This window comes from Sciurus vulgaris (assembly GCF_902686455.1).
Source record: "Sciurus vulgaris genome assembly, chromosome: 6".
Classification (NCBI taxonomy): Eukaryota; Metazoa; Chordata; class Mammalia; order Rodentia; family Sciuridae; genus Sciurus; species Sciurus vulgaris.
In genome coordinates this window covers 97,122,836-97,194,924 of record NC_136466.1, presented here as the reverse complement: position 1 = coordinate 97,194,924, position 72,089 = coordinate 97,122,836, and the positions used below count along the sequence as shown (strand labels likewise).

General features: G+C 36.0%; 1 protein-coding gene across 1 annotated transcript; it reads left to right on the top strand.

The window, feature by feature from the left end:
* Positions 1-56,957: 56,957 nt before the first annotated feature.
* LOC306663832 (max-interacting protein 1-like) lies at positions 56,958-59,279 on the top strand (the record flags this gene model as incomplete). Its single annotated transcript, XM_079144405.1, is given in 3 exon segments — positions 56,958-57,008; positions 57,010-57,210; positions 57,288-59,279. Coding segments are annotated over 3 exon segments (702 nt in total). The 3' UTR covers positions 57,738-59,279.
* Positions 59,280-72,089: the final 12,810 nt, after the last annotated feature.

Below are 72,089 nucleotides of genomic sequence, written 5' to 3'. Positions count from 1 at the left end.
TCCAGCAAAACATAACCAACTGGAAACATATATACCTACTGTGTGTGTGTGTGTGTGTGTGTGTGTGTGGACAGACAGAGGGATTTGTTATAAGAAATTGATTATGTAGTTAAGGAGACTGACAAATGGACAAATTCCCAGATCTGGAGTCAGCAACATGGAGACCAAGGAGATTCCATGGTGTAAGTTACACTCTGAAAGTCAGCAGGCAAGGATGACAATTATTTGTAATGAATAAATGCGGGAGGTATACTAAGCGGTAGCAATCAGGATATTAAGTGAATTTAGGAAGAACGTGAGCTGTATACCATGTTAATTCTATTGCACTATTATTTGTTCCTTCACTATATGCCAGGCACTATACTAAGCACTTTGTGTACATTATCAAATTTAATCTTCTTGTTTTTAAATTTTTTTTAATTGGTGCATAATTGTTATGCACTCATAGTGGGATTCATGATAGTCTATGCATATGTACCCATAACATCATTTGATCAATTTCATTCCTAAGTACCTCCTCTTGCTCTCTCCCTGAACCCTTTCCTCTTCTTTTCTGATCTTCCTTATATTTTCAGATCTGCCTTTCTTTCCTTTACCCTCCACATATGAGAGACACATAGGAACCTTGACTTTTTGAGGCTGGCTTATTTTGCTTAACATGATGTTCTCCGACTCTGTCCATTTCCTGCAAATGGCATAATTTTGTTTCTATTTATGGCTGAATAAGACTCCATTGTGTATCTATACCACATGATCTTTACCCATTCATCTGTTGACAGACACCTACGTTAGTTCCATTATGTGGTTACTGTGAATTGTACTGCAGTAAACATGGGTATGCATGTATCTCTGTAATATGCTGACTTTCTTTTGTACAAATACTGAGGAACGGTATAGCTCGATCATATGGTCATTCTATTTGTTCTCCTCTGAGGAAATGTCATACCAATTTCCATGGTGGTACTACTTTAAATTCCCACCAAGAGTGTATAGAAGTTTTTTTTCCTCACTTCCTTGTTTTCCATTTATTATTAATTGTATTCTTGACAATTGGCATTGTAAATAGAGTAAGATGAACTCTCAGTATAGCTTTTAGGAATATTTCTCTGATTGCTAAAGATGTTAAACATTATTTTTATATATGTGTTGGCTATCTGTATTTATTTTTTGAAAAGTGTCTAATCCATTTGCCCATTTATTGATTGGATTATTATTTTTTGGTGTTTTTCTTGAGTTCTTTTTATATTTTGGTTATTAATCTACTGTTGTAAGAGTAACAAGCAAAGATTTTCTCCCATTCTAGAGTCTCCTTTTACACTCTTGATTGTTTCTTTTACTATGCAGAAGTTTTTTTTAATTTTATGCCATTCCATTTGTTAATTTTTAGTATTATTTCCTGAGCCTTAAGGGTCTTTTCGAGTAAATCATTGCTTGTGTCTGTATGTTGGAGTGTTTTCTGGTCTAATTCTTAGATCTTTGATCCAATTTGAGTTGACCTTTGTGCTGAGTGAGAGAGAGATCTAGCTTCATTACTGTACACATGGATATCCCGGCATCATTTGTTAAGTCTTTCTTTTCTCCAACATGTTTTTGGCACCTTTGTCAAAAATGAGATGACTTTATCCGTGTGGGTTGTCTCTGTATTTTCTATTTCACTGGTCTACATATTTATTCCTTTTTTTTTTTTAAATAAGTGTCAAGGATTGAACTCAGGGAACTTGACCACTGAGCCACATCCCCAATCTTATTTTATATTTTATTTAGAGACAGGGTCTTGCTGAGTTGCTTAGAACCTCGCTTTTGCTGAGGTTGGTTTTGAACCTGCAATCCTCTTGCCTCAGCCTCCTGGAGTGGCTGGGATCATAAGCATGTGCCACTGTGCCCAAGTACATATCTATTCTTATGCCATATCCTCCATGCTGTTTTTATTATCATAGCTCTGAGGTATAATTAGAAGTGTGGTATTGTGAGGCTACTGGTATCACTCTTTTGTTCAGAATTGCTTTGGTTATTCTGGGTATTTTAATCTTCATATGAATTTTAGGACTTTTTTCTAGTTCTATGAAGAAAGTCATTGGTATTTTGATGGGGATTGCATTGAACTTATTTATTGCTTTTGGTAATATGGATGTTTTAACAATATTAATTCTGCCTGTCCACAAATGTGGGAAGTCTTTCCATCTTCTGATATCTTCTATTTCTTCAGTGTTTTATAATTTTCCTTGTCAAGGTCTTTCACCTTCTTGGTTAAATTTATTTCTAGGTATTTTATTTTATTTTTATGCTATTCTGAAAGGAATAGTTTTCCTTCTTTCTTTCTCAGTGAATTTATTATTGAAGTATAGATACACTATTGATTTTTGTGTGTTGATTTAGTATTCTGCTACTTTGCTGAATTTGTTTATCAGCTCTAGAAGTCTTCCAGGGGAATTTTTAGGATCTTTTATGTATGGGATCATCTTATCCGTAACAGTGATAATTTGACTTCTTTCTTTCCTTTTAGTATCTTCTGTTTCTTTCTCTTGCCTAACTGCTGTGGCTAAAATTTCAAGTACTATTAAATAGGAGAGGTGATAGTGGACATGCTTGTCTTGTTCCTGATTTTAGAGGAAATATTTTCAGTTTGTCCCCTCTAATTTTAAAACAAATCTTTGAAGGAGTTACTATGATTAACAGCATTTTGTTGACAAGAAAGCAGAGGTTTAGAGGGATTGGATAATTTACCTATAATGCCAAAGCCAGGATATGACTAAATGGGAATGTGAACTCAGGGAGACTGATGTTGGAGTCAAGACCTCACTTTATCATTATGCTAGACTGTTTTTCCATATTCGTAAATAGTTTTAAAATATGACAGAAGATGTTTAATAGGTCAAAATTTCAGTGATGGAAATACAAACAATAAAACAAGGACCATAGTGTGCTTGCAAAGCAAATAGTCAATGTTATTATTAAATGAATGGAATTGAGTAAAAGGACATTTCACAATTCCAAGGAAAATGTACAGGAGATAAAAAATGCAATCATCAGTATGGAAACTGGGACACAACAGATGACAATATAGCTGAGGCTACGGAAAACTTTTCATTGCAGGGAAAAAGCTGTTGCTATCTTAGGTAATTATGTGTTATTGGTACAGTTTCGTTTCATTGGTTCCCAAAGATTCCTAATCACTTTAATCAACACACGGAAGCCTAATACCATACAATGAGATACTGCAGTACTCTCTGGCATTGTGTAGGCACTTAGAAAATATTTGAGGGAGGAAAGAAGGAAGCAAGGAAGGAATGGAGGGAAAAAATAAAGGAGAGAAGAAACAGAAGCTTGTGACCTCTTTGGAAAATGAAGGCAGTAATATCAGCGTTTTTTTTTTTTTTTTTTTTTTTTTTTTTTTAGAATAATTTCCTCAGCTATTGCAGAATGTGTAAGAAGAGTCTGGGTTTAAATTCACACAGGTCTCATTACTGACAGTCTGAACATTAAAGAATCTAAATGTCGGCTGCTTGATATTTGATAATATTCTGGCTGGCTGGCTATGACTGATATTTTGCTCTTTCACAAATGTTTTATTTTACTAATCTGGCTCTAAAGTCGATATTTGACCTAATGTGGACATGTGTGGGAAGGAAAGTTATTATGTTGCCTGGCAGATGAGAACTAAAAAGTACAGAGAATTATGGAATATTTTTAAAGGGCACCTTTCCCCCCACAGTATACCAGGCATGTTGTATTTCTTTAGTCCAGGGTGAGGAGTGATTCTAGCTAATTACTAATTCCTTTTAAAGACTTTCTTGGCAAATTTCTCTCCCCCTTTAGCATCTGTCCCATAAACACTGCACTTAAGACTGCAGAACTAAATATAATGGTTCTGTCTTTCTGAATAATATACTGTAGCCCAGTTAGGTATGTTATAGTGGGATTCTAAATCACAGAGTTTGGGGTGGTGGAATGCTAGCCTGAGTGGTAAGATACCATTTCTTGACTAGTTTCAGTAGCTAAAGCTAATCAAACCTTGCATGTCTACCTTGATAACCAGAGTGGAAAACCAAACAGAGAACTCAGTCCAATACAGTGCTATACCCTGTATCATTCAAAACCATGATGACAAAAATTCAAGCTGCCCATTTGGTATGTGTGGATATATCTGTATCTCTATCTATACGTCTATATACAAGTATGTGTATATGTATGTATGTAAATATACTAAAATCTTTTTGTGTTTCTAAAAGTTTTTTAAAATGGAAAAATGTAGACCTGATTTTCTAGAAACAAATTATGATAAAAGTGGATCTTTGCTCCCTGTGTTAGAGACTGAAAACGCCATGATAGCTCCATTAATAACTCTTCCAATATGCTGATATCTTTTTCTCTATCACTCTGAAAGTGTGCTTTGGGAGGGTCCCTCTGACACATTTAACAAGATTGAAGAACCAAAGTTATTTTCATCATCATAATAATAGGCTGTTTTACTTAATTTTCTGTTGCTAATAACACAATGCCATAGATAAGAAAAGTTATGAAAAAAAAAAAAAAAGAAGAGGTTTATTTTGGATCACGGTTCTGGTCTAAGGAAAAAGCCATATCTACTGATGGCCTTCTTGATGGCAGAGTCTGGAGGTGGTGTGGGATAACACACTGGGAGAGACAAGGAACATGCATGTGTGTTTCCTGGTCTCTCTCTTTTATTAAACCACTGATATTCAATCATAGGGACTTTAGCCTGATGAGCTTTTCTGGTTTAATCACCTCCCAGGGTTCCACTCTTTACACCACAGTAAGATTAAGTTTATACCCACTTATTTCTTGCAATGGAGATTAAATTTCAACATGAGTTTTCAGAGGGGACAAAGCATATTCAACCCATAGCAGATGTCATGGCCTTTTGTCACAGTGTTGACATTTGCACTGATGCTTTTGATGCTGCAAATGTAATGATGGGAAAATCTTCTGAAATCTTAGTAGAAAGTCATTGACATCAAACTGTAATTGTAGATACTGCCCCATACTTATTGGAAAAATAAATCAGTTTCTCCTTAAGAGTGCCCTTCAAAAAGTAGTATAAGTGATTGATTGTATTATTTCTCCATCCTTGAGTACATAACTTTTTAATATGCTATACAATAAAATGGGAAGTACACATAAAACACTTGTGTGCTGAAGTAGCATGTTTGTCTTGAAGAAACAGTTGTACTAGTTATTGAGTTACAAGGTAAATGTACCCCATGCTACTGGGAAACTGATTGGCAAGTACACAATGATTAGTTAGATGAGTATTTGGCAAATATTGGCTCATGAATAATTAAATGATTTTGTCGCATCAAGGAAATAGTATGGATTGCCAATGATAAAATTTTAGATTTTAAGATAAATTTAGAATTTTGGAAAACTTGCAATTACTACCAGGAACTTGACAGCTTCCCAATATGTAAAGACTTTTCTGATGTCATCAACAGTGATATTAATGGATATGAGTTTTTGATAGTGTATAATAAAATGTGTGATTATTTGGAAGATCTGCATAACAGTGAACTAAGATTTCCCAAATAATCAATGTATGATGTTAAAAAATTATGCATCGTTAAATGATCTATCCAAAGTGCTACATAATCCAGTCTATTTTGAAGAAATAGAGTATACCAAGTTCATTTATAAAACCTGAAAATATTGCAAATTAACCTTTAAGCAACTATCACTTGTTGAGTTTGCAAGTAAAACTAAAGTATAGCTCCAACTATCTGAAAAAGTTGTTACCACACTCCTTCCATTTATAGGCACATTGCTGTAGTTAGAGTCATGCTTGTATACATGAAGTTAACTTCTTCATACAATTCAACTAAGAGAATATATCATAGCAGATTAATACAGAATAAAATATGGAACTCCAGCTGTCTTTTATTAAGCTAGAAAAATTTCTTTCCCTGGCAGGAACTAAGCAGTAATACGCCCCTACTTCTCAGTTCCCACTAGGATTTCAATTGACCTTTAACTAATGGATGTGTCGACATTACTATTATAAGATATAAGCCACCAGGTTTATTAGGTAACACTCTTTAGTCCTTAAACCTTTGCTGTTGCTTATAAAGCAGCAATCTGCCCTTTTTTCTAAAAACTATATTTTGGGTATTTGTCAAAATAGCAATAATAATTGCTGCTAGGTCAATTGCATCCTTCTGGTAGCATCTAACATTTAAAGTTTAGGAAACCGAATTTTGTTAAACAACTTCTAAATGACTATAATCACAGAATATTAATGCTGACATGACCCAGTGGGGACATCTAGTCTAACTTTGCTTGCAATGTCCCCAGCAATTGGTTACTTTGATTATTCTTGATTACTTCCAGCAATGGGTGATCTCACCATTCCTGTTTTGGACATCAAAGAAATGATGCAGTGTGCACTTTTTATGCCTGGTATTTCTCTCTCAGAATAATCTTCGCAGATTCATTCCTGTTGTGGTTATCAGTATTCTGCTTTTTAATTGCTGAGTACTATTCCATTATACAAGTGTACCACAGTATGTTTACACATTCTCCTATTGTTAAACATTTAAGTTGTTTCTAATTTTGGCTATGCTATTCTATGAGTGGTTTTGATAATGTATGTTTTGTTTCTCTGAGATAAACACCTAAGAGTAGAACTGATGAGCTAAATTGTAGGTGTTTATAAGAAATAGTTAAAAGTTTTCAAGGTGCTTGCAGAATTTTACCTTTCCACCAGCAATTCTAGTTTTCTGCTTCTGCACCAATGCAAGAAAGTATATTCTTTAATTCTAGCTGTAGTAAGGTTTTGTTTGTAGTTGTAGTTTTAATTTGCATTTCAATGATGATGTACTTTTTGCTGAGTGTATTGGTCATTTGTATGACTTCCTTTATGATGTGTCTGTTCAAATCTTTTGCCTATTTTGTAAATTTTAGTTATTGTCTTTTAATTATCTAGTTGGAAAGAGCTCCTTTAATATTATGAATACAAATCCTTTGCAAGATACACTTTATTTCCAAATATTTTTTCCCAATTTGTGATTGCTTATTCATTTTCTACATAATGTCTTTTGAAGAGCAGAAAAATTTAAATTTGAGGAAGTTTAATTTATGAATTTTGTTGTCTTGTATTATTGTTGCTTTTTTGTGACCTTTCTTTTTCTATACTCAATTATTATGCAAGTATTTTATCTTCTGTTTTAAAGGTTTTATAGTATTAGCTTTTCAAATTAAGTCTATAATCTATTCCCAAATAGTTTTTGATTTGGTATGAGGTAGGAATTGATACTTTTTCTCATATGAGTATCACATTTCAGCATCATTTGTTAAAGATTCTTCCTATTGGATTGCTTGGGTTCTTTGGTTGAAAAATCAATTATTTATGTCACATTGTGTCTGCTTTGGACTCGTCTCTATTTTTTCTGTCCATTACACATTCTCTGGCCAATACTTTAGTTTTATTACTAGAGTTTGGTAGTAGGTATTAGAATAAAGTCATATTAAGTCCTTCAGTGTTATTCTTTTCTCAGCTCTTATGGTGATTTGTAGCAATTCGTAGTTATGAATATAAAAATCAGCTTTTTGACTTTTAATCCATGGTTCTGTTTTGGTTTTCTACATATTTATCTCTTCTTTAACTTTTCTTAGCAATATCTTATAGTTTTTTTTTTTTTAATCAAGAGTAGTCTTGTAGTTTTTAATACTGAGTTCAATGTATCTTTGATATAATTTGTAAGTTTGTAATCCTAATAATAGTACTTTTATTAACAATTTTTTCATCATTTGTTCTTTATATTTTTGGTGCTTATCAGATATTTATTAATTAACTTATTTCCATATCAACTTATACATTTCTTTTTTAAATTTTTATTATTTTTATTTTGCTTTTAATTTTTTACAGACTGCATTTTGATTCATTGTAACAAATGGGGTACATAATTTCATTTCTATGGTTGTACACAATGTAGATTCACACCATTCATGTAATCATACATGTCCATAGGGTAATGATGTCTGTATCATTCCACCATTTTTCATACCCCCTTCCCTCTCATTTTCTTCTACATATTCTAAAGTTCCCCAATTATTCTTTCATTGCCCACCCTCACCCCAATTATATATCATCCTCCACTTATCAGGGAAAACATTGGCCTTTGGTTTTTTGGGACTGGCTTATTTCACTTAGCATGATATTCTCCAATTCCATCCATTTATTTGCAAATGCCATAATATTATTATTCTTTATGGCTGAATAGTATTCCATTGTGTATATATACCAGAGAATCTTTATCCATTCATTTGTTGAAGGGCATCTAGGTTGATTCCACAATCTAGCTATTGTGAACTGAGCTGCTATAAGCATTGATGTGGCTGTGTTACTGTAGTTTGCTGATTTTAGGCCCTTTGGGTATAAACCGAGGAGTAGGATAACTGGGCAAAAGGTGGGCCATTCAAGTTTTCTTAGGATTCTCCATACTGCTTTCCAGAGTTGCTGAACCAATTTGCAACTCCACCAGCAATATAAAAGTGTGTCTTTTTCCCCACATCCACACCAACGTCTATTATTGTTTGTGTTCTTGATATAAGCCATTCTAATTGGAGTAAGATGAAATCTTAGAGTTGTTTTAATTTAAATTTCTCTAATTACTGCAGATGTTGAACACTTTTTCGTATATTTATTAATTGCCTGTATGTCTTCCTCTGTAAAGTGTCTGTCCAGTTCCTCGGCCCATTTATTGATTGGGTTCTTTGTATTTTTGGTGTGAAGTTTTGTAAGTTCTTTATAAATTTTGGAGATAAATGCTCTATCTGAAGTGCATGCAAAAAAGATTTTCTCCCACTCTGTAGGCTCTCTCTTCACATTCTTGATTGTATCATTTGCTGAGAAAAAGCTTTTTAGTTTGAGTCCATCCCATTTATTGATTCTTGCTTTGATTTCTTGTGCTTTGTAATAGGTAGAAATATAATTGGGATTTATTTATAAAAGTATCAACTTTTATCCTGAGATTTCCTCAATTTACTTGTTATGATAGCTTTCCCGCCTCTGCTGATTCTTCAGAATTGACTGTGCAAATACTCATATCATCTGTGAATTGGAATAATTTTATTTCTTTTCTGCCCACAGTCCCTCTCTTCCTCTTTGTGGTATTATACAGGATAAGACCTCTAATACTCCGCTGAGTAGCAGTTGTGAAAGTGATCATTCTTGCCTTTTGCGTGATATTAGGCAGGAAAGCTCTCAGCACAAAATATGTCCCGCCCCTAAAAATAATGTCAGTCATAACATTTCAGTGTTACATTGACTCATTATTCTTTAGGTGTAAATTGTGATCCAAAATTTTGTTGCTTAATGATTCCTTAAACTGACCATAAATATATTTGAATATTTCAAAATTCAAATTCACACTCAAACAATGATTTGCTAATAGTAAGAATTTTTAAAGAATAGTCTATTAAAGTTTGGTAAAATATTGTTTTTGAAGAGGGGTGTAAAAGACTAGTGGACCGAAATGGGAAGGGCATAAGTTTTATTGTTTATTCTTTAATATGTTTTGAAAATGTTGTTGTATTCTTATTTATTTATTCAAATAATATATTCATATTATTGATTCAAATTCTCATTTAATATTAAATATACACTAGCTGCAAAGGCAGTCAAAAGTACAGATAAAAATTGGAAAACAAATTGGTTTTTTAAGGTTTCCCATTTGTCTTGTGACCCAGGTATTCAATTTCTGTGTTGTGCTTGTACTTGAATTTTCTCAGTGAAGTGTCACAAAAGCAAGGAAAAAGAAAGAAAAACAAATGAAAAAGAAAAACCAAAAAATGAGGTTAATAAATTTAAAAATTATGATATAGTCACATAGTGGAATATTACATATCAATAAATATTTTGATCTACAGCTACATATAATACAGGTGGATCTTAAGAATATAGAATGGAGTCAAATAAAAAAGCCTCCAAAAATGCAGACATAAACTGTTGGTAAAGTTCAAAACTAGGCAAAAATGAACAGTATATCATGCCCATAAACACATACGTATGATAAAGGAGGGGAATGAGTGATGTGATTCCAGATAAGGGTGACCTCTGAGGAGAGGAAAGTGGGGTCTAGGGAGGAGGGAGACTAACTGGTACGTTTCTGGAAGTCTCACGGGACTCATGAGTCTTGCAGAATCATGAGTATATGTGGCACAAGTACTTCTGTAACCTTGGACAAGATATTTAATATTTTTTGTCTTCCTGTACTTACTATCAAAAAATCTTTAAAAAGAGTGCTTCTGGAGATGGATGCATATATGTGCAAATGTGTAAATACACATTCATATAAACAAACCATTTGAAAATCTTTTCTTCCCTTTCATGTAAAAAATGTTGATGTAATGCTGATGAAATTTGCATATGACATAAAGCTGGAAGATACAGCTCATATTTTAGTTGACAAGCAAACACTCTAAAGAATCCTGTGGTTGTTGCTGAAAAAAAAAAAAAAAAAAACACCAGTCAAATGAATGGGATCAGGCATGTAAAATGCTGAGAACTGTTGAATTATGACTATGTGGAACTCCCACACTTAGCCGTAATTGAAAGTTAAAATTAATTACATTGGTTCAATATGCTATCAAGTCTATATCTTTTTATTTCTGAGCCTTAATTCTTCAGTTCCACTGGTAACCGCTAAATATTTCAGCAAACACTTTTGTATTGCATTTTGTAGCACTGGAGGTGGATTGTCTTAAAATAGAGATCTTTTTTAAACCACTAGTTTCCTTGCCTTAAAATACTCAGCCTGCATGAGTAACTACAGTAAACATCTAGTATTCCTGGCACATATCTGTGTTTTCTGAACAAAGAAAAGACAACTTGTAAGAGAGGTAAAGAGAAGAGGATCTCAGTGGTGTACTAGATTGAATGGCTAAAACATGGGGAAAGGAAAAAGAGAAAAACTAGGACACTAATAGAAACTACAGCATCTGTTTGCCTTCCATGTGGTGATGGGTATAATCAATTGGCTAGCATAATGGCCCAGGTGAGAAAGATTCATGCTCTCTCCTACCCGTATCCTGCAGGGTTTGTCATGTTGCAGGCCATATAATCTATGCCTGAACTTTTATAAAACTTTGAACTCTGTGTTCGTGAATGGATCAAAGCAATGAAATCCTAACAGAGATAAAAATAATATGGTTCTAAGTTTATCTTCTATATTAGCAACCATTAAAAGACAGCATCAGGCCCCAGTACTGCTTCTCTCCCTTATGCAGTTTGGTGTCTCTATGGAAATCGTGACTATGGCTGAAATGTCATGGTGCCTTGTCTATATAGAAAATCCATCTAATTATAGCCAACACACATATAGAATAATTCAGAATAACCTAATGAAGACCTATAGAATAATTCAATGCATCTTCTAAATTAGATTAAATTTTAATCTAGTTTAACAACTAATCCCACTGGTAATTCATTAATTTATTAGTAATCTTCACCAGATTAGTTGAATATTTTGGACCCCTAGTTCAGATTTTTAATTTTAAGACAGTGAATTCATAAGGAGAGGAGAATTCAGGCTAAACAAGGTAAGCTCAAGTTTAATGGCATACCTACCAGTGTTCAGAGGGTGTGCTTTTCAGAAAGCATTTGTATTTTTTCCTTTACAAAATTCGTTTATTTAGTTATTCTGTATTAATAAAGAAACAAGAAGAGTACAAGTAAAATAACATCAATAGAAATACGTTTTTCCAGAAACCTTGCAAATCCAAAGCAAAAAAGTATTCTTAGTAAAGAGAACATCAAATAACATCAGATGTGGTACATATATTTTCTCTTTTCAAATGGTAGAATTTTCATTGATTCAAACTGTTAAATCACTATGAATTTGAGGTAGCAAAAAATTTATGGTGGCATTTAAAATTCATATTAACAATATCTATAAAAATTGTTCTCCATATGCTTTATGCTCATTTTATATATTGCATGCCTAATTATATGGTGATTTATAATGGTGTGATTCTTTAAAGTGATTTTTCAGTCCTGTAGCTTTTCGGCCAAGTTGGCTTCTAATTTGTAGAGTTCTTCTCCTTCCTGTATCAGTGATTCCCATACAAAACAGAATTTCTCATTAAAGGTTCCCATTCCCTTTGGCAGTCAGGATAAAACCTCTAATCAAGCTCTAGGAAAGAGCCAGAGTTCAAAGATGTCATTGGGTCCCAAGGCTGGTCTTGTGTGGCTGGCTAAAGGTTCTCAGGTTTAACATTCTGTCTGTGAAGAGAACTGTCAGGGTCGAATACTCCAATCAGCAGTCAAATAAAACACATTAAATGAACAAAAAAGGAGAGTGAGAGTTTTATAAAAGAGAACATAAAGCTTCAATACTTGTTTTAGAGTCTTACAATTTTAGCAACTGCTCCCCATGAATACATGAGGATATGCTAACCTCAGATCCAGTGGCTTTTGGAAGCATCAGTCTTTGCACCTAGTGACCTCTTCTTTTCACAATATTTTACTCTTCACCCCCTTTCTTCCTCACCTTTCTCTTTTTGTAAGCAGTACAGTTTACACATGTATGTGTGGGGTAAAATGATCTTTGTTGACATATTTTGGAAGGATTAATGCTTTCAGGGATGATCTTTCTGAAAATTAATATAAGTTTTGAGGCTGCAAAAAGACAATTTTTTCCCCAAGACCTCAGGAGAACAATATAAAACAGGATTGCATTTTGATTCAGGAAATATTCAACAAAGATGTATATTGCAGATGTCGAATGCAATATTTTGCTCCTGATAAGTATGTAGGACTCTCAGGAGCCTGTCTTATAGGAAGAAAGAATAACAGGCTTAAGTCCCATGATGTAAATGTGAGAAAAGAATTTTGCCCATAATTTTAGCTTAACATTTGGAGAAGGAAGTTTCAATTTAATCTTAGAAAGTGGGTTCTGTCTGCTCTTCTTTCACAAAACAGCAATGCCATTATGAATTCCATTCGATTTCATAATGCCTGCAATGAAGATTCTTGTTTTTGATATGCCCAGATAAAAACAAAAGAAATATTTTGCATTTGAACACATAGGAATCTTTTGCTCCAGAGGAACAGTTAATGCCCATTTACAGATTAAATGTGACCACTCTCATGGGTGTGTAAGTCACTCTGATATTCACCACCAACACGTTGTTGTGATCATCTGGACTGTTTGAATAGGTCAGATTACATGTTTCTTAAAAAATAAAATATTCAGACTATCTGTGCTCACATATTTCTTTAAAAAATAATATCAAACTGCTCCTGTAAGTGGCCCAGAATTTATTTATCCCAGAATGACATCAGGAAGCTTTTGACCCTTGCCGTCATGGTTTCTGATGTCAGAATCTTCAATGAAAGTATTTCTTTGTAAATCAACAGTCCATCTATTACCCATAGTATTTGGATGAGTCAAATGACTTGTTTATGACATGTTTAATGTTTTGTGAATCCTGCCTCCTGATTCACTTCGAGTACTTTATAATTATATTCCTTGAAAACAGATGCTTTTAATATTCAGCTTGAGTGTTTTATAAGCTATACAAATATTTTGTTTGTGGTATTTTCTGATGCTCACAGCCAAAATATGCTAGTCAACTTTTCAGAAGATCATTTTATTATGCAGGAACCTGGGGCAATTCGGCTTCTGAAGATTTTCTACCAAAGTGAGATCATTAAACTCCACAATATCCTCTATTGCAAAGAAACAGATCCCAGAATTTTAATTTTTTAAAAAATAAATCAAGATAAAATTTTGTCAGACACTGACCAGGAATTTCATAAAATAATAATGTGTGTGACTCTTGCCTTGGTTCTCCAGCCCTTTGGTTGGACTGAAGAGTTTTCCTCAAGGCCTCTATGGAGGAAGGTCCAATTAAAACCACTCATTCTTGCTTCAGTAAAACCCACACAATGCTTTGAAAAAATACCCCTAATTTGAAGCTGTTAATACAACTGTAATTTTATTTCTTGAACATTGCCTCTTGTAGGGTACTGCCAATCTATGAAAACAAACCAGTAATAGCACCATTTGAAAACCACCCAGGGCCAATTGTCCTCTTTTCTTTTTTCTAAATAACCTATTAAAAGACCCCTAGCAGCTATAACAATAACTAAAGGACTAGCAGTGCCTATTATGCCTGGGTAGCCGTGGTGGTAACACAGTTCCAGTCCCAGAAATACTCCAAACCAATAGTCTAGCAATTTTCCATGCCCAGGGTACTTGATCCAAGAAATAGGTTGGCTGTTCTATTGAGAAAGTGTAAGGTTTTTATATCTATGGTTTTTTCAAGTTGCAAAACTTTAAAGATCATTTCTATATAATACCATGAGACTTATAGGTTTAATATTCAGTTTTTGGAATACAGTTGGCCTTGACATAAGACACTTCATGTGAATGTGTGTTGGAATTGAATGAAAAACAATCTGCAAAATTTGGAAAGGTATTTTGTATGGCATGTGTCCATTTTGGTAGCTTACTTCTCAGTAACCACAATTTTTAGGCATGGTTGACTTGAAAACAATAATGCTGCTAGTTTTGAGGTAATAAAACATTGTTTTACCTTTTGCTTCTTAGACCAATGTCTCTATCTGCTGATCATTATATTTATATGAAGTGTCGTGTTTATGCTCTGAATTGATTCTGTGATATGCTTTTCTTTAGTCACTCATGAAAATCTGATCGATGTTATACATTTCTTCAGGAAAGCAACAGTTCCATGTGATTCTTGGACACTTCTTAATACTTGATGTATCTCCAAGCACATAGAATATACTAAATAAATAATGAATATATTAAAATAATTCCACATTTCTAAGGTTTTACATATTAATTATTTTGTGCATAATTTTACAATTTACTTTTGATATAGATTCTAATATTGCTGTATATCTTTAGTGTATTATTATAGAAAAATGAATTGTCTAGAGTGGTTATTCTATGCACTGTCCTGTTTAATCAAGGAATCTAAGTTTTACTCTGAATGTCATTCATGGGTTACTAATTTCCAAGAAAACTTCCTGCCACAACATGTATTTTAATGCTTAACTTTAAGCAAAGTTAAATCTTAATGATTCAAGAGATGCTTCTTGGATCTAGGTTAATAAAACTAGTAGAAGCAAGAAATATTTGCTGATAATTTCTAGTTTGGAGAATAACAGGTGAACGTCTAACTATGTGTATTGATTTAAAAAGCAATTTAGAAAAGAAATATCCAGAAGAATATGGATATTTGTGCTTATAAATTAATTTATACTTTAAAGTATTCTTAAGGTCAAGGATATGAAATTGGTAGTCATAGTTAATATTGTTCTAGAGTACATACGTTGCTAAAATTAGGAGATGCCTCGTTTCATTGTGGGACATATACATATATATATATATACACACACACACGTATACATACACATAAATACATACGTGTATGTATATATGCATGTATGTATATACGTATATGTATATGTGTATATATAAATACACACACACACACACACACACATACTAATGTACTAAATCATATATTATGATTTAGTAATTTTGCTTTCTGGGTCAGACAGTAGTCTTTTTCTTTCCAATCCTAGAAAGAGCGTCTATATAAGTATATGCCTTACCATGTTCTTCTTCCCTCTAAAATAGCTCACCCTCTGCAAAAGGAGGCACCTGGATGCCCTACACATTCTCTCTTCCATCCATATTCAAACTATCCTTAGTCTCCTGAAAGACAAGGAAGAGTCAATGAACTTGAGAAGTTGTCCAACAGGACTACAAATAATCCTCAATATCTTTTTCTGACCATTCCTATGGGAACTCTATGTGAATGAAATTATCTCAGGAATCCCTCTCTCTCCAAGGGGAAAAGCAGGAGAAGTATTACAGGCAGACATATGCAGGTATTATCTATAACATTGGCAGGCTAAGTCAAGATTTTTTCTTTCTTTAAAGCATAGAAGGGGATGGATGTGTAATCTCATTCTGTCAAAAATGCTGAAGATTTTCATACATCACTGTGTTTCAAAATAAATTACGTGCATAGTAGTGCTACATTAAACCAACATCCAGCACTGAACTGTTTCTTTACCAAGTTGTGATGCTTTTTTATCTCTTGAAATAAGAAACACATTTAACTTGGTTTCTATGATCATCCTGAAAATAATGCTCTCTTGTTTTGGCATAAACTAGAAACATACATTTTTAATCAAGAAGTATGCTTTTCATTGAGGGGAGGGGAGAGCCGGCACCTCGAGCTGACTTTAAAGCGGTTTTGCAGAGCTGTGGAGGGCGGACACGGCCCACTTCATCCATAGCTTCGCATGCTCACTGCTGACATCAGGGCTGGCTTCAGACGAATATTACGGAGTGAGGTTTCACTCACTACTGTCAAGTCTCCTCTCCCACCTCAGGATGAAAAAGGGAAATGTCATTTCTTTTAAGTGTGGATGCCATGTTCAGACTTATCCCACAAGCTTTATTTTCGACTTTTACCTCCTGCACTGCTAATGGGAAGTTGCCAGTAGTATTGACTCTCTCTCTTACCCCATCAAATTTTCTTTTTTAGCTAAATATGTACAAAAAGTTTTATTGAAACATGCCAAGTCACAGCTCGGTATTCCCTGATACTACACAAAGTGAGTTGCAATAAAAATAGCACTGAAAATTTGAAATTACTGAATGCACCCATTTCTGTACTTAAATACCATGAAAGACATAAGGGAATTTACAGTATGCTTTAAAGGAGGGAAACACCTCCTCCCAGTCTAATAAAATTTGGTAGCTCGGGGTCACTTCCTAATAGGTGCTATTTCCTCTATTTTAATAAAGGTATTTTAACACCTGAGTTCTATGCCAGATACCATTGTCATTTTTTCCACTGACTGGCTCAACTAGATGCTGGTGGTGGGGGCCAGACACTCTTCAAACACTGCTGCTTAATGCCAAACACAACTAACATGCATGTGGAAGAAGCCAGGGAAAGCAGTAACCTCCCTAATTATAGCCAAAGGCTCAAAGTCCAGAGAGCATACAGGAACTTCTCGCTTCTAGAGTGGACGGGGGTCAGGAAGCTCCTCAACCACGGATCCCTGAATTGGCAGCTCTCCTTTCCCACCCCATCAACACACAGTCATTTTTTGCCTGCCAAATCCTTGTCCAACCCCAATTCAAATCTATTTATACTCGCCTTTCCTATTTCTGGGCTCAGATGTTAGCCCATACGGTGTGTTGACCGGCACTAAATGTTACTGTGAGAGACCAGCGTTTGCCAGCTTCCTTGGTTGCTGACAGCAGGGAGACAAAAGTTCTGAATATCTGGAGGGACCTTAATCTTCTTAACATAATCCTGGCCTCAAAGAGGTGGAGGCAAGGTTCAGTGTAAATGCATCAAGTCTCCAGAAATTGTAGAATTTAAGAGGTTAAAAGTTGACACCAGCTGGACTCCTTGGACAACAATGATGAATGCCCAGCCGCGGTCTCAAACTGCAGTGCATGCCAGAATTGCCTGGAGAATATGTCAGGAGGGGTACTATGGTCAGGGCCCCTCTACAGAGAGTCTGATTCAACTGGACTGAGACAGGCCTAAGAATCTTTTAGTAAGCCCCATGGGTGATTGAGATGCAGGTGGTCTGAGGCCTCACTTTGAGAAACAATCCCAGGTCTACATCCTACCCACCCCAATGCCAAACCATGTTTCAAGAGTAAGGGAATCAAGAACCCGATTTAAGCACCTTAGTGATGGAGTGCTGCTTTAATTCAGATTTATTTAAAGCTTTGAAACACTCAACTTTGTTGTAGAAGCTTTATTTAAAATTCTGAGGTAGAATAACCTTCTTTTCTGAGTTCAGTTTTAACAAGGAATGCTATTTGAAGACTGTGGTCCTCGGTTTGTGAGGTCTGAGCATAAAAAGAAAATAAAACCCTACAAGTTGGACCTTCTTATGTAAAACTAGACCTCATTCTTTTTAAGAGGTGTGACCTTGGATCATTAAAATTTTTCTGAAGAGAAGAAATCTGGGATAGATAGCTTTCCTGATAAAATGTGCAGTAGAAATGTAAGCAGCTTATATGGTGCTCTATCCTTTCCACCGTTTAAGGGAGTGCTCTAAATGAAAAGAATGCTTTAAAGTTAACTCTGTTGAATTCTATGTAGAGCAGAGTGCTCAATCCCCAGGCCACATGGATTTTGATGTGTTCTTTTGCTTCACTATTTATTGTTAACGTAAGAAAACAATGCCGTCTTCCATTTGGGGGGAAGTGGGGCAGGTAGGAGATTCTGTGCTGTGCCAACACAGAACAAGAGATAGCACATTTAAAGAAAAACAAAATAAGCAGTGTTATTCATCCAACAGTGCCAGAGAGAGTGAGTTCTTTGTTCAAGTCATCAGTTTGTGGGTTTGCAATTTTAGGGTAGAAAATCATACATGTGAACATCTGAAAAGAAAAGAAAGAAAGAAAAAGAATTAAATGCAGGATGGATAAAGAAGATATTTGAGGCTGTGAGTCGAGTCAATCAAATAGTAATCAGATAGTAAGGAAAATCTTATATTTGAATTAACTGTTAAGTTTAATGATTACTTTAGAAATTTTTGTTATTATGAAAGAGTGGGATAGTATTAAGTGAAATTGTTTCCTTCAGAGAAAATAAATAGTGAAGGTATAAACTCACATGATGGGAATTATTATTTTTTGATATATGCAAAACTTTGAATAGCTGGTAAGCAATCAGAGTTTACAGAGAAAAACATGTTTTCAAGATCAAGTGTCTGTGCCAATGTATAGCTTTTTGTCCAGTTTAACTCTCTCCTCTTATTCTTTAAATACTTGTTGGATTTACAAAAACGATGGGAGGCACAAATCTATCAATACATATGTTACTTTGTGTGATGAAATTTTGGTCAGAGACCAAAGGTACATCTCTTTAAAGAAAGCTGTTAGATGAAACAGCAGCACATTTACTAGCAATATTAAGAATGAATATTTCCTTAGTATAGTAACATTGCTTAGAGACTTTTGAATATCTTTATTAGCAGAAACTCCACCTAAATGCCCGTATTCCCTCATTTCACTATTTATGAATAACTTAAGAAAACAATGTTACCTTTCATTTTGCAAGGAGTGGGGTAGGAGGGATGGTTCATTCTCCACCACAAGATGTATAAAGACATGAAAATAAATAACCTCAGATTTCTTAGTTGTTTCTAAGAAGTATTTTTAGATGATACCTGTTAAAGGGAGAAAGCCTTCTTATACTCAATTAAAAGTCCCAAATCAAACACGTTTCTTTTATGCAGTTAGTCCACACCAATGGCAATGTTAATGTAACTTCAGTAGGGTTTGTCCACCAATTTATAGGTATCAGTAAGATGCTCATTTTGCTTAGGGAATTTATGAAGACAACAGTTCCTGATCACTGCTGTGATGCTGCATGTGGTACCTGTATATAATGGCATGCACTATGATGTAGTCGTGAGCCCATTATGCAACTTACTCTAACAGAACTCTGCTATGGGCTATCAAAGATATATAAAATATTTAAAGGCCCCATTTTCCCCCCCTCCATTTAGTGTGTATTATAATATAGTTGGATACTCTACTAAAAGCATATCGCTCTGCCTTCATAAAGAGTTCTGGAAAGAAAGCAAAAGACATTTAAAGCATCAAAGAGACTGATGAATAGGGATGCCAGGATATTCAAATACATTTAGAGACAGTATTGTCAAGCTTGTTTTCTGAGCCATGATACTAAAGATAGTAGGAGCCAGCAAAGAAAAGAACTCTGTAGAAATGCAAATCTCTTCAATGTTGAATCTATTAATCCATCGCACACTTTCTTCTGAATCATACTTACTCAGATGTACAGGCAACAAAAAGTATTTAGAATATTTGCATAATTTCAAACACCCAGTTCATAAATTATTTATTGGTTGTGGTCAAATGAATGTTAGCTATTTCATAATTATCTTTTGTGCAAAAGGTTGCGTGGTTTACAAAAATATTTCAATGGCAATTGAATATCTGTAGCTTGCTTAAACAGTGCAAAAATGATACTTAATTATGTAGCACTCATGTAACATTTTCTTATGTCCAAAAATTCTGAAAAAAAATCACACTTAATTTGTAGATTTATTTGGAATGAACATCAGATATTTACAGTAAGAAAACCAACCTATGAACTACACTCTAAGATTAGGTCAAAGTATTAAATTATTACATGAGAGTATCTGATACAATCAAATAATCAGGCAACTAACTATATGTCCTAAGATTTCAACTTATAAAACCATAAAACCTTAGAGCAAGAAATGACTTCAGGGATCACTAATTTGACAACTCATTTCAATGGTTGAGAAAAATCATGACACATAGAATTTCATTACCTTTCTGGAGACTGTGCCATTGCTATGGTTGGTGAGATCCTGATCTGACCCATTTTTTTCTACACTACATTTTCTGTATCATTTGAGCAATCATATTCCTTTTCAGGATAATGATTAAAATCACAAGAATATTTTGAAATCAAGATGTTCACATTCTTATTTACTAGATAAATCAAAGACAATCGATACAGCTGGAATGAAAGGGTAGGTGATGGATCTTATAGAAAGTAAATGTAAACACAGGTAGTATCTCTGTAAGTTTGACTCAGAGAAAGACCACAGTTCTAAATGAAAGTCTAAATAAGTTCTTTAAGTGATATAATTTATATTATATGACTAGTGTGTAGGCATTTTTTTTTGCATGCAGGATTTTAGAGCCTTATAAATATTACTTAAAGATGATATATTTCATGCTGAGAGGGGGAGAGATGACAAACTCTTACTAATACAGCAAACTTTAAACATGTGTTCAACACCATGCTAGGTATGTGTATTGGTGGGCTAGAGATAACATAACAAAATACATAGATTGAATGACTTAAACAACAGAAATTTAGTTTTTAACAGTTCTGCAGGTAAGAAGTCCAACATCAAGGTGCCAGAAAATCTGGGTTCTGACGAGGTACTTACAGATAGCCACTTTTTTGCAGTGTCCTTGCATGTCCTATTCCTCTGTGTGTAGGAGCAGAGAAAAATCTCTGGTGTCTTTTTCTCTTCTTGTAAGGACATCAGGCTTATCTGATTAGGGCCCCATTATTTTAACTTCATTCATCCTTAATTGTCTCCTTAAATATAGTCACATGAAGATTAGAACTTCAGGGGCTGGGGAGATAGCTCAGTGGGTAGAGTGCTTTCCTTGTAAGCACAAGGCCCTGGGTTCGATCCCAGCACACCCCCCCCCCAAAAAAAAAATAAATAAAAGAAAAGAACTTCAACATAGGAACTTTGGAGCATTTTAACCTATGACACTTTGGGAATATAAAGGCACAGAAGTGATGATTGTTTGTATTGTCAACTCACTGAGAAAGAGCCACAAACACTTCAGTAACATACAAGGATAAACATTTACATCTATCTGGTATGCCTACATCTACAGGACAGGTGTCCTTTAACTGTTTCTTTATGGGGCAGGACCAGGACTAGTATGAAGCAAGGTAGATAGCTAGGAGATAAAATTAAAAAGGAACTCACTCTCAGTGCTGTGCATATCCAATGAAAACATCTGCATGACTCCAAATTTCATGCCCTGGGCATTTCACTAGCCTCCCCCTTGTCGAGGCCTGGTATAAAGCCCAAGTTAGACAGGCAATAGGTAGTTTAAAATGTTATTCTTATGGAAGAAATCAGAAGTTGCTGAGGAAGTGAATGGAAATACAGGATGTCCTTAAAACTTCTGCTAGAATTTGTATACCAAATTGGTCAAAGCAAGCCCATGCTACATAGGGGAATGTAAAGATATAAGACACAGCATTAAGACTGATGAGGTGGACAACATTGTTCTATGGAGATTATTCTTTAATTATCCAGTGGTGTTTAACAAATCATCCCAAAACATAGACTCTTACAGATCTGGGGATTCATTATTGCTGAGAATATGGTATTGGCTGGGTTCTGTCGGTCATTTTTTCTCCCAGGGCGTAACTGCATTCATTTATATGGCTGCACTGCCCTGCGGACTCACTTAGAGCTAGGGCACCTAAGATGGTCTCTCATCTTCTAGGGCCTTTCATTGCAGGTTTTCATGATTCTGTAATTTTAGTCTGAGCATTATAATGACTTCTAAAAGGAAGTATTCCAAGAGCACAAGCCTCAATATGTGTTTATTAAGCTTATGCATGAATTGCACTTGATAATGTCCCATTAGTTAAAGCAAGTCACATGGCCAAGTTCAGAGTCAATATGTTAAGGGACTATATAGGAATATGAACAATGTTCACTGGGGAACACCAATGCGGCAGTATATCATAACCCTCTGGTCTTAAATGATTCACATCATTGCACTTGCAAAATACACTTCCTTGTAAGAAAGTCTAATCCCATTTTGGTACCAAACATAGGCTTGAACTTTATCTTGGTTTCTTTGTGCTGCTATACCAAAATATTTGAGACTGAACATTTGAAATAAATGATAATGGACATTTATTTCCTTACAGTTCTGGAGAATGGGGAAATCATGATCAAAGTGTTGGGAGGTTTGGTGTCTTGGTGGAGGTCCTAGTCTTTGGTTCCAAAATAGTGCCCTGAATGCTGTGTTCTCACATGGTGGAAAGATCAGAAAGGATAAAAGCATAAAAAGAACCTGAGATAGCTCCCTCCTGCCCTTTTATAAGGCACTTACCTGCTAATTGTGCCCTCATGACTTAGTTATTTCCCAAAATACAATCTCTTGAAATCACTACAATTGAAATTAAGTTTCACATGAATTTTAGAGGGGGCTCGGACATTCAACCATAAAACACTTGGAAATTGCATCATTTAAATCAGGTATGAGTACCATAAAATGTCTTGGATCTTGTGCCTCTTGTAAAGCTTCTTAAATGTTGTTCCTTGAACATGGCTTCTTGGGTATCAAAGACTTATAAACTAAAAAACCAAGCTATCTATTCCACACATACCTGATATACACTAGAACAGAATAATCATAAGAGAGGTTCCTATCTAAAATGAGTGGAATTGAAGGCACACAATTCTGTCTGTCCATAGTAATTCAGAAATCTCACATGAATTTGACTCTTCATGTTCTGGGTTCAGGGACCTTTCCTCCACTAAGATCCAATTATGCATCTTGGAAGTGATTTCCCTATCCATTGCACATGGTGGCACACCTAGCTTTTAGCTCCACTCTCTCAGGCTTTGCTCTCTGATTTATCCTTCCTTTTTCATAACAAATAGCATATGTTTGCAACTGAATAAATTTCTGAACCTGTTTCCTCTCTGCAGAAAGTCCAGGGACATTGATTATTTTTGAACTGCTTTTATTCTGAGTCAATTCAACTCCTACCAACCATTTATGGGTTTTCTATATATCAAACTATAATTTACTTAAATATATAAAACTTTCACTCATGGATTTTTTAAAGACCAGCTCATCTCTACTTGAGTCTCCTTGCTTTAGAACAATGCCCTGAGAATTCTAAGAAGCCATTTTATCTACATGAGAGGATCTATAAAACATTTCTTTAAATCAGTTTAAAGAAACGAAAGGTGTTATATCTGTATCTTTGATTTGATTTTGATCCCAAAGTCTTGTTTTATGGTGGCACATTGGATTTTACCTTGCCCTGGATACCCTGAAAATAAGGGTTTTATTTCCCAGTCCATAGTTCTGGGTCACAAATAGCCTCTATAAAGTCTACCTGGAAATCAACTGACTGTATTTGGTTCATTTCTCTTTTGCAATAACTTCTCTTAAGGGGCTAAGAGGAACCAAATAACATGTTCAACATTCCACATGGAAATATTCATAAGTGCCTTAAAGTACATTTTTTTATCATAAAAGTTGTGATAGGAAAACAATCTCATTTGTCTTCCCAGTAACAAAAGTTCGCCTTTCTGTAACTTTCAATCATATTGCCTTTGCTCCATTTCAGGTCTCCACTAAACAACTTCTTTTCCATCCTTCAGGCCTCTACTCACTCCCTAGCCAAGGTCAATGCCATATATTTTAGTTCATTACCTATAACCCTATTTCTGGTACCAATTTCTTTATCAGTTATGTATAATATAAACTAGATATAAATCTCTCTCTATATAACACCCTAACCTATCAGCTTAAAAAGCAATGCTTGGATATATCTAATAATTTTCTGGGTAGTCCTTTTTGCTTAGCTATTTAGAATCCAAATCACACAAATATCTTCTTTCAGATGAGAGCTCAGATATCTGCAGAGTGGCTGCCTTTCATGTGGGAGAGTTCTAGAGCATATGTTCCTGTGTGCAAATATTCATTAAGCTTCTGTTTGTATCAGTGACTAAAGTATCATTGGCCAAGTCAAGTCATGGAACCATTTCACAGAAGTATTGAACATGTGGAGGCATGATTTACTGGGGGCTACCAATGTGTAACTATATGTCAGGGCTCTGGAGAGGAAAGGGAATGAACATTTGCTAATTAATAACCTCATTTACTCTAATTTACAAATTATCTTGGACTATTTTTATTTATTTTATTTATTTATTTATTTTTATTGTAAACAAATGGGATACATGTTGTTTCTCTGTTTGTACATGGCGTAAAGGCATACCCTTTGTGTAATCATAAATTTATATAGAACAATGTTGTTTGATTCATTCTGTTATTTTTTCCCTTCCCCCCATCCCTCCCACCCCTCTTTTCCCTCTATCCAGTACTTCCTTCCTCCATACTTGCCCCCCTCCCTAACCCTAACTCTAACCCTAACACTAACCCTTCCCTCCCCCCCATTATGTGTCATCCTCCACTTATTAGCGATATCATTTGTCCTTTGGCTTTTTGAGATTGGCTTATCTCACTTAGCATGATATTCTCCAATTTCATCCATTTGCCTGCAAATGCCATAATTTTATCATTCTTTATGGCTGAGTAATATTCCATTGTATATATATACCACAGTTTCTTTATCCACTCATCAATTGAAGGGCATCTAGGTTGGTTCCACAGTCTGGCTATTGTGAATTGAGCAGCTATGAACATTGACGTGATGTATCTCTGTAGTATGCTGATTTTAAGTCCTTTGGGTATAGGCCAAGGAGTGGGATAGCTGGGTCAAATGGAGGGTCCATTCCAAGTTTTCTAAGGAATCTCCACACTGTTTTCCAGAGTGGCTGCAATAATTTGCAGCCCCCACCAGCAATGTATGAGTGTACCTTTCTCCCCACATCCTCGCCAACAACTGTTGTTGCTCGTATTCTTGATAATTGCCATTCTAATTGGGGTGAGATGGAATCTTAGGGTGATTTTGATTTGCATTTCTCTTATTACTAGAGATGTTGAGCATTTTTCCATATGTTTGTTGATTGCTTGTAGATCTTCTTCTGTGAAGTGTCTAATCATTTCCTTAGCCCATTTGTCGACTGGATTATTTGAATTCTTGGAGTAGAGTTTTTTGAGTTCTTTATAGATTCTGGAGATTAGTGCTCTATCTGAAGTATGATTGGCAAAGATATTCTCCCACTCTGTAGGCTCTTTCTTCACATTGCTGATAGTTTCTTTTGCTGAAAGAAAGCTTTTTAGTTTGAATCTATCCCAGTTATTGATACTTGCTTTTACTTCTTGTGCTATGGGAGTCCTGTTAAGGAAGTCTGGTCCTAAGCCGACATGTTGAAGATCTGGACCTACTTTTTCTTCTATAATCTGCAGGGTCTCTGGTCTGATTCCGAGGTCCTTAATCCATTTTGAGTTTAGTTTCGTGCATGGTGAGAGATATGGGTTTAGTTTCATTCTGTTGCATATGGATTTCCAATTCTCCCAGCACCATTTGTTGAAGAGGCTATCTTTTCTCCATTGCATATTTTTGGCACCTTTGTCTAGTATGAGAAAATTGTATTTATTTGGGTTTGTGTCCGTGTCCTCTATTCTGTACCATTGATCTACCTTTCTATTTTGGTACCAATACCATGCCGTTTTTGTTACTATTGCTTTGTAGTAGAGTTGAAGATCTGGTATTGCAATACCCCCTGTTTCACTCTTCCTGCTAAGGATTGCTTTAGCTATTCTGGGTTTCTTATTCTTCCAGATGAATTTCATAATTGCTTGCTCTATTTCTGTAAGGTACACAATTGGGATTTTAATTGGAATTGCATTGAATTTGTATAGCACTTTAGGTAGTATGGCCATTTTGACAATATTAATTCTTCCTATCCAAGAACATGGAAGATCTTTCCATCTTCTAAGGTGTTCTTTAATTTCTTTCTTTAGTGTTGTATAGTTCTCATTGTAGAGGTCTTTCACCTCTTTTGTGAGATTGATTCCCAAGTATTTTATTTTTTTCGAGGCTATTGTGAATGGGGTAGTTTTCCTAATTTCTCTTTCTGAAGATTCATTACTTATGTATAAAAATGCATTGGATTTATGGGCATTGATCTTGTAACCTGCTACTTTACTGAATTCACTTATGAGTTCTAAAAGTTTTCTGGTGGAATTTCCAGGTTCCTCTAAATATATAATCATGTCATCAGCGAACAGGGATAGTTTGAGTTCTTCTTTTCCAATTCGTATCCCTTTAATTTCTTTGGTTTGTCTAATTGCTCTGGCCAGAGTCTCAAGAACGATGTTGAATAGAAGTGGTGAAAGAGGGCATCCCTGCCTTGTTCCAGTTTTTAGGGGGAATGCTTTCAATTTTTCACCATTTAGAATGATATTAGCCGTGGGCTTAGCATAAATGGCCTTTACAATGTTAAGGAATGTTCCCACTATCCCTATTTTTTCTAGTGTTTTGAGCATGAAGGGGTGCTGTATTTTATCAAATGCTTTTTCTGCATCTATTGAAATAATCATGTGATTCTTGACTTTAAGTCTATTAATATGGTAAATTACGTTTATTGATTTCCTGATGTTGAACCAACATTGCATCCCTGGGATGAAACCCACTTGTTCATGGTGCACTATCTTTTTAATATGTTTTTGTATGCGATTTGCTAAAATTTTGTTGAGAATTTTTGCGTCGATGTTCATTAAGGATATTGGTCTGAAATTTTCTTTCCTTGATGAGTCTCTGTCTGGTTTAGGTATCAGTGTGATATTGGCTTCATGGAATGAGTTTGTGAGGGTTCCCTCCTCTTCTATTTTATGGAATACTTTGAGAAGTATTGGAATACTCTTCTTTAAAGGTTTTGTAGAACTCGGCTGAGAACCCATCTGGTCCCGGACTTTTCTTTGTTGGTAGGCTTTTGATGACTTCTTCTATTTCATTACTTGAAATTGGTCTATTTAAATTGTGTATGTCCTCCTCGTTCAGTTTAAGCAATTCATATGTCTCTAGAAACCTGTTGATGTCTTCGAAATTTTCTATTTTTTTGGAGTATAGATTTTCAAAATAGCTTCTAATTATGTTTTGTATTTCACTCGTGTCTGTTGTGATATTTCCTTGTTCATTCCGAATTTTAGTGATTTGGGTTTTCTCTCGTCTTCTCTTTGTTAGTGTGGCTAAAGGTTTATCAATTTTGTTTATTTTTTCGAAGAACCAACTATTTATTTTGTCAATGTTTTGTATTGCTTCTTTTGTTTCAATTTCATTGATTTCAGCTCTGAGTTTAACTATTTCCTGTCTTCTACTACTTTTGGTGCTGTTCTGTTCTTCTTTTTCTAGGGCTTTGAGCTGTAGTGTTAGGTCGTTTATTTGTTGAGTTTTACTTCTTTTATTAAATGCGCTCCATGAAATAAATTTCCCTCTAAGTACTGCTTTCATAATGCCCCAGAGATTTTGATATGATGTTTCTTTGTTCTCATTTACCTCTAAGAATTTTTTAATTTCCTTCCTAATATCTTCTGTTATCCATTCATCATATAATAGCATATTGTTTAATCTCCAGATGTTGGAATAGTTTCTGTGTTTTACTCTTTCATTTATTTCTAACTTCAATCCATTATGATCTGATAGAATACATGGTAGTGTCTCTATCTTCTTGTATTTGCTAACATTAGCGTTGTGGCATAATATATGGTCTATTTTAGAGAAGGATCCATGTGCTGCTGAGAAGAAAGTGTATTCGCTCTTGGTTGGATGGTATATTCTATAAATGTCCGTTAAGTCTAAATTATTGATTGTGTTATTGAGATCTATGGTTTCTTTGTTCAATTTTTGTCTGGAATATCTGTCCAGTAGTGAGAGAGGCGTGTTAAAATCACCTAGTATTATTGTGTTATGGTCTATTTGGTTTCTGAAATTGAGTAGGATTTTTTTGACATACATGGATGAGACACTGTTTGGGGCATAGATGTTTATGATTGTTATATCTTGCTGATTTATGCTTCCCTTAAGCAGTATGAAATGACCTTCTTTATCCCTTCTGACTAACTTTGGCTTGAAGTCCACATTATTGGAAAAGAGGATGGATACTCCAGCTTTTTTCCTGAGTCCATGTGCATGGTATGTTTTTCCCCATCCTTTCACCTTTAGTCTATGGGTATCTCTTTCTATGAGGTGAGTCTCTTGCAGGCAACACATTGTTGGATCTTTCTTTTTAATCCAATCTGCCAGTCTATGTCTTTTGATTGATGAATTCAGGCCATTAACATTCAGGGTTATTATAGAGATATGATTTGGTTTCTCGGTCATTTGGTTCATTTTTTAAATTTTATTTATTTATTTTTTTGACACAACTTGTTTCCTCCTTTATTTGACAATTCCTTTAGGATAATTCCTCCCTTTGCTGATTTGCTTCTTTGTTTTTCATCTCTTCCTCATGGAATATTTTGCTGAGAATGTTCTGTAATGCTGGATTTCTTTTTGTAAATTCTTTTAGCTTTTGTTCATCATGGAAGGATTTTATTTCATCGTCAAATTTGAAGGTAAGTTTTGCTGGGTATAAGATTCTTGGTTGGCATCCATTTTCTTTCAGGGCTTGAAAAATGTTGTTTCAGGCCCTTCTAGCTTTTAGGGTCTGGATTTAAAAAATCTGCTGATATCCATATTGGTTTCCCCCTGAATGTAATTTGATTCTTTTCTCTCACAGCCTTTAAAATTCTGTCTTTATTTTGTATGTTAGGTATTTTCATTATAATGTGCCTTGGTGTGGGTCTGTTGTAATTTTGTGTATTTGGAGTCCTATAAGCCTCTTGAACTTGATTTTCCATTTCGTTCTTCAGATTTGGGAAATTTTCTGATATTATTTCATTGAATAAATTGTTCATTCCTTTGGCTTGTTTCTCTAGGCCTTCCTCAATCCCAATAATTCTTAAATTTGGCCTTTTCATGATATCCCATAGTTCTTGTAGATTCTGTTCATGATTTCTTACCATCTTCTCTGTTTGTTCAACTTTGTTTTCAAGGTTAAATATTTTGTCTTCAATGTCTGAGGTTCTGTCTTCCAGGTGTTCTATCCTATTCGATATGCTTTCTATGGAGTTCTTAATTTGGTTTATTGTTTCCTTCATGTCAAGGATTTCTGTTTGGTTTTTTTTCAATATCTCTCTTTATTGAAATGATCTTTTGCTTCCTGTATTTGCTCTTTTAATTGTCGATCGGTGCGATCATTCAATGCCTGCATTTGCTCTTTCATCTCATCATTCAGTACGTGCATTTGCTCTTTCATCTCATCGTTTGCTTCTCTGATCATTTTAATTATGTACATTCTGAACTCCTTTTCTGTCATTTCTTCTGCCATGCTGTCATTGGGTTTTATTGATGTAACATCTAGATTTGTTTGCAGCATTTTCTTTCCTTGTTTTCTCATATTGTTCAGGTATCAGTGGACCGCTGAGATATTGCAGATTTCCTCTATTGACTTACAATGTCCCTGAAGATTTCTATATATATCCCCCCTTACCCTTCAGTAGGCTGAAATCTTGGAGGAAGTTGATAATGCGGTGCTCCACAAGGAAGCTGCCTCTCTAGGAGTGGTGGCCTTCAGATGGGGTATAATCCCTGCTAGTGGGCAGAGGTGCCTCCACTTGTTGACCAATGGTCATCCAAAGGGGACCTAGGCTGCGGGCTGAGGCAAGGCCTGTTTGGGCCTGAGTCTCTGGTTTTACCGTCCTTGTGGGGAAACCTCACCCGGCAGGGAAGACTCACCCGGTGGGGAGGTCTCGCTGGTCAGTTCCCTCCTAGAGGTTCCCCTCAATTTACAGCTACCGCCTGGGCTGGGCTGCCTTTCTCTGCAAAGTTCCCAGGGGCCCGGCCCTACCTCCTGGGCCTGGGAGCCTCACCCTTCGCAGATGAATCTCCTTAGGCTGCCCCTCCTCAGAGAATCTGCCCGCAGTCCTGGAACCTTCGCTCCGCCCCTTAGCCTGTCTCTGTGCGGCTCTTCCACCCAGAAGCCTCCTAGATCCTGGGACCCTGCTCTGCACCTAATCGCCTGGCTATGCGGCCCCTCCTCTGAGCAGCCACCTGGGGCCCCGTACAATCGCTCTGAGTCCCAGAGACCCACCACACGCCTCTTCCTCCAGACAGCCGCCCAGTATGCTGGTGCGGTCACTAGGAGTCCAAGAAACTCACTTCGTGCCTCCTCCTCCCACCAACCGCCTGTAGCCCTGGGCAATCAATCACTCCGAGTCGATGTGACCCTCCCCGTTCCTCCTCCTTCTCCAGATAACCCCCCGGGTTTTCAGGAGCGGTTGCTCTGAGTGGCTCTGAATCCACGTGACCCGCTGCACGCGTCCTCTGGGCAACCGCCCGGAGCTCTGGTGCGGCCACTCGAGATCAAGCGACCCACCATGCTTCCCCTCCAGGCAGCCCCCCTGTGTTCAGGAGCTGTCACTTTAAGTCCAAACAACTCACCACTCGCCTTCTCCTCTGAGCAGCCGCCTGGAGCGCTAATGCAGTCACTGCGAGTCCAAACGACCCGCCGCACTCCTCTTCCTCCTCCTCGTCCTCAGGGCAGGCCCCGGTGTTCAGAACTGGTCTGAGTCCAAACAGCTCGCCATGTGGCTTCTCCTCTGGCAACTGCCTGTAGCTCTGGTGCAGTCACTCCGAATCCAAGCAGCCACGCTCCTCCTCCTCCTCCTCCTCAGCGCAGGCCCCGGTGTTCTGAGTCCACACAGCTCTCCTCACCACTCCTCCCCTGGGCAGCCGCCGGAGCCCCAGTGGTTGCTCCGAGTCCCAGTGCTGTGCTGAGCGCCCTCCTCTCCGATGCTCCCAGTTGTCCGAGTTCACTGCTCCAGCGGGGGGAGGGGCGTCTCGCCGGCAGCTCTACTTCACAAAGTTCCCTGCGTTCCGGGACCACCGTCCCATCCGGGACGCCTCCCCAACGGGAGAGAGTCACCTGGCTGCTTTGAATTGGTCCCAAGTGTCTCAATATCTCCTCTTTTGAATCCTGAGTCCTGGAGCAACATGAAATGCAGCCACCCTCTGGGCCGCCATCTTGAAACCGCTCTTGGACTATTTTTAAAAGTTCTTCCTGTTGTATATTTGTATTTTTTGACCATTTTATTGCCTGTTATCATTGTTATTAGAATTGAGATTGGGCTAATTTATCAAAGAAGACCAAATTTTTATAATAATAAATCACCAGTCTGTGCTAGGGATGAGAAGTCTTAGACAATCCTCTTCCCTGTTTTCCTATATAAACACAGTCAAGCCTATCATTGCTTAATTACTTTCCAATGCAAAGGAAAATAAAATGAGAAGCAATGCCAGTTATTAGTTTGTATTCCAGAAAAAAGATTTGATTGAGTTTGAATTAGAAGAATTGACCACAGGCAAGCTTATAAAATAACATTTGTTTTCATCATAACTCCTCAGCCACCTATTTGGGATTGTGGTCAGTTGCCTTGCATGGTCCTTGTGAGCTCAGATGTAACTCCTCTGTGGATGATGATTGTCCTATCTTCAGTGCCCCCTGTGCATTTTTTCCAAGTATAACCCACAGCTTTCCTAGCTATGCTGGTATTTCAGCTGTGGACTGAAATAAGCATGACTGAGGAGTGAGGGCTGTATTGTGCTTGAGGATAATCCTTAAAGAATGGGAAATAAGAACTGCCAGCTCTTCCTCCTTAGGTGCATTGTATAGGAAGGCATTCTTCCTGCTTCTCAGAGGTTCCATCAGAACTGAGCCCTTTCAGAGGCAAAATAAGAAGCTCCTACATTTGTGTTTTTCTTCTTTCCTTTTCCCATTCCCTCACTCTTGCTTCCTGAGATGAGTTCTCAATTAAATAACATGCTCTTACATCCTCATCTGAGGCTCTGCTTTCACTGGAACCAAATTAAGATTGTTATCTTCCATAAATACATAAAAGAACTAATCATTAGGTGGTTTTTAGTTTAATTTGTATTTAGTTTTTAAAACAATTCCATCTTTAATTCTGCTGCCATCATTCTCATCTTCTTCACCACCATATCACTTATGGTAATAAAATATACCAGCATGTCTAAATGTCATTTGTAATGAATTTAACATAAGATGGGGGGGGGGGCGCTTATCAAAATTACCTTTCATTTGGGAGAAATCAGGAAATGAAAAAGTGGCACTGGGTGGGACATGAAGTTGACCTTGGTATCTGTGTTTGACTGGGATAGATGAGGGAAAGGGGACATTAATTACATAGAAACTGCTTGCCCAATTGACTGATTGATCTGCTGATTTTGCATATTTGTCTACAGGTGCATATCTATCTACTTTACCTATCGATGATCCTACCAGTATAGTTTAAAAATAAGGTAATTCTTAATTCTAATAGAATAAGTAGATAGTTTCAATATCTAAAGTTGATTAATCACGATAAATTCATTTAAAATTGAACTCCTTCTAGGAGTGTGAGGGTAAAATATATGGTATAGAACTTTCTCTGGTTACATGAGAAACATTTTCACCCAATTTTTGCAGGGATATTCCTAGATATATATCAAGGTTTGGGCCTCCTTATAGTCACTGCTTCTTCTGATATGATCTTAAGGCAAAAAGAGTTCTGAAATTGAAGATATGTTTCTCTGTGGCCTGACAATTATTTTAGAAGATGTGACCATATGATTCACATAATGCTATACACCCACAAAGCTGTCTTGTGATCTGCACCCAAAGTCATCACAGTTTCAAACCTGTGAATGAAAGGTTCTATGGTGTAACTGGTTAGTTTTGAACAATATAGTTTAAAATCACTCTCTGTCCTGAAATTTGAAAATATGTAAGAAGTCCAAAGAATATTTTGCTAACATGTTTACTCCTATGTTTCTTTGAACTCCATAAGTATTTTTCCAAGATATATAGCTACTTGAACATAGATACAGTTTCATTCCCCTTAAAGTATGAGGCATATCAAAATTTAATCAAGTAAGTGAAAGGTAAAAATGTCATCACACTTCTAAAATTTGTTTTCAATATTTCACACCTGTATGGAAAGCAGATAGATGTCTGAGCAGCAGCTTGATAACATTCCAACTGTAACCCCTAATTAACTCGCCTTTTGAATTACCAGTGAGACACCATTGCAACCCATGCATCCTATTGGCAGGGAGCCTGACAACAAAATGCATGTTTAAAATATCAAGTATGGGGAGAAATGCTATAATATTTGGCACAAATACTTTCATCCACCTGTGCAGAGGGAATATGCTTTTCTACTTTGCTTATTATAGATGATCTATTAGTTGTATACTCATGGCTTCATCCCAATAAACTACTGAACTCTAACAGTGAGGAATAATAGTAAAACTATAGCTATGTAGAACCCATTCACCCAATTAATTGACTTATTTACTGATGATTCAAATTTAAATACTTTTTCTACTGATTGTACTGATTTTTTTCTTAGCATTGTAAGAAAAAAATAGCATGATTCTAAAAAGGTATTTGGAAAGTCTCAATACATAAAGTTTATTAATCAAAATAAACTCATTAAAAATTGAACTCCTTCTAGGAGTGTGATGGTATAATATTTAGTATAGTAGGAAAAGTTAATTAGATTAGATAAAATATATCCTAACAATATTTAAGTGCTCTTAATATTCAGAGTCTGACATGTGTATGGAATTTGCCTAGGAAGTTCACAGAACCTAGTTTATGTTATTAGGATAAAGCCAACTTAGGATTTGGAACAGAGAAAACTATGTCATATAATAACTGAATGACGCAGATAGTTGAGAATTTAGGTGTCTCCTTGTAAAAGAATGAGGAGGCTTCACTATAAATAGAGAGTGAGAAAGTAGTGGTCATTAAAGTTTTATGAGCCTGATTATTTTAAATGTCTTAGAATGATAAAATTACTCACTTGAGATTGTGAATATCAGGCAAGTCTTTTGGCAATATTTATTCATCAAAAGCAAATGAAATTCTATTTTAAAAAATATTTCCTACCTGTAGTTATTCTTTTACTAACAAATCAATTAAAGAACATTTAAGAGCATCTTTTGAACTGAACAAATGCTTATTATGAGTGTTAGGGATTCAGTCATTGTGTGCAATATACTACAGTAATGATATTACGCTTGTATATTTCAACATGGTCAGAATGGCAATGCTATAGAAAACTAGCAAGGTGTTATTCTAATATGTTTTTCTGATGCAAATTGATATGTTTGACAAAACATGACACAAACTAAAGCCGTACTTTCCCGTTCTCCTCCCCTCCCTTCCTCTCTTTCTTTTCTTCCCTCCTTTCCTCTCGTCCTCCTTTTCTTCTTCCTTTGACTTTGCCATTTTATATAACAACAACAATAATAATAACTATTAGTATCATTATTTTTGTGTTCTGGCTTTAGGAAAAGAAGAGAACAGATTATTTAGATTAGATGTTCAAAGACAAAAGTTGTTGAATTTGGTGGAGGGAGGTCTGATCACCATGAAAACCTAATCCTGCAAGATATGAATCAAGTGTTCTTCTAACCTTCTATAATTTTAGAATTAGCCTCTGAGGAGTTTGTTGTTGTTGCTTTTTGAGTTCAATCATTAGCTCATGTAGATGTGTCTGGCTTGTGTTCTGAAACTCTCTCTTAAGATAACTCTGTCACTGGTTGGTTGAATCTATAGATTTGTTTATATTCACAGTAGGGCTGCCTGGCCTGCCTCTTGAATCCCTCTGCGTGTGTGTGTGTGTGTGTGTGTGTGTGTGTGTGTGTGTATGTGTGCATATGCATTTTCCTGGTTGCTATATCATGTACTCTTCATGGGCCCAAAAATTCCCTGGAGTTTTTCACCATTTCTTTCCTCAGGCAGGTATCTGCCATTTCACATTGAAAAGACTGTCACCAGTTCAAAAAATGCCTCCTATGAACAGGATCAATTAAAAAACGTGATATATTTAGATATATAACATCTATTCTTGTGGGCATAATAACATTTTACTGCCTATGTATGAATCTGGAATTTAAAATCATTATATTTCATTGAGTTTTCCTCTTTTTCAGATGAGGATTGACTGACTTTTCGCAAAAATACACATTCAGTTCTAAGTCTTGAGCCTTTAAATGGCATTATACCCATGTTATGGTTTCTGAACCAAAGAATTTCTTTTTTCTGCTAACCTCTCAGGGTCACAGTGATGGTTTGAAGTCTAAGCAGCAATTCTGTTCAAAGAGTAACTCGCAGCAGGGTGTGTGCAATAAGGGTGTTCGTGATTCCAGTATTCACATATATTCGACTTTACTTTTTAGAAAATTTGGTTCTGAGGCTACTACAAAGGCAATACCCTCAAAACACGTCATTCTCTATGTGTCCCTGTACCAAAGGTCTTATATAATGACACTGGAGATGTATCACTAGAATTTTCATTGCACAAATGGCATTTTAAAAATATTAGTGGAGTCCTTGATCCCTCACGTGCTCTTTGCTCTGGAGTGCCTCCCATTCACCCTTGAGAAGAGGTTCCAGGCTCACCTTCTAGAGATAGCTGGAAGATAATGTGCCCTTCCAGTCAAAGAATCCTTCCACTTGGGCATTTTTCTGACAGTGTGTGGAATGTGATAGGAGCTGAGTTTCACAGAATAGAGTTGAGAGCATGAATTCGAATCCTGATTCTATCAATTTTCAGCTGCCTGAATTTGGGAAAATTCCTTAAGATTTTTGTACCTTGGTTTCTATACCTGTAATGGCATCATAGGAGTTTTGTGAAATTAAACAAGTTAATATGTGTAATAAGTCATGTCTGACAGGTCCAGCATTGTACACAGAAAACTATTATCATTTATATTATTTGAATATATTTCTACCTTTATTGGGATTTCCCAGATGCTGGAAAATCTATTGCCATATCTGATTGGGTTTCTAAATGTTGTGAACTGGACAATATGCAAAGAAAAGGAATTGGAAGAATTACATTGTTGAAATTGCATTTACTGCTGGTTTACAAGGTCATTAAATATTGATATAAACTATACATTTATAAAACAGTTAATTTAAAAAATCTTGTAACACTTGTTAATTTCACCAAAATATACTTTGCTCAGTGTTCACATATTAAGGTCATCTAGATAGAAATTGTTCTTATGGAACTTAAGAAAATTAGGAGAGTGTAAGATATAAAAGTAACCCCATATAAAGGGGAAGTTATAAAAGACTTCAGAAATGATTTTCTTTTCTGGTAGATTTGCAAAGGAGTGTGTGTGTGTGTGTGTGTATGTGTGTGTGTGTGTGTGTGTGTGTGTGTGTGGTGTGTGTGTGTGTAGTGGTGGGGGGTATTACTTATAACTGTATGGGAATTCTTGGAAAAATGGCATTTAAGATATCCTATGGAACTGAGTACAATTTAGTGAGAAAAGGAATAATTCCAGTCATATGGAAGACTATTAAAATAGTGGTTGGAAATCTGAACTGTATATGTGAAACATTGGCTCAGTTTACTGAAACCCTGATGAGAATCCCTGATGAGAAATAAGTTTGAAGAGGTAGGATAGAATTAGATTATTGAAAGCTTGAATGTTTTGCTTTGTTTTGATTTTACCAGTACAAAGCTATTAATTTTTTAAACAACCAAGTGCAGCATAAGGTATATCTGTGGCAATGATCATCTTTGGTTTCAGAATCTACAGTCAGGAGTCGTGATCAAAGATTCACATAAAATCATTCTCAGGATGCCTCTGCTCCCAGTATCAGAGCGTAGTGGCCTAAACAATGCCAGAAACTTCCACAATCTGGAGAGAGATAATTGGTTGTTCACTCCTGGTCTTCTAGTTGGCTACATCCTCTGAAATCTCCATGGATTCCCATCTTTCTTTCTTTCAACCCAAATGTGTTGAATCTATAGCATTATCCTGAAGTTGGCATTTGTCTTGACTCCACTTTGTTCTCTGAAAGTTGTACCTTATCCTACACCCTTTGAACATGACTTGTTGCTCTTAAGCTATATCAACAACAGATACCTCACAGTTTTGACTGGTTTTATCATGGCCAGGCTGTCCACATGAAGACCATAGTTGGTCTTAGGGGTAGGTAGGTATTTTCCATGAACCCTTGGTCTTGCAACTAATTTCCTCTTAAAATTTTTCTATGACTTTTTCAGGAAAATAATTCCAGCATCATAGGGGAAATGTGTGGAACAAAAATCCAGAATAATGTAAACCTGTTAGAAATTTCTTGAATAAACCCAACCAGCGGAATTGACCTGGGGACTGAACCAAAGTGTGAAGAGAAGAGGAAAAGGAATGATGGAAAGGAGAGAACATATGCCAGAGATGCCAGAGAACAGATGAGAGAACAGATGCAGAGGAAAATACATCAGGATTCAGCAACTAGTTGTACAGAAAAATGAGTAAATGAGATTTTGAGCTGGGGTTAACAAGGGTGACAGATTGTCTGCTAACAGAATAAGGTAACTAGGTCATGCTATAACTTTTAGAAGAAAACATAATTCAGTGTCCAGAATATTGGAGATCCATAACCAGATGAAGATCACTATTATGTACTTGGAAATGTGGATCTATAGCTTCAGAGGGAGATAAGACTGGAAGCACATGTTTGAAAATCACTTGGGATACTAACTCAAGTTGAGATGAAATGAAATTGCCAAGGAAAAGAGTTTGCCAAGGACAGTGTTCTTTGGTTAATACCAAAAATTTTGGCACCAGGAGGATAAGAGAGAGAGAGGGAGAGAGAGATTGAGTAATATAAAGCTTGGAGGAAGATCAAGAAATTCCTCAACTCAGTCATGACAAGAGTTAATTTACACTTTGTATATTATTCAACATTCTCCAGAGGAACAGAAAGTAAAATGAAAAGTGTGTGTGTGTGTGTGTGTGTGTGTGTGTGTGTGTGTGTGTGTAATTGACTCATGTGATTATGAAGGTGGCATGTCCAAAACCTGAAGGGTGGGTTGTAGGTTGCAGGCCTGTGAGAATCAGTGTTCTACTTTGAGTCCAAGGCCATGTCCTGTGGAACCTTGAAAGGTCGATGTTGCAGATACAGTTTGAAGGCAGTCTGTTGGAGAATTCTTTCTTCTTTGGGGAATGTGGTCTTCTTGTATTCAGGCCTTCAACTGATTGGATGAGGCCTACACACATTATGGAGCATAACTGGCTTTACTCATTCATATTCATAACAAGAAGAAAATATAGTCCTTGTTTCTACAGTTAGTCATGTGGCCATAGCTGGTATGAACATCTACCCTCTCTCACTACCCACTTTGTATGCTCTTTGCCTTCAACAAGTACCTCAGTGGGTTGGGATGCTTTACTTTACAGGTGCTTCCAACTTTCATTCCTGAAGTGTCTAGGCCATGCCTCGTTCTACCTCAACTGGTTTGAAGTTTTCGTTAACTTTAATTTCAGGGATGATAATATAAGATATACTCTGGTGAATTTCCTGTATTCTAAACATGCGGCTGCTAACCTCTGTTGTGGAGTAGTGGTTAAATTTCTCCATGGTAGTCAGGTTCAGTAAGTCTCTTCAGCACAGTAGCTCCCTTCTTGGCCTGTTTATTCAAGGACTTGCCTAGCTTCAAAGTGCCCAAGCGACAGTCATAACTCCTGTTGTAGGAGTCATTGTTGCATCTTCTGATGGAAGCATTCTTCCCTTTGGAACTAGACCTCTGGTTCAGCAGAGTCTAAAAACACAGGTAGAAAAAAAATTAGTGAGTCATTAGGGCTCATAATGAGTGGTGACACTTTCATTTTCACTTCTTGATTCCTGGACCAGTGAATCCTGCCTATGAGAGAAACAGCACCATATGGTTAGATGCTAATTCATTGCATATACAGTCCCCTGGAGAATTTTGCTCCAGTCCTGAGAAGCATTGTTACCTAGCTGGTGAAACAACTGATTCTTCAAAAGGTCATTCCACCAGTTTATCAAGTCAGCTGCTCCAGGATGGGAGGTGTGATAAGCCAGTGAATGAGCAGGAGCCCATTGCCAAGACTCCATCATTGTGAGGTGAGTTCCCAGAAGCTGTAGTGCGTGGAATATCATGATGGGTGAATAAGGCATTCTGGGAGTTCATAGTGACTTTTTGGCAGAGGCATTGCATGGATGGAATGCAAATCTATATCCAGAGCTACTATTCTAGTAAGAAAAAAAGATTGTCCTTCTATGATGGAAGTGGTGCAATGTGTTCAACCTGACTTAGTTGGCTGATCACCTTGGGGAATGGTGCATTATAGGGGATTCACTGTTGGCCTCTGCAACACCCATGATATGTCCAGACATTTATGAAATGCTGATGTAATACACTGTCTTAATCTTTGTCTCGGAAGCCAATTTCCAAATTCATATTGTTCCCAGAGTAACTATCTGCTCTCTAAGTTAGACATTGAGGGAAATTTAACAATTCCTTCATGCCATTAGATTGCTTAGTGACCTTCATCATTATCAGTAATTCTCAAAATGTTATATATAATTGCAGAGAAAAAGAAAACATTCCAGTCAAAAGAGCAAAAGTTCTAATGGTTTATTTTTATTATGCCCATCTTAATACTCTATCAGCAAGAAAGAGTTTGGATAGTTCTCATTTGTTGAAATTTCATTTGGGACATTTTGAACATGGGACAAATATGACTGTGTATACAAATTCATGTAAACTGTCTATATACTATGAAAACCATGATGGACAGTATGATGACATTGTGATTGGAACCTGCCAATGTTCTCAGTCAGATGATCTTTCACATATAGTTTTCAGTATCTATGTTGATACAAGAGTTTGCTTAAGCAATACCATGGGTTTGTATAAGACACACAACATATGTAAATTTGCACATTTAAACTTTTAAGGGACATGAAGATTTCTTAATCACTGGTGGGCTCTTCTTCCCCTACACCCCTATGGTACTGGGAATTGAAAATGAACACAGGAAAACTACCACTGAGCTACATGCCCAGCCCTTCTAAATTTTTTGAGACAGAGTCTTGCTGAGTTCCACAGATTGTTGTCTCCACCTTGCCATCTCCTGCCTCAGCAACTGAGTTGCTGGAATTATAGGCCTGTGCCATCATAACTGATTTACTGGTGGTTTTCAATTAAATGGCATGAATAGAAGGGAGAAAAACAAAAATAATACCATTTTTTTAAAACATCACTTAAAATACTTTTTTTAAAAGTGTAAAATAAAACCCACTAAAACCCACTTCTGTCATCTTTCGGATAGCAATACAACTAAACTGTAACTCATCTAGACCACAGAGAAAGGTAGATAAAGTTTCCTGGTTTTTGTTTTTATTTGTAAAGGGAAAAGAGCAAAAAGGAAGAGAGGATGTGAAGATTCTTCTAATGTAAACTGCCTTCCTCCTGTAAGGCCACCTTTTCCCTCCTGAAACTGAACAGTCTAGAGAATGTTTTCAAGCCAGGAATTCTTTCTCTAGTGTCTTTCCCACACCATGTTCTGTTTTAGCTTTGCAACTAATTTGAGTCAGAGCTGGAAACAACTGTAATTAATTTGCATATCTTATAAAAGAGAGCACAAGAAAATTTAAAAAGATTCCACACAAGAAAATATTTAAATCATCTCCTCCTGGGGACTCTCAGGGAATTTTGGGGAATAATTGATACTATTTTCCCTCAGCATCCTTCACCAGGATGTACGTGCCCCTCCGTCTTCATCCATCTGGTCTCCAGCGACTGTCTTAGAGTATCTTTTTGGAGTGATAGCTTAAAATACACACCTAAAGGCTACTTAGTACTGACAATTTCAACAAATGTCAAATCTAGATTTCAAGGAACTCTCAACTCTAAGTTGTCATAAAGCAAGTTGTGAATTTTACTGACACTGTGTTCACAATAAAAAAATTAGATATTTCTAGCAAGCCAATTTGATTATTTAAATTATCTCTAATGACAAGCAGAAGCTGTTTTTCCTCTTTTTCTCAATCTTTCACTTTCAAAAGCTAGTGAAAGATCCTTCACAAAAATGTTATTTAATCACCTTAAGAAGTGCTATTATAAGTCAAATGACCCAAACAACTGTGATCCAAAGCTTTGAAAGATATTCAGTGTTGTTTAATGCACTGTGTGAGGTATCAACATTGCTTGGCCTTTTATATATTTGCTCATATTTTAGAAGCACAAAAGTACTTGAAAGAGAAAATGACTTAAAAGAAGGATAACTTGGAAAATGTTGCCAGGTTCAGTGGTACATACTACAATCACAGACTCAGGAGGCTGAAGCAGGAGGAACCCAAGTTCCAGGCCAGTAACCTCAAATATTTAGTGATACCCCCGGTAATTTACTTGAAATATTGTCTTAAAGTAAGAAATAAAAAGGACTGGGATCATAGCTCAGTGGGTAAGTGTCCCTGAGTTCAACCCCCAGTACAGTAATAAAGAGAGAGACAGAGGGAGAGAGAGAGGGAGGTTTGGTAATGCTGTTGACTAAGATTATGTAATAATCAATTATGTAGCCATGTGAAATATTTAATTTGACTACTTAGAAAAACAATTTGATGATGATGATAATGATATTGGTGGTAATCCTTTAGAAAGTGACAATTATATTCCAGGCTGTGTTCTCAGTGCTTTGTATTTACTGACCCATTTCATCATCCCAGGACTATGTTCAATTTACAGTTGAAAAAATCTGAAGGAATGTTACTTTCTCAAGGTCAGTGTTAGAGCTGAGCCTAACCTGGAAACAAAAATCTGTGCTTTCATCTGCTATACTTTGCTACCAGATTTTATAGATAAGATCCTTTCAGTTTTCATTAACCTCCATAATTATGTTCTGCTTATACTGATTTTCAATGTTAGAAAAAGAAAGAAATTTGACCAATACAAAAAAATAAGATGGTCAATAGCCTAGAAGTTGGCTATTTCTTTTATAGAAAGTGTTGAAAAGTCTTATATAGAGATTACTTTTCTTCTTTTAAATCAGGCATATTTTTTTGAATTATTCAAGTCACAAATGTCCAGCTCTGACACATGAGATATGGCATGCTCATTGAGGCAAGTCACTAAGAACATCAGGCAGACCATTGTCACCCTTAACTCTATTTAATACTTATACAAAGCTCTCCTTTCCAAAAGGTATATAGAAAGAATTGATGGAAGCTTTCAACATGTGCCCTTTCACTTGTAATTTATGGCTATGCAACACTTTAATCAGTTTTCTTCTGCACTTTGAGCAAAACTTTAATTGCAGTCATGTCTTTAGAGAAAATTTTAGGACATTATTTCTATGACTGAATGAGTTTATATTTCTGAGTAGAACAATGACTAACACAATAATAATCATTGAAAACTTGGCAAAGGAGTTTTATATACTAATTAAATCTTAATGTCTAATAGGAGTTTGAGAGCAGGAAGTAAATTAAAACATTTTGTCTACTCTGTATCATTTATTTTTTTCTTTTCTGAGAATATACTCAACTTTCTGCCTTGAATGCCTGACTGACAGTTACTCTTCACTGAGTAAACTAAAGAATCCAGATTGCTTAAAGATCTCTCACTGAGAATCTTTAGAGAGTCTGTCTATACTGATACTCTAGGTAGGACTTTAACCCATGTAACTGAAACCCCAGTAACTCTTCAGATCCGCCTGGTCTGGTACATGAATTTTTAGAGAATGGGTTATTTCAAGGGTCATACTTCCCTCAGGTATATATCTCAAAATTCTTTTAGGAAATGAAAATTTCAAGTTCAATTCAAGTTTAAATTATTTATATATTAATTAATTAAACATTCAATCTATAATATAGAGTAGAAAGGTATTCATCCACATTGCTCTTTTCTAAAACTCAATTTCAGGATAGAAATACATGTTTCTTTCCTATACCACGGAAGAAACATTACAACGAATTGATATGGCGAATCATAAATTCTTAAATGACGTGTTCACTGATAAAGATTTTGTCTGCTATTTTTATTTTTAACATTTTGATACAAATTTATTAATTCTGGTTTACACAACGTTAAAGCATTACCTCATAGGTCTCTCAAGTCTTCAGTCCTAGAAACTCAATGTCTTGCTATGTTCCTTTCACAAAAACACAAGCACCTTGTTAAAAAAATATATGCCAAATTCTAAAAGATAGACTGTCTTGGAATAATTTCATATCACACCAGATTGCAAAACAAATGAGTCCTTGTACCAAGGTATATTGGTAATTTCTGGATATGAATGACATTAAAGGAAAGCATTTATTGAGAGGGCAGACCCATTGAATTTTCAAGGCTGGGTGCCTAACTCACTTCAGTGTTAATGGCACTTGTGTGTTCACATGGTCGGGGAAACAGACTTCTGTTTATTTGTTGCTTTCAGTATAGAATCCCTTATACTAATAAATTTTAAAATGTTTTTTATGATGTCTAGTTTGACATAGTTCTTTAAATGGAAGCTCTTTTATTATCAAAAGCAGCATACCGCTATTTTCTGACAAAAGTGAACACAATTTACATATTAAAATTCTATGTTGATAAACTTAACACTAAAACAAGAGCCACAAAATTAGAGTAGATTTTTGCTTTTTGATTGCAATAATTTTGTGTTTCTCTTCCAAAAAAGAAAGAAACAGGGACAAACAGTAATGTTTAAAGTTTCAAAACTGCCAAAGCGGTTATACAGCTTCAATCTTATAGTCTACAAAAAGGGAGGTGCACAGAAGGCAATTTTGCTACTAGATGACATTTACCTGGTCTTTACTTAGATTTGGAATATCTAACCAATATGTCTTCAGATAGCTTTTGCCTCACTAATGCTTGAAAGAAAGTGCCTAATAAATATACATGCAGTGCATAAATCTCATGGTAGCTGAGTATAATCTTGCTGTATTTCTTGGATATGAATCAGTTGAAATGGCAAGTATTAGACCCTTTCCAGTGGGAATAATTTTTTTTATATTTTATTACTTACCTGGAGTTTACAGTTGTAAGATTCTGTATTTATTAATTCACACATACTGTCTTATTTAAAAAAAAAAAAAAAAGGCCTAAATTGTTATGGTCAATCCTCAGGTTATCACAGGAAAAGCAATATCTAATGTAACTTTATGAAATGGTCACTTGAGAATAATTGGTAATCTCTCTTTCTCTCCCTCTCTCTCTCTCTCTCTCTCTCTCTCTCTCTCTCTCTGTGTGGTGCTAGGGTTTCACCCAGAGCCTCATATGTTAGACAAGAGCTTTACTGCTAAACTACACTCTAGTTCCAATTAATTCTTGAGCATCAAAAGAAATGCCTGCTGTTGAAACCAATGTTTCATGAAGAGAAGTTTTCTTTCTTCTCTTATTCTTAATATTTTAAATACAATTTAAAAAATAATATTCATGTACTATATAATAATGGATATTTCTAAAATTTTATACTTAAACATTTCAGAATATTTATAAAGTAGATTAATATTAATGCAACTTGGTAATGTCTGTATTATATATATTTCCAATTTATACACAAAATTGATACAGGAAGACCTGGTTCAGCAGTGTTCAAATTCAGTATTCAAAAATTTCTTTTTCTTTATCGTCTAGTTTTAAAACATTTCCACAATTATACTGCAATAAGGTTTGAATTCAGACTAGAAATCTAGATGGTATGATTTTTTTTTAAATTGAGTATGCAAGATGGTTACATTGGTTTTTTTCTACAAATAATTCTTAAGAGACATTGTTGAAACTAAGGAGGGCTTTTTGCTATAAATAAATTCATTAAAGTTTAGCCATATAAAATATGGAACATTAGATGTGAGAAAAGATTTGTTTTATATATAAAGAATTCATCAAGTAGATAGTATGCTAAGGATTATTGCGACAGTGATCCTGAAGCACCATTTTTGAGGACGTAGCATTACATTCTCATTGATATGATTTGATGAGTAAGTAAAACATATTGTGGCTGTAATATCAATGCATAATGCAACAACAAGGGAGAAAATTAGCTATCATATAGCTGACATGACCAAGCCTTCGATCATTCACTTTTTTTTTTAAACAACTATTTAACCTTTTCTGAGTAAATAGTCTATAAACATAAATTGTGAAACAATGAAATTTTAACATGTTCATAATAATTTTGGTATTGGCATATAAATTTCTGATGTACTGAAAGTAAAAATTCTCATTATGTCTTTTTTAAATGTATTTTTATTGTAAACAAATGGGATACATCTTGTTTCTCTGTTCATACATGAAGTAGAGGCATACCATTTGTGTAATCATACATTTACCTAGGGTAATAGTTTTTGACTCTTTCTGTTATTATTTCTCCCCTTCCCCCGACCTCTCCCACCCGTCTTTTCCCTCTATACAGTCCCTCCTTCATCCATTCTTGTCCCCCTCCCACCCCCCATTTTGTGTCATCATCTGCTTATCTGTGAGATCATTCGTCCTTTTTTTTTTTTTTTTTTTTTTGTGGTGCTGGGGATCGAACCCAGGGCCTTGTGCATGTAAGGGTGAGAGATAGGGGTTTAATTTCATTCTGTTGCATATAGTTTTCCAGTTTTTCCAGCACCATTTGTTGAAGAGGCTATCTTTTCTCCATTGCATATTTTTGGCACCTTTGTCTAATATGAGAAAATTGTATTTATTTGGGTTTGTGTCCATGTCCTCTATTCTGTACCATTGATCTACCTGTCTATTTTGGTACCAATACCATGCCGTTTTTGTTACTATTGCTTTGTAGTATAGTTGAAGTTCTGGTATTGCGATAACCCCCTGCTTCACTCTTCTTGCTAAGGACTGCTTTAACTATTCTGGGTTTCTTATTCTTCCAGTTGAATTTCATGATTGCTTGCTCTATTTCTGTGAAGTATGTCATTGGGATTTTAATTGGAATTGTATTGAATCTGTATAGCACTTTTGGTAGTATGGCCATTTTGACAATATTAATTCTGCCTATCCAAGAACATGGGAGATCTTTCCATCTTCTAAGGTTTTCTTTAATTTCTTTCCTTAGTGTTCTGTAGTTCTCATTGTAGAGATCTTTCACCTCTTTGTTAGATTGATTTCCAAGTATTTTATTTTATTTTTTGAGGTTATTGTGAATGGGGTAGGTTTCCTAACTTCTCTTTCTAATTAATCACTTATGAATAAAAATGCATTAGATTTAAGAGCATTGATTTTATATCCTGCTACTTTACTGAATTCACTTATGAGTTCTAAAAGTTTTCTGGTGGAATTTCCCGGTTCCTCTAAATATAGAATCATGTCATCAGCAAATAGGGATACTTTGAGTTCTTCTTTTCCTATTCATATCCCTTTAATTTCTTTGGTCTGTCTTATTGCTCTGGCTAGAGTTTCAAGGACAATGTTGAACAGAAGTGGTGAAAGAGGGCATCCCTGCCTTGTTCCAGGTTTTAGGGGGAATGCTTTCAGTTTTTCACCATTTAGAATGATACTGGCCATGGGCTTAGCATAGATGGTCTTTACAATGTTAAGGAATGTTCCCACTATCCCTATTTTTTCTAGTATTTTGAGCATGAAGGGATACTGTATTTTATCAAATGCTTTTTCTGCATCTATCAAAATAATCATGTGATTCTTGACTTTAATTCTGTTGATATGGTGAATTACATTTATTGATTTCCAGATGTTGAACCAACCTTACATCCCTGGGATAAAACCCACTTGATCGTGGTGCACTATCTTTTTAATATATTTTTGTATGCGATTTGCTAAAATTTTGTTGAGAATTTTTGCATCAATGTTCATTAAGGATATTGGTCTGAAATTTTCTTTCCTTGATGAGTCTCTGTCTGGTTTAGGTATCAGGGTGATATTGGCTTCATAGAATGAGTTTGGGAGGGTTCCCTCCTCTTCTATTTCATGGAATACTTTGAGAAGTATTGGAATGAGCTCTTCCTTAAAGATTTAGTAGAACTCGGGTGAGAACCCATCTGTTCCCGCAGTTTTCTTTGTTGGTAGACTTTTGATGACTTCTTCTATTTCATTACTTGAAATTGATCTATTTAAATTGTGTATGTCCTCCTGGTTCAGTTTAGGTGATTTGTATGTCTCTAGAAATCTGTTGATGTCTTCGAGGTTTTCTATTTTGTTGGAGTATAGATTTTCAAAATAGCTTCTAATTATGTTTTGTATTTCAATCGTGTCTGTCGTGATATTTCCTTGTTCATTCTGAATTTTAGTAATTTGAGCTTTCTCTCTCCTTCTCTTTGTTAGTGTGGATAAGGGTTTATCAATTTTGTTTATTTTTTCAAAGAGCCAACTATTTATTTTGTGAATTTTTTTCGATTGTTTCTTTTGTTTCAATTTCATTGATTTCATCTCTGAATTTAACTATTTCCTGTCTTCTACTACTTTTGGTGTTGCTCTGTTCTTCTTTTTCTAGGGCTTTGAGCTATAGTGTTAGGTCATTTATTTGTTGATTTTTTTCTTCTTTTATTGAATGCACCCCATGAAATAAATCTTCCTCTAAGTACTGCTTTCATAGTGTCCCAGAGATTTTGATATGATGTATCTTTGTTCTTGTTTACCTCTAAGAACTTTTTTATTTCCCTCCTGATGTCTTCTGTTATCCATTCATCATACAATAGCATATTATTTAATCTCCAGGCGTTGGAGTAGTTTGTGTTTTTCTATTCTGTCATTTATTTCTAATTTCAATCCATTATGATCTGACAGAATACAAGGTAGTATCTCTATCTTCTTGTACTTGCTAACGTTAGCTTTGTGGCATAAAATATGGTCTATTTTAGAGAAGGATCCATGTGCTGCTGAGAAGAAAGTGTATTCGCTCTTTGTTGGATGGTATATTCTATATATGTCTGTTAAGTCTAAGTTATTGATTGTGTTATTGAGATCTATGGTTTCTTTGTTCAATTTTTGTTTGGAAGATCTGTCCAGTGGTGAGAGAGGTGTGTTAAAATCACCCAGTATTACTGTGTTGTGGTCTATTTGGTTTCTGGAATTGAGAAGGATTTGTTTGACATACATGGATGAGCCACTGTTTAGGGCATAGATATTTATGATTGTTATGTCTTGCTGATTTATGCTTCCCTTAAGCAGTATAAAATGTCCTTTTTTATCCCTTCTGACTAACTTTGGCTTGAAGTCCACATTATCTGATATGAGGATGGATATTGGCTTTTTTCCTGAGTCCATGTGCATGGTATGTTTTTTCCCATCCTTTCACCTTTAGTCTGTGGGTATCTCTTTCTATGAGATGAGTCTCTTACAGGCAGCATATTGTTGGATCTTTCTTTTTAATCCAATCTGTCAGCCTATGTCTTTTGATTGATGAGTTCAGGCCATTAACATTCAGGGTTATTATTGTGATATGATTTGTATTCCTGGTCATTTGACTCATTTTTGTTTTTCAACACGACTTGGTTTCTCCTTTATTTGGCTATTCCTTTAGGGTAGTTCCTCCCTTTGCTGATTTACATCATCGTATTTCATTTCTTCTTCATGGAATATTTTGCTGAGAATATTCTGTAGTGCTGGCTTTCTTTTTGTAAATGCTTTGAGCTTTGTTTATCATGGAAAGATTTTATTTCGTCGTCAAATCTGAAGGTAAGTTTTGCTGGGTATAAGATTCTTGGTTGGCATCCATTTTCTTTCAGAGCTTAAAAAATGTTGTTCCAAGCCCTTCTAGCTTTTAGGGTCTGGGTTGAAAAATCTGCTGATATCCATATTGGTTTCCCCCTGAATGTTATTTGATTCTTTTCTCTCGCGGCCCTTAAAATTCTGTCTTTATTTTGTTTGTTAGGTTTTTTCATTATAATGTGCCTTGGTGTGAGTCTATTGTAATTTGTGTATTTGGAGTCCTCTTGTAGAAACCTCTTGTACTTGATTTTCCATTTCATTCTTCAGATGTGGGGAATTTTCTGATATTATTTCATTGAATAGATTATTTATTCCTTTGGTTTGTTTCTCTAAGCCTTCCTCAATCCCAATAATTCTTAAATTTGTCTTTTTCTTGATATCCCATAATTCTTGTAGATTCTGTTCATGATTTCTTACCATCTTCTCTGTTTGGTCACCTTTGTTTTCAAGACTAAATATTTTTTCTTCAATGTCTTAGGTTCTGTCTTCCAGGTGTTCTATCCTATTGGTTATACTTTCTATGGAGTTTTTAATTTGGTTTATTGTTTCCTTCATTTCAATGATTTCTGTCTGTTTTTTTTTTTTCAGTATCTCTAACTCTTTATTGAAATGATCTTTTGCTTCCCGCATTAGCTGTTTTAAGTGTTGAGTGGTGCGATCATTCAAAGCCTGCATTTGCTCTTTCATCTCCTCATTTGCTTCTCTGATCATTTTAATTATGTACATTCTGAACTCCCTTCTGAAATTTCTTCTGCCATGCTGTCATTGGATTTTATTGATGTAGCATCTCAGTTTGTTTGGGATATTTTCCTCCCTTGTTTTCTCATATTGGTCAGGTGTCTACCCTTGTAATAGTGAAACTCTATTGACTTATAGTGTCCACATAGATTTCCAATAACTCGCCTCTTAGCCTTCAGTAGCCTGAAGTAGTGGAGGAACTTCATAATGCAGTGATACACAAGGAAGCTGCCCCTCTAGAGGTGGTGGTCTTCAGGTGGGGTATATTTCCTGCTGGTGTGAAGAGGCATCTCCAATTGTTGACCGATGGTCAGTCAAAAGGGGGACTAAACTGTGGGCTGGGGCATGGCTGATCTGGGCCTGTGTCTCTGGTTCTACCGCCCTGGTTGGAAAGCCTCACCCAGCAGGGAAGACTCACCCGGTGGGAATGTCTCCCTGGGCAGCTCTCCTCTAAGAAGTTCCTTCCGGTCCAGAACTAGCATCTGGGCTGGGCCGCCCTCCTTTGTGATGTTCCCAGGGGTCTGGACCTACCTCCTGAGCCAGGGAGCCTCACCCTATGATTGAGACTCTTGATGGGCAACCCTCCTCTTCGATGTTCCCTGGGTCCTGGCCCTGCGAGGGACTCTCTCTCTGAGTGGCCCTCCTCTACAACATTCCCTGGGGTCTGGACCTACTGCCCAGGCCTGGGACCCTCGCTCTGCGCTAAAGCCTCTTGCTGTGCGGCCCTCCTCTACAATGCTCTTGGTTGTCTGGGTTCACGGCTCCAGCGGGGGCGTCTCACTGGGCAACTCTACTCCATGAAGTTCCCTGCATTCTGGGACTACCTACCTGTCCAGGGAGGCTTGCCCAGTGGGAGAGACTCACCCAGTGGCTCTGAGTTGGTCCTGAGCTTCTCAATACCTCCTCTTCTTGAATCCTGAGTCCTGTCAAAGGGCCTCCAGTCTCCTGTAGGTGTCTCAGGAAGGGAGCTGCCCTTCTGATGATGATGGCCACGCTCTCAGGAATAATTCAAAATGTCTGCACCAGACTCCAAAGCAGTTGGGGAGCCCCAGTGAGGGTGCGCTGAGTAGGCACAGGGGCAAGTGCAGTGTCTTTCAGCAGTAGGGGTCAGGCAGGCAGGCTCAGGATGGAGTATGACCTTGGCGTGGGTGTCAGGCTGGCTGGCTAGCTCTGCGCCCGATGGCCTATCAATATGTCTTATGAAGAAATTTTTATTAAAGGGTCAGTGGTCTTTGAAATGTTATAGCAAGTGCTTTTACAACCATTGTAACTATTCTACTTGGGTTTTACCCTTTCCAAATTTGTACCCAGTTTGTAGAAATACACAGAATACTTTGCAATACAGATTAACTACTAATTATTTAGAGAATCATCCAATTTGTGTGATGCCTAGTCACTACCTACTGACTGGCCACCATGTTGCATTTTATCATGTCATAAATACCTATCAGAGAGAAAATAAAAACATAAAAAGGAACCATGAGCTGCTTAGTTTTATTGATATTTAACTGATAAATTAAGATTTTGGAATAATCCCTGCTTTTTAATTTTTTTCAGGCTTATGTTGGTATTATCAAGTAGTGTAAAAAGTTATTTATGCTTTTGTGTATGTGTGTGTGTGTGTGTGTGTGTGTGTGTGTGTGTGTGTGTAATCAAAACACTGCCATATAAATAGAGCTAAATGGGAAAAGTAATAAAGCATGGATTGATACTCTTCCTAAAACTGACATATTAAATCTGATCAGCAGTTGTAGTCATACAGAAAGACCACCACTATTTTCTTAGTAAGAAAGAAGAGCCAAGGGGATAATGTTTACTGTCAAATATAAAACATACTTCAAGACAGCAAGGTCTTCTGAGTTTGGTCTCTTATCAGGTTAGCCTTGAGAGACAAGCTTGGCCTTGGAGACTCAAGAGTCATAGCTGACTTTGTGTTGTAGTTGTTTGTAGTTTCAAGGAAAACATGTGAGAACCATTGAGATCAGATCTATAAAGTACACTGTGTTTTCTATGACCATCAAGGTTTTGCTATTTCAACTTTGTTATCACTTTTTTATTTCATCATTGAGAATAATTTCTTCTTCCAAGTGGATTATAAGGTTTATTATATATATCTGCAAATTCTCCTTTTACAATCTCCAAAGACAGAAAAGGAGATTCACAAAATTCCTTAATTACGCTGAATGATTTGCGCCTGAGTTATGTGACTTCTATAAAAATGGATGCTAGAGTTTCAGAAGAATTCGTGGTTTTCTTCATTTACCTTCTAGTAAAACTTCCAGTGTAGTGTTTGGCTTTGGAAAGACAATGAACTAACAATTTTAAATTGATCAGCATGTAAACAGTTACCTCTAATTCATTCTGGGTGAAAGACAGGATTATAATCTTGGGTTTCAACATCATTCTGTGAGAAATGATATTTAGACTTGATAGGAAACAGTCAAATGTTTTTAAACCCCCAATTTTTAAATCCCAAAGTTTTAAACTGCTTGGACTAAAATGTGCTGTTCTTTTTTTAATTGATGATCTAAAGAGTGCATTGGAAGAATAAGGCATTATAGCTAAGTTATTCATGAATTGCCTTTTTTTCCTGAAAAAATTTCCTATGTATGATAGCAACTAGTTATAAGAAATTAAAAATTAGGGTGACTGTAGATAACAATAATGTACTGCATGTTTCAAAAAAAAAAAGAAAGGATTTTGAATGTTTTCAACATAAAGAAGTGATAAGGAGGAGACAGAGGTTCTTAACTCATTTGAACATTATACAATGTATTCAAGTGTCAAAGCATCACCTGGAACCCATAAATATGAATGATTTTTATACTTCAATTAGAATTTAAAAAAATAAAAAGAAAACAATCGAGGTAACTTAACAAGGGAAATATTTAATTTGTTTTAAGCCACCTCTGGGCATGGCTGTGTGTTAGTGCTGGAAGGACATAGTTCTTGTAAGATATATTAATCTTGGCCAAAAGACTCAATATTATCAGTGTGCTATTAATATTTATTTACATAAGTAGAAAATAATTACCCTCTCCTAGAAATATCTATTCTTCATGGCAAAATATCTTACCATTGTTCAACTTTTGTAAAACAGAAGTGTTCAGAGTAGCTGTTTGTTTCAGTTGCACGTCTAATTTATAAAAATCTCTGAAATATTTATGTCGCTTAATGAATAGATCACAGAAAGGTTTACTAAAACATCTTCCATTGATTTTTAACCTAAGTTATTTTATATTTTGCTTTGAATGGTCTCCAATTACAAATTCACTTGTAAGTTTTGTTTTGTAAAACAGTTTCATCATGGTATTTACTTCATTCAGAGTCTAATTAAGCTCATTTTACAATATGTTAAGGAGAAAGCACTTGACATGACAAATACAAAGAAGATTTTGGGGACCTCTTTTTAAAAGAAATCTTGTGACTTTAGATGCAGAAAATGAGAAATGGTGGGAAGTTTCAAACAAACAAAAATAGAATTGTACTTATGACTATTAAGTATAATTCCAACAATTTAGTAGAGTATTGTAAGAAAGATGACCTATCAGAAAGTCAGCCTCTTTAAAATCCCATCACAGTGAGGAAAGCAGTATTAGAAACACGCATAGTTGTACATTAACAAGAAGAAGGGAGAGAAATTTATTTGTCTCTTATGTACCTATACATTTATCTATTTTCATATAGCTCAGAAGGCAAAAAATTAAAAGAAAGGAAAGAAGAGAAAAACCTCATGGTAATTTTAGTTTGCTGATCATAGTTTTAACTGCAGAGCGGTGGAAGGGTGTGGCGCCTGGGGGTGGATAACATCTAGTGGTTGCCTTTACCACAGTCAGCTTAGGGGCTGGGACTAAGGAGGACAGGATGGTACGCAGACCCTGGAACCTTGCCAGCCATGACCATTAATTAACTTGAATGACTATGTTTCAGAATTTGTGAGGTACAAAGTGCTTTAAGCTTCTGAGAAAATGAAGACTTTTCAAGCAAAAGTCTTCTGTAGTTTTTCAATCAACTCTTTAAGTATGTACAATTATAGGCATTTCAATCGTATCTCTGAATAGGGGGACATTTTCTGAAAATTGAAAAGTGGGCTTGGTGCTGGTAAAACTGATTTATAGCAAAGACCACAATACGCACAGTTTAAAGTGACCAAAAGGAGAAAAGACAGAATTCAATCTCTGAACTTAACCAGATTGATTAATCCCCTTCTTATAAGAAAGGAAAGGAATTTGCAGATGATTTAGCAATATAGTGGATTTGAGTGTCTGTCAAATCTTTCACCCAGGTAAATGGAGTAAAGCTAGTGATCATGATGACCGATAATGCTGATTCTTTCTGAAGGAAAGTCTTCCTAAGCTGAAAATAGAAACATCTGGTTAAAGAGGGTGATGATCCTGCTTTAAAACAATAGAACTAAATATGTTCTGCTGTTAAAAACTGCAGAATGGGCCAGGTTTGCTGGCACACAATTATATTCCCAGTGGCTCTGGAGGCTGAGGCAGGAGGATTGCAAATTCAAAGCCAGCCTCAGCAACTTAACAAGGTCCTGAGCAACTCAGTGAGACCCTGTCTTTAAATAAAATATAGAAAATGGACTGGAGATGTGGCTCAGTGTTTAAGCACTCCTGGGTTCAATCCCTGGTACAAAATACAAACAAACAAAATCCTGCAGAATGGAAAGAATGCCTCAAATGGAATGAATTGTACAGTAATAATTATGTTTGTATGTTTTATAACCTATGACTGGAAATGTTCCTTTTATAGATAGTATAGTCAGGCTAATTGGATTATATATAGAACAATTCAAGTCGTCTAAAACTCTTAAGCTATTGATAAATGGATATGATTCCTGATATTTGAAATAAGTAAAATTGTCAAAATCAAAGCTGTCTCTCCAACTGTGAAAATCATCAAAATAAAATTATTTCAAGACCTGATTACTACATTGGCATATTCTAATAGTTATTGTTTTGCATAATTGCCTTATTACAATTAGAAATTTACCAGATGGCTCTTTTTAAAGGTGTCATGACATTGTCTTTAAACTTGGTTGTCTCTACCATGGAATTTTTTAATAGATAGGTATATTGTTGTAAGTGACCCACCACTTTTTAGCTTAAAGATCATTTCTATTGGAAAAAAGTTCTATTCCTTCATAGTTGAAATGGAAAATTGAAATACCAGTACAAGATGACAAAATACAAGATGATCAATATATAGTTATGTCTTTAAACTGAAAGACATCTTAAGGCAAATTAAAGGGAATGGGGGAAATAGTTGGGAATTTTGAGGGTAGCATTCAGCTAGTAATGGAGAAGTTTAAGCTTGGAGATGGTGGAACATGCTTCAAGGAACCATGTTCCAGGAAAGGGGAAAGACAGATGAAGTGAGAGAAAGGAAAATGGTGAGAATTTCAAAGTCTAATTTTCTTATGTGCAAAAACTTCTAACTTCTCAAACATGGATTTGATCTTCTATTTATTCAATAAACTTTAATTGAACATTTTTGAGGCACCAGTAAGCAATATAATCCAAAGAGGTTTTAGATGAATTGTGTAAATTTAAGGAATTCTTATACTTGAGGGAGAATAAACAATCATTATGCAGTGTAATAAATATGAGAGTAGGGTACAAATAAATTAGTAATTTACCAAATAGTAAGATTTTGTGGGAGGTACGTGCATTTCAGGAAAAGGATAAAGTGAAAAAACATTTTAGGGCCCCAGATGAGGAAGGGAAGGGAGATGGGAGAAAAGTTAGGGAAGACGTGAGTCTTTTGTATCTACAAAAGCTAGATTGATGAGGGTGCTCTTCCTTATTTCTGAGGAGATTCAAATTGGCTGAACAGACAAGAGAAAATTGTCAGAGAATTTTAACTTTGAGTGACAGGTTCAGAATTTTGTTGCAGGCAAATCTCTTTTCAAATAGTAAAGAGGAAACCTGGAGACTGGTGACAGAATTCTGCTAAGATGTTAAGAAAGATGATGGAGGTCTTGACCAGGGAAGATGAAAAAGGAACTGGCAAGAAATTAAATATTAAGGGTGTAAATATGGTGATAGGCCCAGAGGTTTCATAATCACTTATAGGGTTAAGGATTGAGAGTAGGCAAAGGAGAAGATTTCAAGGTTTGGAGTAGAGAAAGTGGATGGGTAATGGGGACTAAGTTCTTGTGTGTACAAATAGAAAACTTTCTTCAGATGTAAACAGTCCCTTCTGTTTTCTCTTGCCAAGTTTATATCTTCAGGATATTTGGGGGTAAATATGCATTCTGGGGAAAACATATATGTTTGGAGGGCACTTGTCAAAAATAAGCCAGATGTGGTGGCACATGCCTATAATCCCAACAGCTCAGGAGACTAGGCAGGAGAATTGCAAGTTCAAAGTCAGCCTCAGCAACTTAATGAGGCCCTAAACAACTTAGTGCAACCCTGTCTCAAAATAAAAAAGGAAAAGGACTTGGGATGTGTCTCAGCAGTTGAGTGTGCTTAGGTTCAATCCCTGGTACCAACATAAATAAATAAATAAATAAATAAATAAATACCCCCCCTCCTCCACATATAACAACCAAAACCCAGTGGCAGTATGCTTTTGGTATCAGGGGAGAAGACTTTTTCTTAAGAATTTTAGATGCTTTATGCATCCTTAATATGCTTTTGGGAGAATAGAGAGTTGTTTAAACCTTGTATTATTACATTATAAATATGAGTCAATGGGGCAGAATGTATTCTAAAATTTATGGTTTCCTGTGAACATTAGAACAAATCTCCCAGGTTGGGATTTGGTGGTGCAGTGTGGGAATTTTCTGTGCCTTTTATCATTGAAGTCAATAACTTTTAGTCCAAGTTATCAGTTCAAAATAAATGGGGGCCATTTGCTATTCATTTTGTGAGGTGTGGACAGTAGTCTGATAAATGAACAGGCTTTGGATAATTTGAATAAAATCCTTTTATAGGTAGTGCCTTGTGCACTGCACAGACTAAAAAGTATGTTATTTCAGATACAGGAAAAATGTGGATGGAGAGTCTATTGATGGAAGAATTTTTGGATATGTTCTGGATCTAAATCTGTAATTGTGATAGCTCAAAAAATATTTGTAGGTCTAGGGAGGAAGAAGGAAGAGGAAAGTAAAGAAATTCAGGATGAATGCTGCAGACAGGACAGTAGTTTGTTGTTCTTAGTTTTTTATGAGAAAGCAAGATGTCTCAAACCAGTTCAAAATATAACATCAACTTCATAGGGGGTAAGTAGGAAAAATACACACATACACACACACACACACACACACACACACACATACACGCACACACACACACACACACACATGCACGCACGCACACACAGTATTTCCTCAATATACAGACCTTAAAATCACCAAATAGGATGATCAATGTGCAGCGCCTGCTGGAGGCCGCCGAGTTTTTGGAGCGCCGGGAGGGAGCGAGAGTGTGAACATGGCTACGCCTCATCATTCCCTTCCATGCCGAACCCCCGGCTGCAGCATTCAAAGCCCCCACGGAGGTTGAGCCGGGCACAGAAACACAGCAGCGGGAGCAGCACCACCAGGACTGCCAACAGATCTACACACAATGAGCTGGAAAAGAACCGGAAGCACATTCTAGAGAAAACAAATACGTGTTAGGAGGATAAACAAGATTGGTTTGGCAAGAACTTTCATTAAAACTCTTACCTCAACTAATTGTACTTAAAGGACGAGCTCATCTGCGCCTGTGTTTAGAACGCTTAAAAGTTCTGATTCCACTAGGACCAGACTGCACCAGGCACACAACACTTGGTTTGCTCAATAAAGCCAAAGCACACATCAAGAAACTTGAAGAAGCTGAAAGGAAAAGCCAGCACCAGCTTGAGAACTTGGAACGAGAACAGAGATTTTTAAAGCGGCGACTGGAACAGCTGCAGGGTCCTCAAGAGATGGAACGAATACGAATGGACAGCATTGGATCAACTATTTCTTCAGATCGTTCTGATTCAGAGCGAGAGGAGATTGAAGTGGATGTTGAAAGCACAGAGTTCTCCCATGGAGAAGTGGACAATATAAGTACCACCAGCATCAGTGACATTGATGACCACAGCAGCCTGCAGAGTATTGGGAGTGATGAGGGTTACTCCAGTGCCAGTGTCAAACTTTCGTTCACTTCCTAGAACCCAGCATGACATAACAGTGCAGGGCAAAATATTCACTGGGCCAATTCGGTACAATCTCTTAAATTGGGTTCATGATGCAGTCTCCTCTTTAAAGCTAAACAAAACTATACTTGAACAAAAGGGTCATAAGACCTGTATTTAAGCAAATACTTAGCAAAAAGTGGGGTAGAGCCTCCCCAGCAGAACAAATATACTCAGAATATTCATATTGGAAAAAAAATCACAATTTCTAATGACAATGGAAAACTTGTGTGAATTATCTTGATTTGATTTAGTTGATTTCAAAGAGGACACTGGAGATTCCATCCTCTTTTTCTAGTTTGCTCATACATTGAGTAGACACATTGAAAGATGGGGGTTATGAACCCTTCCTGAGCTTTATGGCCCTAGAAACAAAATCAAAACCTATAGTAAAGAAAAGATAATCAGGCATTAATCTTGGATAGCTAAGGAGCTATTAAAACTCAGCCTGGGATAGCTTATCATGAAGCCTGTGGATGATCAATTCTTTAAAACAAAAACGAAACAAACCCAAACTCATTTCACGCTCTACAAATGGAGAGACTCCCATGAAGCCTTTTGAAAGGGATCATCATGCAGCTCAGCTTTCTGTTGGATTCCACGCTAAACAAGCTAACCTTATCCTGCATTGTTAGCACTAGGGCACCCAGCCGCCATCTCGCCATCCCATGGCCTCGGGGCTGCATGGGGCAGTCCATGCATGACAGCCTCTATCACACAAGGCCTATGAGTAAGGATTGGGGAGCCAGAAGGAAAAAGCTCCACGTGCCTGTGTCTGCATGGGTCAGAAGAGTTGTGCACTCAGATTAGCAGGCCAAGGTCGGAGCCACGGCAGCATTTTTATTTGAGATTTTGATAACTGTTTATATGTGTTGAAAACCAAAATGACATCTTTTTAAAGCTTGTCCATAAGTAAACATAGATGTCTTTTATAGTGGAAAAACACATGGGAAAAATCATCTATTTTGATGCAGCATTTGATAATGATAAAACATCTCACACCTCACTCTTTATAGTGCACAAAATGAATGAGGTCTGGGCTAGGTAGAAAAAAGGTCAATGCTGTTTTTGTTTTCTTTTAGAATCATTACCTTTTACCAGCTTTTAACCATCTGATATCCATAGTAGACACACTATCATAGTTAACATAGTTAAGTTCAGCACTTGTCTCATTTTAATGTAAAGATTTGCTTCCATTTTCTACAGGCAGTCTTCTTCACAATCCCACTGTGCAGGTGCTATTGTTGCTCTTATAAATGTTTTCAGAAATGTTATTTTCTTCGAAGTGAAATTTCTAGCCTGCACTTTGATGTCATGTGTTCCCTTTGTCTTTCAAACTCCAAGGTTTTCCTTTGGTCCTCTCTCTCTTACCCTGGGAAGCCTTCCTGGAGACCTTACCCCAGCTGTTTGGACTTTGTATACTTTAAATAATTTAACTACCCTTAATTACTTAAAAAAAAAAAAAAAAAGCTTTATGATTTTCATAACTTATTGCTGATTTTAATGGGTTGTTAATTTCAGTCCTGTAGTTTTATTTTATGTTTAGATAGGGCTGGGCAAGGAAAAAGAAAATAAAGACAACCATATTTAAAAAAAAAAAAAAAAAAATCACCAAATAATCAAAGGGAAAATGCAGGGCTGGGGTTGTGCATCAGTTGTAGAGCTCTTGTCTAGCAGGTGTGAGGCACTGTGTTTGATCCTCAGAACCACACAAAAATAAATAAAATAAAGGTATTGTGTCCATTTACAAGTAAAAAAATATTAAAATATAGGGAAAATATGAAAGAAAGCTAAACTGGAACAGCTGGAATAGCATTATCCCGTGTATAGGGAATATTTTATTTTAAACACTAACAGAAAATATATCTAAAGAATCATTCCAGGAAACACCTATAGAATGAATATAGTTAGAGTTAAATTTTCTTTATGGTTTGATTTGCATAGTTATTTTTGAGAACTCTATGGATTCTAAGTATGTCCCTAAGATTTTATTTGTTGAAATGAAGTATGAATAGCTTTTTTCAAGACTTTTAAACACTGGATTTCAGACTGTATCTGGAAACATAGTAGGCTCCACTCAGACATATTCATGGAGAACATTTGCACATCTTCAAGGAAAGACTGAGGGCTTTAACCCTGACATTGGGAACAGGAAAAGAGTGCTTGCTACCCCAATATGGTAATTATCAATGGTAATATAGGGATTGATCAAATTCAGCATGGTGGCAGAACTATGTTACTGTGCCACAGTTTGCATCTGGAATGTCCTCAAGGGTCCATGTGTTGAAAATCTACTCCCCAATTTAGTGCTATTAGCAGATGGTGAAATCTTTAAGCAGTGGCACTTAATGGGAAGTCTTAGGTCATTGGGCATGCCCATCAATGGAATAGTGGGACTTCAGTCCCTTCCTTTCTCTTTCCTTTCTGGTCATCGTAGAACAGGTTTTTCTCTATCATGTCCTGCCACTTTGATGTCCCATCTCACCACAGCCCCAAAAGCAACAAGACCAAATCATTATGGATTGAAACCTCCAAAACAATAAGCTAAAATAAACCTTTACTATTTATAAGTTAATTGTCTGAAGTATTTTGTTATATTAATGGAAAACATACTAATACATAACCTGGAAGTTCTGGGTGAGTTTGATGCAGCTATGGCTACTGAAGCCTGTTTAAGTTATAATGTGTTAATAGAACAGCAATAGAAAGTCAGAGATATATTTCATACATAGATCAAAGAAGATCTAAATGTAGTCTCACATCTGATTCAAAAGTTGCAAAAATGACCAAAGTTCTCAATGTATGTTTTAGCCTTGTTACAACAGGAATAAAAAAAATTTTTTTCATTAATAACAAGAAGCACAACTATATCAAGGTTAAGTAAAATACAAAAACATTTTATTGAGTTAATACATTAGAAATATTTTGGTAGTATGTTCACTTAATATTAATCTATGTAATCTGAGTATCTTATTTTGACATAGATACTGGGTAGCAAAAATAAGACTATGAATTGTATATTTTGCAATATTTGGGTAATCTTGATTAATTGTTCTAAAAAATATTAATTATTCATCTTTCCAATGAAAGAAAAAAAACTGATACTCATCCTCTTCATTTTGAAATATTCTGATTTTTTAAACTTGTTTGTGCATTTTATTTAGACACAATTTGAAACCTGCATGATTTGTCTTTTGTTTAATACTCCTTTTTTATTATAGTTCATGACAAATAGGATCATGGAGAATAAATTTTTAACATATGACAAATATTTGATGAAATCATACACTATTTTTTAGTTGTAAGGTGAAACCATAGATCTATGATTATCAAATGGACAGTGTATGTCAACCAGAGAGTTCAATGGTAAATACTGCATCAATGTATAGATTAAGAGTAAATGTGGCCATCATCTTTTAACTTCTGGGTGTTCTGGTATGAATTTCTTAAGAACAGAGAATTATGTGGCAACTGAAGTTGCTTACACATTAATTTAATATTTTATATATTAAATTCATATTTGAGGCAGCAATACTGCTAGCCCTGTGTGCACACATGCCTGTGTGTGTGTGTGTGTGTGTGTGTGTGTGTATGGCCTTGAGGTTGAGAATTGTTGCTTATAGTTCCAGGGTATATATACTCTCTAATGATGTCCATTATCCAGTCAGTTTTAAAGAATCAAGGGTGCCATAAAACAGAAGCCATAACCTTTTGGGAAAGGCAGTAAAATTTGCTGCTCTTAGCTGAAGGCCCAACTCCAGGTGATACCCTTCTCAATGATTGCTACTGGAAGCCATCCTGGAAACAGAAGCAGTCATAAAAGGAGGCAGGATCACTAGTCATATTCTTTGGGGGCATAAGATAGGTTTGTGGAGGATTTTTGTTCCTCTTTCTTAAACCATGATGGCACACTTGGGGAGGAGGTGCACTTGACATTTTTGTATGAGGACAACAGAAAAGAGAGCAGTGGAGATGATGATATCGATGGTGATGATGATGATGATGATGATTTTATTGGTCTTCCTGGACGAAAGAATAAACATTTCACATTGGGAGACCCAGCATGAATGAAATCCCAGATAAATCTGGGTTAGAATTTAATTTCTTTAATAGCAGTGATAACTCTGTGCTTAAATTACGGCTAGAGTGGTTATAGCCCAGAAAGAAGTTAACATCTATATAAATCAATAATAACTTTAATAACAGGATACAGGCTGCTCAATGGATCTTCTGAGATTAGAATATGTAAATGGAATTATTAACTTGAATTTAAATTGAGAATAATCTTTGGTATAGAAGTGAAATTAGCCTTCGGGTTTTAGTCATTCTGTGACTGAATCTTTAATATGGGAAGCCAACCCAGGCCACAGAGTTCTGCTGGTTCAGAATAGCTACTAATGTAAACCACATTCTATGTCCTCCCATTTTCCCTACCTCATTCCCTGGCTTACAACTCAAATATTCACTTTCTCATAAATCTGATCTCTGTGTACCTCACTTCTCAAACTCTCTGATTCATTGTTGTAAAAACCTTTTGAACTCCTTCCCTCACTTTGTGGTGCTTCCTTTTTATTTTATCTTTCCCATGTGACTTTTGGCTGTCTTCCCTCTACTGACTTGGTATGGAGTTTCTCAGAGTTTAACCCTGGTCCTTGCCTACCCAGAGAGTGTCTGCATGGTTGATCTGCAGTCTGATTAGGCAGAGGTTGAAAAACCATGATAGTTTATTCAGCATTGTCTAAAGACATCTCATGGTGGAAATGAAACAGTAGAAAACTTGACCAGTTGTACAAATCCTTGTAAAAGGATTCAAGGATAAATGAGGTCAGTTTGAAAATCTGAGACTTCCATATTCTATTCTATTCATTGTACCAAATAATTGCTGTATATTGGAATAAGCTATATGCTGACTGTTTAGTTGTAGATCAACAATATTGCACTGTGTCCTGTAAACTCCAGAAGTCTGATGTGCTTTTTCAGTGTTATGATTTAGAAAAAAAATGTTACAAATGAATGAAATTGATAACTTCAGCTAGATGGTTTAGGAAGGCTGTGTCCTCTGGCAGAGACAGGAGAAAGTCTACCGATAGTGGCTGTTTAAACTCAAAGGTTAGATGACTGATAACAGCACATTGTCTGGAGGCTTTTGCAGTTTACCTTCGTGCTATCAAACTCCCTAAATGACACCCATATACAGCTGATAAGAAACCTTAATGGATCTTTCATATCTGTATGGTAACTAGGACATATACCATGTACGGTTATAGGTTGTTACCTATAAGACTGCACTCTGATAACTTAACTTCCTGTGAAGTGATGTGTTGCAGAAACTGTTTTCAGCTTCTCATCTCCTTTACTACATGATTTCCCATGCAAAATGTCATTTTTTAAAGTGAACAATCTCAAACCTTATGGATTATTTCATGAAGTTTATATATCGCTATACTGGTTATTTATTTTTATTCATTATATAAGATAAAAATAAATAATTTAAAATAAAAATAAAACCCAAACATATTGGTTGAAGATATTTATAAGCTAGAATTTATAAAGATGAAAATAGTTCAGGAAAATTACCTTTAAAAGTACTTCACTATGTATTAAGAATTTGCACAAATTTATTTCTATTTGAAAACAACATTAAACTTTGGAGAACATTTCCAAATACAACCATGTTCATATTTTCCCTTTGCCCTTAGCAATCTAGTTTCTTTTCAGAGGCTCCCAAACGTATATCCAGATCTGATCTTTCTGTTTCTTGGCTTGAATTTCCACCTGCCTATTGGGCATTTCCATCTACATGACAAATCTAGAGGCTTGCATCTCAAGCTAAATATTGCTGATACCTGCTCATTTTTTCTCCTGTCTTGAAAAATTTCTCACTGTTCCACTTTTATAAGCCACTTTTTGGTGCCACCATTCTCTGGCTTAGGCATCCTCAAATCAGCTTTGCCTCTTTCTGTTCCCTGATTTGGCTTCTTTGTTTCTAGTCAATCAGTTTTGGGTTTCTATGACTTGTCAATTCTTTCGATGGTGAGCTTGGCATCTGCTAAAGGTTCTGTTGCCTTTTGAATAAAGTCAAATTGTCATAGCCTGGCATTAAGTGCCCTTCAAGGTCTAGGTTTGTGTACTTCTCCAGACTCAGTGACCATGATTACCTTACATATAACTGCATTCCTATCAAATTCAACTACCTACACTACCTAAGCATGCTTAATTCCCATCTCATCACATTTTCTGAGTGAGGAATTTGTTTCCTCTCCAAATCTGCCACTCATATCCTCTTTGCCCTTTGTGGTCCACCTTAGCTATCTCCTTTTCAATGAAGTCCTACCTACATGGACATGTCCATATCTTATCATTTCTACTAGGCTGTAAGATCCCACTAAGCCATAGTATGTCTTAATGAATTTTGCATCCTTCACTGGAACTGTACTAATAGTAGTTGCTAAATAAATGTTTGTCCAACAGACTAAGAAAAATGTAAAAGAAATTCTCTAGAAAATTAAATTTCCTCACAATTATATCTGGTAGCATGTATTAAAGGAGATAGTCAATGATTGCTTTATTCTTTACACAAACCCAACTAATGCTTATGAAGTATATATCTGACACTGCATTCAAATTATACATTAGAGAAGATGGTCATTTGAGGTTGATGAACAATATTATTACTGACAGCAATTTCTTCCTTTTTCCAAGACTAAGTAGATACTTATTTGCTATACACAGACTCTTGTCTTAATTTTGATTATGTGATATCTAAATTTAGTGACTTTCTCTCCTTTTTGAGATGTCTACAAACAACCATCTGAGTCCCATTATGATCTGATTAGGATGGCTACATTAATTTTAGATATTTGATTTTATATTCCCCCAAACAAATATGTGATCCTATATATAAGTTAAAAAAAAAAAAAAAGAAAACCTTACTAAGTATACCCAACTTCGTCATATTGTGGTCCCTTTTTAAATGATATGACATTTTTTCATACCTTTATTTTATTTATTTATTTTTATGCATTGCTGAGGATGAAACCCAGTGCCTCACACATGCCAGATGAGTGCTCTACCACTGAGCCACAACCCCAGCCCCATATTGTGGTCTTATCCTGAAATATAACTTACCATAAGCTAATTCTAAATCAGCCATGCACAGGCCTTGGGTTCAATCCCCTGCACTGCAAAATAAATAAATAAATAAATAAAAAATAAAAAATAAATAAATTGTCCAGGGTCTGGGGTTGTGTTTCAGTGGTAGACCACTTGCCTAGCATGTATGTTCAACTCTCACTGCATACAAATTCTGAGATTCTCACTGGGTTCGATTCTCAGCATCTCATATAAATAAATAAATAAAATAAAGGTTCATCAAGGCTAAAAAAATTTTTAAACAATTTCCAGCAGTGGTGAACACCTGTAATCCCAGCAACTTGGGAAGCTGAGGCAGGAGGGTTATGAATTTGAGGTGAGGCTCTGCAACTTAGTGAAAGTTTGTCTCAAAATAAAACAAATTTATAAAAGGTGCTTGGGGATGTAGTAAGTGAGAAAGTGCCTCTGGATTCAAATTCCCAGGGTCATGATAAAAGGATAAAAAGTCCAATTTTCAGTTTAATAATTATTTTCTTAGTCATCCTGGGTAAGTTGTATTATATACCCACATCTGAGCCAGTCTCTTCATTGGCCATATGATAATAGCAATAATGTTTTATAGGTTTTTTTTTGAAAATTAAGTAAAATCATGCATATAATGCAATTTTAAAATCTATAGTGATATAAATATGATTATGCATATATATGTTCATGGAAATACTTTTTTACTAACATACCTGCTTGCAAGTGTTCTGTGAACTCTTTCATTCCATTCCTTAATTGGCTCTGGGCCCTTAGAAGGACTTTAGGAGCTGACAGAGTCACATAAGACTAAACCCTTCTTTTAGAATGAATGAGTACTGTATCTCAAACTCATTTGTAGAGCTGCTTTTCAGGTGTGTGTGTGTAAGCTCTTATGATTATAAAATATAAATGATGTTAAAACTATTACTGGATTACAGTTTCTTTTAATTGTGTTACCTTTCTAATCAATGAGTTATAGACTATAAAGTTATGTCTATTATCTCATGGGTATATACCCTTGAAAATTTTTGCTATTAATAATGGGAAACTGGTGGATGAACTACCTGGAAACAATTGATACACTATTCAGAAACCCAAAAGGAACCACACTTTAGTGTTAGAATAATTTGTTAGAATAATTTACATATAACAGATTGAGAAATATGCTTTTTTCTTTCTTTCATATGAAATGTCTACAAATAAGGCATTTGGTTACATAATGGCCTATGTGTCCCATGACCTCTAAAGTCAAATGGAAATAGTGCATTTCTCAAAAATAACCTTCAGAGTAAATATACAAATAAAAGAAAAAATGCAATTAAAATCTAGCCTCTATTGAGTTACTTTAGAAATAAATGTTGGCGAAGGAACTGGTACAATATTAGAAGCTGCTGGTCTGCACATGCAAAGCAAATAATTATTATATTAAAATTACGGTTTTAAAAACATTTGTTTCTCATCTGGCATCAAATAAAGTTTAATTGCAAGTTGTTTTATGTCATTTTCTCTTGGGGATATGTTTTCAAAAAGATACACAGGAGGTTCATATGTACACACATCTCATTATTTCTCAGTAGGATTCATGTTTGTGCCACCTACTCATGATTGGAAATGCATACTCCAATGTCTCGGATTTAGGCTTGTACTGGGCTTTTATAACAATATAATTCTTATTTTGTTACATGGTTCTCTTGACTGTTTCAAAATGAATTTCCGAATTGCCAAAAAAACAAACCACCCAACCAAAAGCCCTTAATGACTCTCAACAGTTTCTTTGACATATTTAAGCAAAATATTCTGTTCCCTTCAACAAAAAGGCACAAAATTTTGGGTTTGGGTTCGAATTACATTTGGCCAGCAGCTGCTTATAAAATTGAGCAGCAGACACTGCAATAAAAACAGATTATATGTGGATTCTATTTCTTTCCTGGACAGCCTGTCTTGTAAATATTTGCTTTTACCATCAGCATAAGAGAGGAAAGTATTAGCCTGTCTCCACAATTTAGAAATGGCTTTGGAGAAATTGTAAAATAATCATACAGGGAACCCCACAATATACCCCTTTTAATTTCTTTGATTAATATAATTAAAAATATTGAACATTTTACTAACTTTGGTGGCAAAAGAAGCTTATTTAGACAATTTGTGGGCAAAAGGAGAAACTAGCTATTTTAAGCTCACTAGGCTGCAGGTCTATATTGAACTTATTTAATCAAAACTGTAACTTGAATAAAAGTAAAGAGTATCTTTACTCTTTATGGTATTATATGTATAATAACATAATTCCTGAAAAAAGATGGGGGGTTTTTGAATTGTTGACAAGTGCAGCAACACTGAATCATATTTCCTGGGATTTTCTGATTACAGTTAAAACATGTCAGTGGCTTCCTGTTGCTCTTGGGGTTTGGTCCTTAACAGAGCTTACAAGACCCGGGAGGAGCTGGCCCTTTCCCAGCTCTCTTCACTCACCCTGAGGGCACTCTGCCTGCTCTGAGCCTCCACCCACGCAGGCTTCCTTTCCGTTTGTCCTATCTGCCAGAGCTGCCTCCCAACACAGCTGTGTTGCACAGTCTGTTTCCTTTACCGGGAAGGTTTGCTGTGCTCCCTCCTTCCTCTGTTAAGCCTTCTCACCTTCCTACCTTAGTTGGTACCTGTCATACTTTGTTCATGTGGCCACGTGTCTCTTTTGTAGCACTTGCCTCCATGGTCCAGGTTTCAGTCTTTCCCAGTGACTGCGAGTTCATGAGGCTGGGAACTTCGTTTTGTTCCCCATGGTACGATACCAGCAGTGTGCCTGGCACATAGTAGACACCCAAATATTTGCTGATTTACTGAAAGAAGTACTCCTACTATATCACTCTCTATTAGATCCACTAAATTGAACAAAAATGTCACATTTTCTGGCCAATATTTCTTTTCCTTGCAATACGGACCACAAGAAATTACTACTGAATGTGTACTAGCCATTGTGTTATTCTACTCAGGGTGTGCAAGAATAATATATTGCTGATTTATAATGTCCTGTGACATGCCTTGTCTACAAAAGGTGGTATACAAAAATCAAATATTTTTCCATTCTACTTCAACATTCCATTTTGTATAAAATAATCATAAACAACCCTCTCTGAAGGCCATTTTTCCTCAAGGTAATTTGGCAAACAATGATTCTATAGCAACAACAGGAAAGCTCTGCATCATTTTATGAGCCCTGCCTTCATTTCTCCAGGCAGCTATATTGTGCTAAATCCTTGGTGCCTCCAGGGGCTCTCTGCTAGCTAGACACCAGTGATTATAACCCGATGCCCTGTGAATGCTATCAGAAAAGTCCTATCAATCCACTTCTCCTAAGTACTTACCTTGGTTAGTTAGCAAAGGTCATCAATTTAAAATAAATAAATAAAGCAAAATGAGGCACTAATGCAATGATCTAATCAAGTGAAGAGGGATTACCTAAGTAATCGTTATTTAGGAAGGGCTCATTCTGTTCTGGCTTAGAGTAGACTCACATTGCCACATGTCACTCTGTCAGCTTCCCTTATTATTGTCACTGCAGTTATCAGCATGGTCCATGCATTTCTATCTTATCTCTTACCTCCTTTTCCCTACCCTTATCCATTTGGAACCACTACCTAGGAGCCCTGGCCCTCCAGTGGACTGAGTGGCTGCTTTTCTGTGACCAGCTGGATACAATCAAGAAAACGGAACAGGAGCCCCTTTGCCTTTCTCATTTTGGAGAAAGCTCTTGGAAACTGAACTCCCAATTTCCAGGTTATTGTAAATTTCTTGTGTTGTCAAAGGGGTCAATTACAGACATGGAGACAAAATGTCAAAATATTTGCAAAAATAAACATAGGCTGATAGGTTTTGTTCCTAATAAATCTTAACATCTTTAATGACATATTCCAAGCAGTAAGAGGTTTCCCTGTCAATAAAGTGAGGAGAAATGGACTGTCACTACATCACACTGAACTTCAAGATAAACAGTGCTTTTGTTGTCTGATTTAGTTTTCATATTTTCTTGCTTCTGTGTTGGTAGAAACTGAAAACAAAGCTGTTTTAGAAAATTTCAAGATGGCCACTGTCATCTAAATTAGAATTCTGGCTCATTTCCATTGTGCATAGAACCCTGGCCCTTTCTTTAATAACAATAATAACAAATGCAAACCTAAAACAGTTTTGGTCTTGGGTTTGCATTCCATCCATCTTCTTTGAAATGTTAAAACATCTGGTTTTAAGAAAAAAATCAACTTCAACATGTTTGGAGAGAAAAAGGCAGCCCACAAAATAAATCAGGGTCAAGTGTTGTTATTTCACGGGTAATTATAAAGCAGTCCAATTTATTAGTAAATCTTGCATCATGCTTACTTATAGCCACAGCCGTTGTAATTGTTCTTAGACTCTCATTGGAAAGTGCCTAAATTACAAGGTTTAGGAAAATATGGGGTCGCCTATTATCACAAAAAAGCCATGTGGTGTTATCTTACCTTGATTCCTTAAGTTTTCCATCTTGCAAGTGAAATTTTTTATTTCTCATTTATTTTCCCAATTAATTCATGAATTTCTACCAAGAGTTACTTGGAAACAAAAAGACGCCCACAATAAATTATTGAAAAGAAAATGCTTGCTAGTTTAATTGAAGAGCAGATGGTTGGCTCAAAGGGTCTTCTTACTGTGTTTCAATAGCACAGCAAGGAAGAGGGGGACAGGTTGCAGTGGCCCTGTTAAGCTAACACAAACAACGTGGAGGAGGATAAGGCTTAGCATTTTGGGAAAGCCAATGACTTTGAAGCTTTAATTACAGTTCATGAAGACTCCTCAGCTTCTCTCTCCAGGCAAAAGGGCTGACAAGGGATCTTTAAACAAGTCTTCAAGAGAACATAGACCTTGGGTGGTGTGCAAACCTTTTCAGACAAAGCAATATAAAAATTCAGATCTAAGTCAATTTCACCTTTCCCTATGGTCATTGCAAACTAATTCATAGTAGTCTTACATAGTTAGGGCATGTTCTCTTTATCATTGGCTGAATGTTTGGTTGCTTCTTCAAAGAATCTGAAATTTCAGATTTTAGAAGTTCTATCTCTTTGCTCTTAAAGTTATGTTTTTTTCCCCCCTTGTTTTTACCAGTTTACCCAGATTAAGTACTAAAATGTAATCATGAAATTCGGCAATTAGACTAGGAAAACATACTTAATGATTTTTCTTTGGGAAAAATGCATATATAAATAAACTGCTTACCTTTGTCCTCTCTGTGAAACACATTAGCTATAGCATCAAATACAATTTACTCCTTTTTTAACTTTGATAAACAAAAAAAGTTAGCTAATGAGGAAAGCAGGACAAGAAAACAAAGAAACAGCAAGGAAAACAGCAACAAGGACAGCAGAGAAGAGCTCTGAAAGAACTCAAAAGGTATTGTCACTTAGATCTTTTCAAGGTGGGATCAAAGATTAAGCATAGTAAGGCTGTTGTTTCTCAAACTTCTCTAGTAATAAGAATCACCTGGGAAGTGTATGAAAGCTTACCTTCCCTAGTTGTGCTTTTGGAGATTCTGGTTAAGTGTGTCTGGGACAGGTCCCAGGAATCTCTATGTAACAGTGCAGGCCATTCTTAGCAATATTTGGGAAGCACCGTCCCAGGACCATCTTACAAAGAATTCAATAACTGGTGTACAAGTGTTATCCCTAAGACGTTAGGAGAGGCAAAATCACGTGGCTCATTTTCAGTTGAAGATGAAAATGATGGTTTAACCACATTGTTTAAATATTTCTACCAAGAATGGGATGTTTAAAGGGAAGACTTCAGTAGGTGTGAGATGTTGATTATTCTTGAATAAATTGCTTGTTTAGACTGAGTGTAGAGAGGCATCCTCACTGAAGACAAATGTGAATGGCATGATTTGGATTAAGTTAGAACTCCTCATAGTCACATTCTTCATCACTATAATCATCAAACAGGGAACAAGTGCCTATAGAGAACATTTTGGTTTATTATTTTATTAGATTTCCATAGATATTTGTGTCTAGATACAACTAGATAGAAAAAATTCACTGAATTCATCATCTAGAGGAAAATGCATTTGCCTTTTTTTAAAATGTGATGTTGGGAATCAAATCTTGGACCTTAGGCATACTAAGTATGTGCTCTACCAGTTTCAACTCTAGCCCTACAATTTCATTTTAATCCAGAATTTAAAAAGTAATTAAGAACATCAACACATGTGTGAAACAGTAAATGTTACCAACTATAGTATTTTCTCAGTGAAAGTGATTAAGCCATTTCTATCATAGCATTCTAGAAGAGGTGAAATGTCAAGTGAAAATGATCTTGGTTTGTATGACTATGGACTTGCTAAAAACATCTTTTAGAATTTTCCCTCTTCCTTCAATGAGGATTTTAGCACCTAATTATTGACTTTCAATCCTAAATCCTGCCGTTCTTCCAGAGGGCTTTACTATCCACTTGGATTACCTGCCTATCTAAAACCCAGGCTCTTGATTCCTTATTTTGATGTCAGTGTGAACATCATCTTTGAGTTGCTTCAGTTATATTGCATTCTAGTATTTTGTTGGATTTTTGTTATAGCCCAAAACTTCTCCAAAAGTATTGAATTCAACCATTCCACTCCATAACATCTAAGTTTCAGGCTTTATGTCCCCCATGTACGATTTTCTACCACATGGTTTCTGAAAGATGTGGGAACTTAAGTTTTGTTTTTGTCTCTTCTTAACTCTCCATACAAAACAGCTTTTGTCTTCATGTCCTTTCAAGCTCAATTTTGGTGCTCTGTCAATATCCTTAACTATTTTCCCCCTTATTCTTCTATTTCTGAAAAGTGTCAGTGATGGATAAGTCTATTAGACCAATCCTGGATTCATATAGTTTTAAGGTTTATGAAAATCAAAAACACTTAAAAATAGGTGCCACTGTATGTTCACACTCTCTGAAATCAACTTGTCCCTTCGTGGGGCCCAATTTCACTTGTAGGAATCATTAGTTGATTCTCTCTACTTCTTTCCACTGTGTTGCTTTCAAAACTTCTATTTTGTTCCTTGAACCTCTGATTTTCGCTTCTCCTCCCAGGCTCAACACATCATCTTGTCTCCAACGTCAAAGAGAAAATGTAAGCCATCATAAGGAATCTGTCAGTTCTGTGCCATCTTTCAATTGCAGTAATACTTCCTTCTGTCAATGATAGTTACTGGTGGTCCAGAC